This window comes from Rhamphochromis sp. 'chilingali' (assembly GCF_963969265.1).
Source record: "Rhamphochromis sp. 'chilingali' genome assembly, chromosome: 18".
NCBI lineage: Eukaryota > Metazoa > Chordata > Actinopteri > Cichliformes > Cichlidae > Rhamphochromis > Rhamphochromis sp. 'chilingali'.
The window spans coordinates 10,072,368-10,123,088 of record NC_137945.1 but is presented as its reverse complement, the minus strand read 5'-3'; the positions used below and the strand labels follow the sequence as shown (position 1 = coordinate 10,123,088).

Sequence of the window (50,721 nt, the reverse complement as noted above, 5' to 3'; positions counted from 1 at the left end):
GCAGCCATACTGTAAAGAATGTATTCCTGCAAAAGTGACTTTGACATATTCCATTTCTACTACCCAGGGATTTTTGTACAATTGCCCTAACAGCCAACAGAGATGGTCGATCATGCCAAACAATTCATGACTGACGAAGGAATTGACATTTCCAAGATGACACACAAATCAGAACTGCAGAAATAGGAAATAACTGATATAAGTAATTTTATCTTTTCAGATTTCAGATCTGTACCTGTTTTACTTTGTTGCTGTCTTTTAATGTTTTATGATATCCTGAGAATTTAATAGTGTTTCCACTTAAATTACCAAATTGCATCTTCATCATATCCTCCTTAGAACCAGCCTGCTCATTTACGTCCTTTGTATTGGACATTTGCTTTTGGTCTATTTCTTTTGAGTTATCTGAGCTACCATACTAAGTCCTAATGTACTAAATAGTGGACATCCTGGGCTTTCCATTGATATCTATGTTTTGTAGTTTAACTCAGGGTTAGCTTCTTACTGTCTCTGGATATTATAGATTGAACATGACATTGGTTTCATTGCCTAATAGTGTATTTATTATTATTGACAACAACTACAATAAGTCAAATGAGTTGTTCTTGAGATTGAAAAATTTTATTAAGGTTCAGTATAGATTAAAATTTCTTGCACATTAAACAGCAGCTTGGTTTATTTTTATGTTAACTATTATTAACCTTGCGAGTGACAGTGAACTATGATTTATGTAAAGAAGAGAAATGTCAGCTTCAAATAGTTAAAGCTGACAGTTTATCTATCATGTAATTTACCTAAAAAAAAAGGTACATTTTTCAATAATAGCAAAAAACACATTGCATAATGACAAAGCAAATCTGAGATAAAGTGAGCATTAACATATGAGGCCTGAATGAAAAAATGTAATCAATAATATTTAACCCTTATCCCAGTGACATTTCACAACAAAAGAATATTCTTATGACTAGCAATAAGGAGCTGGTGAGTGCTGTTTGACGTGTTGTGGAGGCCAACCTCTGTTGTTCTGTGAACTGTATATAAAATGTTTGTTTAAAAACACGATTTACAACCTGAAGAGGTGATAAAGCGATAGATCTTTCAGCCCAATTCTACATTCATTATAACTGTCATTAAATGAAGAAAATGCTATACGATCCTGACCCACAGTGAAATAATTGAGGGGCATTTTATTTTTAATAAAGAAAAAAGTATTTGCAATTTCACTGTAATAAAGTGGAAGAAATATCACACATAAATCATCTTTGTTCCTAGCCTCAAATCACAATAAAGCGGTACAACTGAAGAGCCAGCAGTACTGATTTTCAGCTAGTTATTTTATCTGTAAACCATTTAAAGGTGATGAAGAATAATATCATTTATATAATTTCCCTCATTCCAAGGTGGCATCTTCAGGTGTATGACAAACAATTCAAATGAAAATGATAAAGAAATAAATCAGCTTAATTCGGGGATGAACCCAGCATTAACACAGCGGTTCCTGAATGAATAACGACATTCATCCTTTCTCACAGTGACAGCACTTTCACCATACAGGAATGTGCGCATGATTACAATTAGTTAAACAGATGTCCTTATGCTGTCCGAGTGACGTAATGCGAAGGCTGACCTGTGTTTGTCTGGAGAGCTCAGACAGTGACCGAGAGCTCAGCCTCTAACTTCCACCTGACATCTGTACAGAGCTCAGGTAAGAACGCTTTAATAACTTTAATAAAATGGAAATACAACAAACATCTTGAGCATAAAGATTTATGTTTTAATACCCATAGTGTATCTTTTTACTGAAATTCTAAGTATATTATTAATGCAGCTCTTGCATTATTGCTACTGAAAATATACACTCCTGCAATAGCTCTCGTCTAATGTAACTTCTACCCTAATCTCCTGAAGGAACAATGTCTGGTGTGTGCTTTCTCCTTCTGATGCTCCCTCTGCTATCAGCTCAGACTTATCACTGGGGTCCCTGTCCTACTCCGAAGGTGCAGCCCAACTTTAACCTTCAGCAGGTGAGTACAAACTAAGGCATACACTCCTATAATGGCTTTCCTTCTCCGCCTTTCAGTGAAATCCATTAAAAAAAATTTACATATAAAGACCTCCTAAATACAAAGGCTCCTAAATATATATATATATATATATATATATATAGCTGAGCTACTGGGACCTTATAACTACAGTCGTCCTCTCTGATCATCTGATTGGGCTCTTTTACACCCTCTCACACACCCTCTTCTTTTAAATCTAGAGGCTATTGCAATTCTAAACATTGGGTCAGCCTTAGCCTTCTGAAAATTAATTTCTATAGGTTAGCATTTCCTCAAATTTATTCCCAATATTTTTGGCTTTTGTTCTTCTAATATGTATTTATGTGAGTGCGTATGCAAGAATGAGTGTAAGACCACATGTCTGACCGTGTTTTTTGTGTGCTTGAATATGTACACCTATCTTCAATGTGTGATTTTATGCAAACTGTGAAGCATTTTCTAACTGTGTTTTATTTAATGATATACAAATGAAATAATTATAATTATTAAACAAAGAGTTGCACAGATCTAATGACTTGCCTATGGTTGTTACAGTACCTGGGTAAATGGTATGAGATTGAGAAGCTGCCTGCTCCCTTTGCAAGAGGAAAGTGCATTGAGATAAACTACTCCATTAGGAGAGATGGGACCATCCAGCTGCTGACCTCGCAGATCTAGTAAGTACTATAGCAAAGGATTCTTATTGTTGGTTCGCTTGACACCACATTTCTCTGCAACTTCCATTTTTCTTTTAGCATATACTCTTTTGAAGGAATATTGATACCACTGAAAAGATATCACTCTCATTTGTATGGTTGATATGATGCTGGAGACAAAAATAATTCTACTGTTTCTGGCATAAAAACTGTTGTCTGTGTAAAGAATCAGAAAGAATGCTTTGTTTCAAAACTCATTGTACCAAAAATCATGTTCTTCTCTATGTATGAAATATGTCTGTATATAGTCCCAGATTCAAGAAAGTAAACAGCGTAAAAGTGCTTTAAATCTAAACCCTTTGTTATGGTCAGCAATGGGCAACTCCTCTTATTTGAAAAAAGATTCTTGTTTGAATTAACGTTGCACAGGACTTTTGCCGTTTTAGTTTGCCATGTTGCCACAGTGACAAACTTCTCCCAACTTTGATGCAAGTAATGAAAAAGACAACCAATAGGAGCACAGTATATTGGCGACTCACAGATGACAGAATACAATATAAATTTGAGGATTACTTTCAGAGATTACATCCAGAGCCTGGAATGACAAACAGTTAACCATCGGCTTTAAGTGACAAGTGATGAATAGGTAAGCCAACCCTGAAAAGGAATGCTATTTACATCAATGCACAAGTGAGTGTTAAACATAGGCAAAAGGCATGTGAAACATCAAACAAGTAAAACAAAGGTGATAAGGTCTAAGAGTCAAACATTCCAGGGGATAGGCAACTGTGATCTGGTTATAGGTATTATGACCAGGATGTTAAAAGCAAAAGATTCCACGAATAGTGAGTCTGTCTCAGTTTCTAGCGTGGTTAGGAAGATACATCTATGTTCAAATCAAAGGGCTTACAGCAGTAGCTCAAAGCACACCTTGGTCCAAGCCATGATGATGGGTGATTTGATTTTTTTGTGAGTTTTTTTAGACTCCTTCAGGGTGTGTATTGTATGATGAGCAAAAAGTAATAAAGCTGACACTGACCATGGACAACTGACCTAAAGCTGATTGCCGGCACACCCGAGGTGGAGTTTACCTACATGAGGGATTCTGTCTTTCTGTCTGCCACGCCTCCAGCAGCAGATTTTATAATTAGTTGAATTAATAGTTAGTCTGTTTGAAATCTTTGTTGACATATTTTTTCATTTCAGTAAAGATAAGAAGAGGCATGCAGAAGGGACAGGTGTAGTTTCAGACCCACGAGAACCGGCCAAACTGGGAGTCAGTTTCTCATATTGTAAGTACTTATTATCCTTATTTTATCAACTATTTGATGAAACGTTGCAGTATTCCTGCTTTACTGAGATCAAATTGTACGAAGTCTGGTGGTCCTTTGAAATTACATCTTGACATTTGTATTTTTTCACTCAAACACCTTCTGTTGGCTATAATTTGGAGCTGTCCAGTACTTTAGTTGATGACAATATAGTGTGAGATTGTGAGTATACTGACATGCTGATACAAGCATTTGCCTTAAAGCACTGTGATACTGTACAGTTTTAATGTCATGGCTGTAGCCGGTCTTATTTATTGAACCTGTTGTATCATCATGATGTTTTAATTTTGTAATTACCTTGACTAATTTATCAGTGGGCTGATTTTATCAACTCATATTACATATTTGCTGATCTATCAGTATTAGCATTTTAGCCAATAAAAGAAACACCCTTGGGACTTGCTATGAATGTTGATGTTGCTTGTTTCTTCCACCATGCTATGTCCCTGTTTGAAACAAACTCGAAAGCCACAAATAAATCAACCAGCAGATCAGAGCAGAGGCAAAGCATAAATAGTTCAATAAAAAAAAACTACACAAAATCTGTTTATGTTTCATTTGTCGGAGAAAAAGAAAACCAAAAGCAGATTTTTAAGTCACTAAAAATCATATATTTGTCAGGCTCCATAATATTACACATTTAAGTTGGATCAGTTTTATTCAGAAAATCAATATAGAGATTCTCCTTTGGAAAAATGTTTGTTTTTTATACATTTTTTTTCTCTTTGTTCTCAGTCACTCCATATGTGCCATACTGGGTTCTGACTACTGACTACACCAGCTTGTCTGTCGTGTACTCCTGCACAGACATCCTTCGCATATTTCATTTCAACTACAGCTGGATTCTTGCCCGGTCGCCCTATCTGCCTCCAGAGACTGTGCATTACGCCAAACAGCTGCTAATTGATGAAGGAATCGACATTTTCAGGATGACACACACAGATCAGAACTGCAAGGATAAATAATAACCAATAGACACGTTCAGTTATTCCTCTCTTATGAACTCATCCCACTTCAATATATCTGTTTTTAATTGTTGCTGCCTTTTGAAAAGACATGTAAATTCTAAATAAAATGATCACTAAGTTAAAGTGTTAAAATTGTACAAAGGAGTTAGGTAACCCATTATCTATTAATTATTCCAAGAAAAAAATTATTTATATATATATATATATATATACACACACACACACCTCAAATATACAGGGAGTGCAGAATTATTAGGCAAGTTGTATTTTTGAGGAATAATTTTATTATTGAACAACAACCATGTTCTCAATGAACCCAAAAAACTCATTAATATCAAAGCTGAATGTTTTTGGAAGTAGTTTTTAGTTTGTTTTTAGTTTTAGCTATTTTAGGGGGATATCTGTGTGTGCAGGTGACTATTACTGTGCATAATTATTAGGCAACTTAACAAAAAACAAATATATACCCATTTCAATTATTTATTTTTACCAGTGAAACCAATATAACATCTCCACATTCACAAATATACATTTCTGACATTCAAAAACAAAACAAAAACAAATCAGCGACCAATATAGCCACCTTTCTTTGCAAGGACACTCAAAAGCCTGCCATCCATGGATTCTGTCGGTGTTTTGATCTGTTCACCATCAACATTGCGTGCAGCAGCAACCACAGCCTCCCAGACACTGTTCAGAGAGGTGTACTGTTTTCCCTCCTTGTAAATCTCACATTTGATGATGGACCACAGGTTCTCAATGGGGTTCAGATCAGGTGAACAAGGTGGCCATGTCATTAGTTTTTCTTCTTTTATACCCTTTCTTGCCAGCCACGCTGTGGAGTACTTGGACGCGTGTGATGGAGCATTGTCCTGCATGGAAATCATGTTTTTCTTGAAGGATGCAGACTTCTTCCTGTACCACTGCTTGAAGAAGGCGTCTTCCAGAAACTGGCAGTAGGACTGGGAGTTGAGCTTGACTCCATCCTCAACCCGAAAAGGCCCCACAAGCTCATCTTTGATGATACCAGCCCAAACCAGTACTCCACCTCCACCTTGCTGGCGTCTGAGTCGGACTGGAGCTCTCTGCCCTTTACCAATCCAGCCACGGGCCCATCCATCTGGCCCATCAAGACTCACTCTCATTTCATCAGTCCATAAAACCTTAGAAAAACCAGTCTTGAGGTATTTCTTGGCCCAGTCTTGATGTTTCAGCTTGTGTGTCTTGTTCAGTGGTGGTCGTCTTTCAGCCTTTCTTACCTTGGCCATGTCTCTGAGTATTGCACACCTTGTGCTTTTGGGCACTCCAGTGATGTTGCAGCTCTGAAATATGGCCAAACTGGTGGCAAGTGGCATCTTGGCAGCTGCACGCTTGACTTTTCTCAGTTCATGGGCAGTTATTTGGCGCCTTGGTTTTTCCACACGCTTCTTGCGACCCTGTTGACTATTTTGAATGAAACGCTTGATTGTTCGATGATCACGCTTCAGAAGCTTTGCAATTTTGAGACTGCTGCATCCCTCTGCAAGATATCTCACTATTTTGACTTTTCTGAGCCTGTCAAGTCCTTCTTTTGACCCATTTTGCCAGCGGAAAGGAAGTTGCCTAATAATTATGCACACCTGATATAGGGTGTTGATGTCATTAGACCACACCCCTTCTCATTACAGAGATGCACATCACCTAATATACTTAATTGGTAGTAGGCTTTCGAGCCTATACAGCTTGGAGTAAGACAACATGCATGAAGAGGATGATGTGGACAAAATATTAATTTGCCTAATAATTCTGCACTCCCTGTAGAGAAAGTTGAGGAACAGGTAAAACAAAGACAAGAACATGAAAAAGTGCCTAAAAGGCAAATAACTACAACACTGAGGAAAAAAAGATAGAGGAGATGATAGAAAGATGATATCATGATGTACATTACTCTCTGAACTTCATGTTTGCATATTGACACTAGAGTGGATCATTTTCCTTGGTGATGAAAAAAAGGTTCTGTGTATATTACAGGTACTCTTTACAACCATCATTAATATATTGAACATTCTATTCTGATTCACTCTGATTGGGGAAATGCAGTATTTTCAATAAATTTTTAGATTTTAAGGGTTACCGCTGACATGATTTATATAAAGGGGGGAAGTATCACTTTTATATAGTCAACAGATTATTCTTGCAGCACAGTGATGCAGGGGTTTCTTTGTGGCATGAAAACATCACAAAGATGTTGCTTTAAAGACATTATAAATGAATGTGCATGTGAATGCCTGCCTGTTTCTCTGTGTCAGTCCTGGGATTGAGTGGCAACCAGAACTAGCCAACTCTGAACTGGCAGCTGAGACATGGACTGAGAATTGTGTCTGGATTAGTGAAGAAGGCACCAGACGCGTAGCTTGTGGGGCTGTGAGGATGCCATTTAATTTTAATGGTGACAATTTTATTTGTCAGGTTTAAGAATGTGGATCCAGCAAATATTTGGCTTCATCCTTAAAAATGTGACTAAAATAAAATAAAAAAAATGTTTGCAGATTACCAGTTCATTGACTATTTATACAGGGAACTAAATATTTATTATGGGGAACCAAATGTTACTGCTCTACTAAAAGAGTCAGGAGAGATTTACACTTGTGGCCATTCATGCTGCCTTTTCTCTTTCCCAGTTTTTGTTTGGGTGTTTTAATCAGAATTTACACCTCAGTTTACATTACAGTTGCTGCAGTAGGTTTTGTTGGGGTAAAATGTTTATCTGTTTATCAAAAAATGCTTGTCTGTTTATTTCTATAAACAAAGAATAATCCTTTAAAAATAATAAAAGCCATTCAGCTCAGCTCTACTTTATCAGAAGTAAAACTGTTTTACAGCATTAACTATTAGACTCGATCAGTAGCAGTGGTGGTCCAGAAGGACCAACTTGCTATTGTGTTCAATTTTTTACTTTCCTCCCAAATTAAACAGCTATAAATGAGCCTGAAATTCAAAACAAATCAAACTACTTCTTCTTTTTCTTTTTTTAGTAGGTGCGATGTGTACACAGCTGAGAGAAATATTTGTGAAAATATGAGGACAGCTCCCCTCTGAGTATACAGGGTACAGTATAATCTGGGCAAGGCCTGGCGGGGTTATGTGCTTGCATGTGTGTGTTTGCTTAAGTGTGTTTTTGGAGGTCGGCTGCCTCTTCCTTCACTGAGCCCCTCACACCACAGACCTCAGTGAACCAGCAGAAGATCAGCAGCATCTCATTGCACGGCTTCACAGACTATTCACAGGTAAACAGCTGCAGAGTTTGATTCTGGTTTCAGAAGATTTCTAGTATATATATCAAGATATTCACTTTATTTAATGTTTAAGAGATTTCACTTTTGCAACATAGATAAAAAAAACAAACAAACTACAGCATTGGTGGGCATTTTCTTCATTTAGGAGGGCGACATGAAGCTGCTGGTGTTGCTCGGTATTGTCTTCTGCCTCTTTGCCTGTCATCTCAGTGGTGAGTTTTTCTTTTTTTAATCCACAGAAAATATGTTCCCTTGAATTCAAGAGTTGGTGTGTTGTAGCTAAAGTTGAGTTTATTCATGCAGTGCAAACATTAATAAGTTTTAACACTAAGTTTGATATATGTACATGTAGAAATGTCGGTGAAAATAGCTGGAAATCATGTGATGTAACAGTGCTGCTGGAGAGGATTTGTTTTGTGTACAAAGAGGACTCTGACTGAGTCTCCATGATGAATTCCTTCTGGTTTAGTCTGTTTGTGCGTGTGTGTGCGAATAGTTAACAATAATATTTGAGGAGGCAGCAGGTATTTGTAGTCCCCTAGGAAAAAGCTCTCTTTTCCAGACCTGAATCCCATCTTTGTGCTCAAGGAATGCCTGAAATGTTAACTTTTCCCCCCCTTCTCCCTCTCTCCCTTCCCCCCTTCCTTCTCCATCTCCTCATTGCAGAGGCCAGGATCATCCCAGAAGGAGGTAACTTTTCAAACTTCTTTTAGACGTCTTCAGACATATAAAAAAGCTCAATGAACTTTGCATACATGAGTAGCCAAATGTGGCCGGTGAATCAAACCCTGCATTCTCTTTGAAATATATGTCCTATCATTATTATTATTATTATTATTATTATATCTGCATCAAAAGTTTTCTATAACTTTTCACAACTCTTCTGTAGATAACATTACAAGTACATGGCATATAATGTTTACAAATAGGAAAATGAACTGCTACATTTTTTTTATTTCAAATAAATATTGGGAAGCATTGTCATCCATAAATTAGTCAATGTCTTTTGGTCAAATGAGTCATGTGGACTCAACACCAGGCTCATCATGAGGGTTATTTGAAGACATTCAGTTTTTTTCCACAGCCTTTTATAGCACTGAGCTCGACTCAAAGCAACTATGTCAACAGGGAGCATTCGCACAAAGGAAAGCCATTCATATATATTTGAATTTCCTCCCCACACACTGTTGTTGGAATACAAGAATACAAAGGAGAAAGGGCGCGTCAGCTATGCTTGTCCTTAAATACTGACTCACATGACAGATGCTAAGTCATTATTTTCTCACATGTAGGCTCCAACAGCGGTGAGTGACCTCTGAGACTCTTGTGACCCTACCAAGGAAAAGAATTTCTCCACAGTGATATAAGCCTTGCTTATAAATGGGTGGATGGGGTGGTAACAGTCTTCAAATGGAATCTTAAAGCAACTTTAATAAACTAGAACACTTTTAATGCTAAAAAAAAATCAGGATGCATAGATCAGGTACTTATTTAGAGAGAAATACTAGAGACAAATCATATTAGTTAATAATTTGGTCTTTTTAGCCTTTAAAAGGAGCGTTGATATGACATGCACATTTTTTTGTTTATAATAATCTCTTCAACTCATGACTTGTAGGAATTTATTCTACAAACTAACATTCAATTTTCATTTTAAACAGGCTTCTACCTGGACACCTGAATTAACGTTTGCATTTAGCAGCAAGAGCAAATATATGATTTTAAATGCAATAAAGATGTTTCTAATGAGCTATAATGTTGGTTGTATCTCTCTGAGAGTGGTAAACACCAGTTCTCCCTTCCCACTATCACCTGTTATTTTTGCTCAGAGGGGGTCATCTGATTGTTGGGGGTTTTGCTCTATTGTTGCAGGGTTTTTTGTTGTTTTTTTTTTACTTTAAAATATGAGGCAACTATTGTTGTTATGATTTGCCAGTGTTTAGCTGTCAAAATAAAGCTTTTACACTTAGGATTACCTAATACAATACCATTGTTCTGTGATTGAGTTGGGACAGCAACAAAACCCTTTGCTGATCTAAATACCTGGTGGAAATGAAAGCATTGTAAGAACCACATTTTCCATAGAATATGTTAAATAAGTCAACAAAGGCAATGCCTGTGCAGCGTTGTGGTTCACTTTGTTCTCTGTGAAAAATAAATAGCCATTGCCTCTCTTTTCACTTTCATATGTGGGAAACGGTGCCTGTGATATATCAGGAGTTAAAAACACCTGGTGCTTTTCTGAATGTGTGAATATGAACTACTACCAAAAACTATATTTACTACAAAATATCATCAGTAAATCCCTAACATGATACTTTATGGTCTGTAACAGCATCTGTTTGAGACTGTATGTACCCTGTCCTTTCTGACATGCCATGTGTCTTTCAGTGCCTTATGATGAACCACCAGCTGTTCCCTACTGGCCGTACACCACCTCTGACTTCTGGAACTACATTGAGTACTTCAGATCCATCGGTGCCTACAACTACATCAATGAGATGGCCCGGGCCTTCTTCGCCCACCAGCCCATAGGAGACACTCTAGGATATGAGACCAATGCAGGACATGAACACTAAGAGAGGAGCTAGACCCAAAAGAGAGAAAAAGTAACAAGAGCATGACATGAAAAAAAAATGTTATCATGAGGGTTTATTAAAGGGAAATAAGGAAATTATTATAAATATGAAACAAAAGGGGGATGTGAAAAGGAACACAGATTTTTTTTTAGTAGCTTAGTCACATATATACAATAGAATTAGACATAAATAGCCCTCTTATTGTCATATAAAGTGCCACAAATAAATAAACAAACCATTCTTCAAATATGTAATGGAGTCTGAGATTTCTTTTAGTCTTTAGAGATCTAGTATTTTCTCTATACTATTGCTATTATTATTATTATTATTATTATTATTATTATTATTATTATTATTATCTATTTATTTGTTATTATTGTTGTTGCCATTTTTGCTTTAACAAGAGGCTTACAAAAAGACTCAAAATTTGCGATCACTATTTATAGTATATTTTGCAGGCTGTCAAAACAGGACTTAAATGGAGCAAACCGCACTTACCGTTTTAACTTTAAAGACTTGAACTTTAATTTGATCTATTAATTTATTAGAAATGATTTAACGTGCTTTGCGCGTGGTCATATTGAGGAATATTATAATCACCCATATTTTTCTGAGGGCGGACCGAAAGCGGCTAGTCAGCAGCGAAAACCGGGCATGAAATAGTGTTGCACACGGTTGTTCTGTTTACCACCACTTAAGCCTCGATAACTGCTAACGCAAACGCACCGTTTGACCTAATTGCGGCGGAACTGCTTTTAGAATAACATGAAGCCTGCAGTGGATGAAATGTTTCCTGAAGGAGCTGGTCCCTATGTGGACCTGGACGAGGTAGGTTCTCAGATTTAGAGCTTTAAATTAACCGGCGTCTAGATGTGCTAACGCTAACTAGCTCCATATGTTTAAAATGACATGAAACGGAAGCGATGAATATAATCGCCTAGCTTGTTTGTTTTTTGTTTTTGTTTTGGGGTTGTTGTTTTTTTTGTTTTTTTACATTTAACTGCGTTAATACGTTACATTTTGGGTTATTCAGTATTCTTGATAGAAACACCTCAGCTCATCCCGTTAAATGCGTGCATGTCTATGCTGTTGCCTCAGCAAGAAGTCTGATTTTGAGTTCACCATCTTTCTGTGTGGAGTTTTAATGTTAACCCCGTGTTTGCGTGGGCTTTCCCGGGTACTCCGGCTTCCCCCACCGTCCACAGACATATAGTTAATGGGGTTAGGTTAACTGATGATTCTAAATTGCCCATTAGTGTCAGTAGGAAGTTATCTTTTTCTATGTGTTAGCCCTGCTATTGACTGTCAGCCTGCCCATGGTGTACCCCGTCTCTCACCCTACGATTGCTGGGATAGGCTCCAGCTTTCATAGGTTTTTTTTTTTTTTTAATGGAGAGTTTCTCTCTTGTTATTCCAACTTCCTCCCACATCCTAAAGACATGTGTGTTAGGTTAACTGGAGATTTTAAACTAACGTAAGAGTGAGACTGTCTGGTGATCTGTGCTGGGTATAAACCGCCTCTTGCCCTCTGACAGCTGAGACTTCAGTCCTAAAATGTTGTTGTTGTTGTTGTTGTTGTTTTTAATTAGTTTTAATTGCTATAACAAGGGTATTTTACAACTTTGGCATAGATAAGATTTGTCTTATCTCACTTTATATTGGGCCTGTTATCTTTAGTTTTAAATATAATTGTGTTTATTTTTTTGTTGTGTAACATTAAATCTTTGTGCTGGATATTAGTTAAAAGCTCTAAGTAAGCTCTGGCTAAATTGTTAATGTTAATGGCTTTTGTTTTCACTTGGAAGAAAAAAATCCCATCCATTTGCAACATTCAAATTTTCAGGTTATTATCTCAGAATTTCAACTTAATAACTGAAGTTTCAAGTTATTTTCTCAATTTTGAGTTTATTTCTCAGAAGTTTGAGTTGGTAAGTTGAAATTCTAAGACCTGAACTTTTAACCTGTGGATTTTGGAGGAAATTTCCATAGCATACACTGCTGTGATGCAGTAAGTGTAGCAGTTTGTGTACATGTAGATCTTTCTCATGTGGTATGACTGGTTGCACTGTTGTGTGTTTGCAGGCAGGAGGCAGCAGCGGTCTGCTCATGGACCTGGCAGCTAATGAAAAAGCTGTGCACTCCGATTTCTTTAATGGTAAGGGACAGGTTTCTGCATCTCTTCCCAAATTATTAAATTTGATGAGGATTAAATTTACTTCACTGATTCAATTTAATGAGGTTAGGGCTTACAGAGTCGAGCTGGAATTAAACATAAATCTTGTTTTCATATGGCACGGCTAAGCTACGATTCCTTAATTTGTCTCATGAGGCAAACAAATGTGATTAAAACACATGGTATAACATTCCAAAAATAAGCAACGGCATGCTCCTTTCTCTATTTATTGATCACATCTAATAGAAAAACGTGTGATGTTAACAAGTAAAAACCCATTTAAGAGTCCCCAGTTTGTAAATTTGCCTAGTTTAAGCAAGATTGTGTTTGCATGCAGAGAGGAAGGTTCTTTAATGTTCAAGGCAATAACAGAAAACTGGTAAACATCTAGATTTCTAATAGGACAAGCAGACATTTTGCCTTTCCAAAACCTTCATTTAAAGTTTAAAATACATTAAAAGTGTAACTTAAGGTGTAAATATGAACAACTCAAACAAACATAAAAAGTCAGCAAATAAACTTTCAAAGACGTGAAATAAACCCTATATGTTCCAGTATATTATTTCAGTAATTTGAAAGGCTGTGGCTGAGAAAGCCTTAAACCTGTTACCCATTTTCTTCCTTTAACCACGTTATCTTCTCACATTAACCCTCAGCAATCCCATTGTTCCCCTGTAAACACCAGTTTATGTGCAAACACAGACGCAGAAGACACACTATAAAACACCGAGCAAATCTGTTTTGTGCTGGCTGCCGGTGGAACAATTTTTGGCTCAGCAGCACATGACCTAGATAGAAAAGAGCTGATTGTTAAAAAGAGAGCGTGAGGGAAATGAGAGAGAAAGAGGATGGTAAAATGAGTTTATAGCTGCTGTCAGACCGAAACTCAGCGGGACACCTCGCCAGTCAGCTGCACACACACATCGGCACTCATCACCTGGGTCGTTAACACTGCTAGAACTGGTTCCCCTCTACCTAATAAGCTCTGTACTTAAGAGTATTGTAAAACTATAGATATCATCATATTTTAAAGCTCTTTTTTTAAAGTTGTTAGTTTTTTCCTGTAATTAAAGAAGGGGTTGTGCTGACTTGAAGAAGGCAAAGGTCCCCAGATCACATTTAAACGTGACAGGGTGAGTGCAGTTATGTTACGTCTTATGCATATGTAATAGAGGCCTTAGTCGTTGTATTTTGAAGCCCATTGCAGCATTAACACCTTTAAGCTCCGCTATAACTTGCTGTTCACACTTTGACATAAAAGTTTGGTTTGGAGCCAGAACCTCTTTTCAGGTAGTTGTAGTTGACTCTTTTGCCTCTTTTTCACTATAACCTACTTTGTTTGGCTTGACTTGATTTGACTCTAGTCAGTTTCGGATGTTTTCCATTAAATTTGGGTACCATCTCAGTGTGGGTGAAGTCATTATAGCAATGTAGCTCAAAAGTCCTGTGATGTAATTTGTACGTGACACAACACAACAACAACAACAACAACAACAACAACAACAACAGAGGATATCAAGTTAATGTTATCTCTGGTGCTAAACTGACTGTAAGTCTCTGCACCTCGTCACTGGGCCATGGTGTTGCTCTGTGTGTAACCGTTCCTTGTTGCCAGGGATATTGAATTTAATTTTTGTGAATGAGTCACTGACATGACTGAATCAGTGATATCACTCCCTGGCTAATCAGTAGCATGCAGTTTGTTGACGTCACATTTTTGGTTTAGCTCAGTCTGCTTGGAATCCCTGCCTACTGGGTATTAAAAAGTACCTGGTACTAGGACTGGGCCATATCATACCGTTCATGGTAATACCGGTATAATGTTGGGCAACAATAATATGGGTAAAACGCGCATGCACAGTGCCTTTGTTTTCATACGCACATTGCAGAAAAAGCAAGGCGGCAACGGAGAATGAGAAGGGCGAAAGCGGATCGTTGAATGAAACGGATGAACCAGAATTGATTTGTAAAAATGCTGCAACTTCAGTGATGTGGAACTGGTTTAGCTTTTGTCCGTCAGATACACAACAAAACACTATTTTTGGTAGAGCATGCTAGCGGGCCGTCGTTATTACCGTGTTTTTTGAAAATACAGCACACTTAAAATCAATCCTTTGATTTTTCTGAAAATCAACAGTGCCCCTTATAATCCTGTGTGCCTTATGTATGAACTCTGGTTGTGTTTACTGACCTCGAAATGATTTTATGTCGTACACGGCGCTCGAAAATCTGTCAAATGTTTTAGTACGACTTTGCTGGAGTTGTAAAGTATTTTGTTTAGTGTCAATTATACCGTCAGTTATATTGTTATCGCAAATTTTCAAATGTATATCGTGATAAATATTTTTGGTCCTATTGCCCTGCTCTACCTGGTACCAGGTATTGTCCCCAATATGGAAAACCCTAATATCCGAGTCAAATCGAGCCAAGTCACATCATGCTAATTAAAAATGAGGCCATTGTTCTGGAGATTTCACTTTACTCTTATGGTCAGTGAATACTGGCTCTATCTGTTTATAGAAGCTGGATGACCATGCAGAACTGCTGGTTTATTTCAGAGACAGGGCTCTGTAAGTGTGGTATAAGGTCAATGCAACAGTGTGAAACATGAGATTTTTTTTTTCTTTTGAAGACAGATTGTGAAAGTGAGGTGTGTCAAGGAAGCTTTGGCTTTTATGCCATATTTTTACACCACTGAAAGTCATTACAGGTAGCCGAGGGCAAACTGTCCCTCATTACTGAAGACTGAAGAATGTTCACTTCGTCAAACAGTTTCTCAAGCCTGCTGTTGCGAATCATAGCCACCCTTTGGATATTTTGACAAATTAAATTTAGTCTGCAAACCTTCTTACATATGACCGGCATAAGTGGTTGCACAGTTGTATCGGTATTTTCTGTCTCACTATGTTGGTGCAGATTTCTTAAAAACTTGGAAGGTCAGAGTGCAGTTTAGACTAGAGATAACACGATACCACTTTTTTTTATGTCCGATGCCGATATCATAAATTTGGATATCTGCCAATACCGATATGAATCTGATATAGTGTATGTTTTATTCAACAAAACTGTTTTTTTAATATCTTGCTGCATTTTGTATAAGTTCATACTCAAGAAAAAAAAAACACTAAAGCTATTCTGTTAAACCTGTATGCAAAAAAAATACGCTGCACCCAAAATATTTCATAGTTCATCAATACTGAGCTAATAAACTTGAACCCTACACCATCCTCCCTATTCTGGTATTTTAAAGAGTACTTAGAAGAAATATTAAACCACCTAACTAATAGGGTTGCCAACTCAAAGCAAAACAAAAATAGGGAACCACCCTCTGCCTCGTGATGCTTAAATTAAAGTTGATTGCATTGATTAATGCACGTGTAAAATAAATAAATAAATATGCACAGAAACAAATTATTTTTCTACAATAATTAAATAGTACACAGTACAAGTACATTTTACATCAGATTAAAGCTTTGGGTGTAAGATTCAGACAATTATTTATTAAAAGCTAGACATTTTAAATGAGAATAAGAAAGAAAAGTATGTCTTTGTGCCCCCCTTCCCTGTTAATGCCCCACCTGGCCCCCTGGCAAAACTTTGCTAGATCCGCCCCTGCACAGTTACCAGCCGTCAGATTCGTAGAAAAGGATTCTGGTGTAGAAAGTAATATTAAATAAGTTCTAACAACAGCTTATCAAGCTTAAACGTGCTGCTGTTGTTTAGCCGCTGGCTTTCTCTCTCTAGTGCAAAGTGGGCCAAAAACAAAGAAGAGAGACGGGAGTCGCAACAGAAAAGCCGATCAGCTGATCATTGATCAGTTTCATGATTGAAGTAGCAGCAGGAGAGGGAGGGAGGGAGAGAGAAGAGGCAGTCGCTCCATATATCGGTTGTTAAACTTAACGTGGGAATGCTTTACAAACATTCAGAGATGAACTTACACATTTGCTTTACTTCTCGCGGGAATAACTTTCTCAGAGATGAAATGCCGGTTTGGTAGCGAGGCTCCAAATGCTCAACCAGACCGCCGACAGGTGTCGCATGCCACAGCCGCTCTATCAAGTAACGCATACTGGTCCGACGTGCTAAGGTGATGAGCTGAGTTATGTGTGATATTTAATGGATCGGATTACATTTTTTATTTCTCTCCGATATCCGATCCAGTAATTTAGGTCAGTATCGGACCGATACGTAATATCGGATCGGTCCATCCCTAGTTTACACCAAACAAAACCTCACAGCTTTGCATCCAAGAGCAGTTAGTATGCGGCAGTATGAGCACTGAGAGAGACGGATAATGGTCATAATTGTCATAACTGAAAATTCATCACTTAAGGAAGAAATGCTTGATTCATGCTTATGTAAGCAGGTTCAAATTTGTGCATTTGCATCTTAATGTATGTGTAAAATAGTGTCACATCTAAGGCAGTTTTAGGAAAGTTCCACCTTGATTAGAGGGAATGTAACTGATATTAATAGACAGTCCCCCATTCACTTGATAAGTTTCTGGTGACTTTCTCCTTCTGGCCAGTAGTAGTGGCACATGGCAACACTAGAGCGAACATACTGCCTCGTTTTGTTCCCTAAATATCTTGTTAAAATTCCAGTTATTGACCCTGGATGAGAAATCACTTGTGTGCTATTTTAACCTTTTAATATCGAGCTGTCAGAGCCAGTTAGATCCTCTGGTGATGAGTAATTTTCACACCAGTCAGACTGTTAAGTTTGCTAACTGGCCTGTTAGAGTTTTGTCAAAGTGGGGGAAAAGTCTCAGAAGAACCTCATAATGTCTTCTAATGAAGTCATCTGTAGTGGTTTAGACACCATGCGTTCTCCAGATGTGAAAATACTGGCTTTTTAGTAGTATTGTTATTTATTTTTAACCTCTAGGATTGCAACTAACAAATTTTGTCATTAACTTGTTTTTTTTGTTTTTTTCCATTATGTCATTAATTAATAAAACAATCCATTGGCCAATTATTTGTTCCTCTTCCTTCTGGGGTTCCAAGTATATTTAAGTGGTTTCCATCTACCCAACACTCATGTCCCAAGATAATAAAATAGAAATCACGAAAAATTAAATGTTTCCACCTGTGATGCTCAGACCAGTCATATAACTTTATTACCTCGTTGTGTGAACAGATATGTAAATAAGAGTTTTCCTTGTCTTTTTAAGGCCACAGTTACACAGACCTAGAGAGCAGTCAGTGAAATCGACTCTTTTCAGAAGACATAAATTTTGCTTTGAACTCAGACTTTTTGCTCACACTCACAGATCAATTACTGCTTAGTGGGTAATTGGCAAGTGTTTGCAGATATGTCAGCATCTTCTGTGGAACTGCTCATCAACTTGTTGGTGAATACCTATTTTTTTTTTCTTAACAACCAGTGTTTGCCAGGCAGTCACCAACCAGTGTGTAGGTCTGCGTCACTGGGGTATAAGATAATTATTTATTTACGTATGTGTTGTGTTGGTGGTGCATTAAAAAAAAAATTCTTAAGTATCTACAGAGCAGCAGGAATTGTGATCAATATATAAAGTAGATTTAAACTCTGTAATTCTTTCCTTGTCTTTGTTCTCCTGTTTCTTTTTGCAGATTTTGAGGATCTGTTTGATGACGATGACCTGCAGTGATGACACCTGTTTGAGCTGCTGAACATGTACATAAAAGGAATGAAGAAATTGCCCCATTCTCTCTACAAGTCTCTTATTTGTACAGTTTCCCTCGTGTAAATCACTCAGCCGAATATTGAAATAAAACCTTTTTGTTTTTACAAAAAAAGTGGTGGTGAACCAGGTGTCTGAATTCTGAGAATCTCTTACATTCCTGCTGAAGAGAAAATTGTGAGTATGGTTTTGGTGTCGTCTTGTTTGAATCTGCTCCTGCCTGGATTGTAGGCTTGTTTCTCCTGAGAACCACCTGTTAGCAGATGTAATTACATATGTGTTAACGTGATCACTCAATGATCAGCGGGAGCATGATGGGACAGGAATAGGGCTGGAAAAATGTGGAAATGCTAAAAAAAACCAAAAACTCCAGAACAAATAAACATGAAAGAAATAAAAAGCCAGTGTGCAATAATTAAGGTATGACTATGCAGGAACAGCAAAGTACTGTAAACAGAGAAAATGGAAAAAAGATGTTTCTCCTCGTCCACCCTCTTTTTAATGGCCGACTATACTAAAACCAACTTCTTCCAAGTACTTTGGTGACAATTTGTGAATTTTCCAGCATGATTGAGCAACATGTCTCAAGACAAAGCAATAACTTAATTGCACAAGATCAGAGTTTGGATTCATGGCCAGGAAAACTCCAAATCTTAATGAAACTGAAAATCTGTAGTGAGGCTTTAAAAACAGGTGGATGGAAAGATTTACATTCTGTACAGGATAAAGAAAATAATGAAGTTTGTATGTTATATTTTACAAGTAGCATGCTGTCAAGAGTATTTACCTAATGCTTCATAAAAAGTTTAATTTTACTTTACTAAAGGCAGATTTTGTATTTAGTATAGGCCTCGGATTATGGAAAGTTCCAAACTACAGCAGGTCATCAAGTGGAAAACTTGCTATGGGAAACATTTTACAATTTAACGCCAGATTAAAACCAATCAGGTCAAACACTAAGGTTACTAAAAGAAAGCTCTTCTGCATAGCAGATAAATGAGATATACAGTAAATGCATGTGTAAGATTTAGTGTTTTATTGTAAAAGGACAATTACACAGGTGATACTGTCAATAAAATAACATTTGTAATGAGTAGTTACATTACCAGTTGAAGCGCAGTGGTATTTTTGACACATACAGTCACGTGGGCTCTATGTAGGCCTGCGAAAAACTAGCTTGATCCTTACAGCTTTAAAAGTTAAGAGGGTACTAAGCATCCAAGTGCTGCTAATCAAATGCACTTTATAAATCACTTATCCCTTTACCACATCTTTAAATCAGAAATTTTGCATTCAGGTGTGTGTCAGTGTCACAATCTTCCCAGGAGTACACATTCCAGCAGACAATGCAATGCTCAGAGAAACCCAAGAGCTCCATCTCAGACTACGCAGGCCTCAGTTAGAATTTTAAATGTTAAACTTCATGACAGTGCAGTAAGATAAAGACTGAACAAGTATTGTTTATGGCAGCACAGCTTAGGTTTGCAAAAATTCAGTGGAACAAACCTTAAAGTCTGGAACAATGCCGTTTGCACAGGCAAAACTACATTGGAGATGTTATGCAATACCTCATACGAGCTGTTAAGCACTTTGGTTGGCTAATGATTTGGGTTTGTTTTGCAGGCAAAGGACCTGGACAACTTAAACCCATTAGGCTGATGGTGAAATTCTCTGTATATCAAAGAGTTCTAGAGTCAGAAGTAAGGCCACAAGTCTGACAACTAACATTTGGCCCAATTTAGGCCATGCAATGGGGCAATGATCCAAGCACAGAAGCAAATCTCCATCAGAATGTTTGGAAAAAAGAAAAAGTGTTGCAATGGTCCAGTCAAACTCCAGATCTCAAACCAAAATGAAGCAACGCTGTAAAGAAGAGCAGGCCTCTTCCTTTTGCTCTACAAGGACTTGCAGTTTTCTCTAATGGTGACCAAACTAAAACACCTCAAGCTATTCAAAATCCTCCAACTGTAGTTCAGTCTTTAGCTATTTCACAATCAGTCATTTAAGCACCGTGTTCAAAATCTTATACTTCCATAAATGTTAAACATATTCTCTCTCTGGAATAAGACAATGTTTAAAACTGATTTTCTCTTAAAAGTCATATTTGTTTTAAATTAAATTACATTACATTTAGTGTCAAAAATATTTTCAGTAAAAGAACCAAAAACAATAAAAAAAACCCTGCAGCTATTCTGGACATAAACCTGATAACATTACTGAATGGCCTAAATGAATTATAGGCTTATATAGTCAGATGTGGTGATATTGCATCATATATCTCAGATACATCGTTTTTCTACTAAAATCATTGTGTGTGTGTGTGTGTGTGTGTGTGTGTGTGTGTGTGTGTGTGTGTGTGTGTGTTTGTGTACCTGTGTGTGTCTTACGTGGCTGGCATGCCTGAACACAGTTAAACTCAGGAGGAAACTGTAGATTATCAAATTCCTCATGTGTGGACCAGCTGTGCTTGCATGTTGTGTGTGTTCAGACAGAAGCTGTGGTTTGGCCCTCATTGAGGTCTCTGAGAAGTGCTTATGTGGCACCTCAACGCCCCTTTATTTTACAGCCCTGTGTCTTTCCTCTGCCTCCTCTGTGGTCTTTATTTTACTTTACACGAGTTATTGTTGCATCTCTGAAACAGATGTGATTTCTTACATTTAATATAATTAAACAATCAACCGTGAAGTATCTTAAATTAACAACTTGAGGTTTCTTCTTTTCACCCAATACTCCACGTCTTCATCTTTACTCAGAGCTCTCCCACCGTCTCTGCTTTTCTGTCTTTAATTACAGTGCCTCCAATTGGCTGAAAGTTTCAGCCAATCAGGCATCTTCTTGGGGTGGCCCTTGACCCCCCTCAGGTAATCATGCTGAGCCTTTTTTAGTGCGTGTCAGAGATGATGGGCTCACTTTAAAACGTTGCTGGATCCTTTTGTCAGATCAGTCTGTAAGAAGAGCTGCAGGGCAGGCAAGGAGTCCCTAACACACACACAAACACCTCCCACGTACACACCTGGTGGACTGAGCTTCATCCGAGTCCACTTTGGATCCTCTGAAAGGAAACTCTGAAGTCAAACAACCGCAGGTAAGTGACCAAACAGTGCAGTCTGTGTTTACTTTTGGTAGAATCAGGTATTTTCCGAGGCTTAAAATTCTGCTGAAATTCTGCTGAAAAACACCTGGTTCTGTTTTACTATGACAAACCAGTAGGTTGAACCCAGCCAGGAGCCGTTGTGGCAACATGTTTGTTTCAAAAGTTCAATTCCAAGCCACAGGCCGAGGTCACTTCTCCAACTGTTGAGGCTTTTGATAGAGCTTTAAAAGTTTTGTAAAGCTATTTTTGAGCTTTAAAATGCATCTTTGTGAGAAAAATAGTGACTCGTGGCTAAAATATTACTACTATGGCTGGTTGGACCATATTTTTGGAGCCAGTGATCAAAGTATATGTGAAAAAAAGGATTTTGCATCATGTGAAGTGTCAAACAGGTACAGGCACAGAAAGGATCAAAGTGACAGTGGTTTTCAAGATTGTGTTTTTGTTGAGGTCCAGTCATGGCTGAAAGAAGACGGACCAGTTTCTCCGGTGTGTTGATCACCATTGTGCTGGCTGTGATGCTGCTGCCTGGTGAGTACCCAGCAGACATGGGACATTACAGACGGCGTCAGATAACAAGGCCAGATTGTCAGCTATACATTATATTATAGCGAATTATGGAAATGATGACAGGTAGCTAAATTATAATGTTGATTAGTAATCTCACAGTGTAAATATATTCATATTCTATAATACTGCAGATTGAAATCTCTATTGGAAGAAACAATCACAATAACACAATCAGAAGATGCACAATTAGGAGCCCAATAAATTAAAGAATTATTAAAAAATATTTGCAAGACAGCAAAGCTCCAAGATCTCCAAGAGTTTGGAGGTTAGTCTGCTTTATGGGTGCATTCCAAGCTCGGTGACAGTGTTAGGATCTCAAATGAAAATGTGTTAGTGGTGAAAAGATGGAGCTTTTTCTTTTATTTATATTATATACATTGCTTGGGTTTTTGGTAGGTCTGCAACAAATATTTTCTTAATCAAACTTGAGGGTTTTGTTTCTAAGTGCCTCCAACAAAGTCTGAGATAATGTCATCAGATATCTTAGATGCAACCCCAAACCTAAAGATAATCACTTTGAAATTGTATTAAAGGCACAAAAGCACTAAAACCTCACACTCCAAAACCAGCAACCCATCGTATCTTTCATCAGAACAAAATTTATTAATATCTTACACTCTTATCTAATACTTCAGTGTATACAAAGCTATAACTAATTAAAAATCTGTCTAAACTCATCTTATTCAAACAGGCTTCAGCAACTTTCAACTACTTTTCTAGCTCCACTTTAAAGCAAAGTTACCTGTAAAACACGGTGCCTCTATGACACGTGGATACTCTGAAAGATAAGCACACTCCCCAAAAGTCTTCAGTGCTGAGATGCTGCCATTTAAAGTGAAAAAACATCCCTGAAAGACTGCAGTTTCCGGTGAATGCTCACTTCTCGCACTGCAAGTCTGTTCTTAAATACAGTCCTTGAGCAAATAAGAGTCCATTCATGTCCCGACTGATGGGTAGAACAAAAGAACAATGATGACATAAAAGCATGTTTCCAGTTTTACGAGTTGAAAAACTGAATGATTGAAGAGTAAATCGTGAGGTGAAGGGTAGACTTTACTGTGGGTAAGAATGAGTCATTCAAGTCCACATTGATGACGAATGTCAGCCATTATTTCTTAATGTTAGCAGGGACACAGCAGTGATGAGTGACTTTCTTTCTTTGTCTGTTTTTAAAAAAAATTAAATATTCATGAATCAGAGCTTTTACCTTTTGCATTTAGATTGACATGCAGTTATTTTAAACCATTAAAAAACACACAGCTGGCTATAGATCAGTGTGATACTAATAAAGCTATTCAGAGCCAGAGGATCTAGCTTTTAGACTTACAACATTTTTGATTTTGTGGATCAGTTTAGCAGCTTATTTTTCCAACTTTCCTTTGATTGTTCGAGCCTCCTTAAAATGCATTTGCCTTGAGCTATTGCTTCATTTCAAGGTTCAGTTTGTTAAAGCTAAAGTTTAGTTGCAGTACATCTGATGAGTTCATGAGAACTGGGTTTCACATATATCATCACGCGGCTCTATAACATGCCTGTGATGCTCATATATCACCGGCGATGTTGCAACATGGAGACAGTTTGTTCCCCTACCACCTGTTTCCAGTTCTCTCTCTTCTTGATTGACATGCTTTCTTTTAAAATTGGTTTTCAAAGTTACGCTCCCTGATGGATAAAGGGGAAAAAATACAGTAACGAGGAAGAGGAGGAGTTACTTTGATCAGTAAAAAAATTATTACCTGTCAGCATCACCTCCTCTATGCCCTCTTAAAGTGCTGCTGTTTCCAGATGTGCCTGCCATTTTTTACAGGCTTGTTAAAAGAAAGAAAGAGAGAAATAGAGTGGATATACTGAGGCAGCATCATTCAGCCCACCCTCCTCCTCCTCCTCCTCCTCCTCCTCCTAAACATCACCATGGGTCACCTTCCCACCTTCTCCTTTAACTTTAGGATCCATACCTTTAGTTTAACCTCACAGGTGACAGTGCATATCCATTCTTCCAATCCCAACATTAAAAAAGAAGAAAAGAAGAAGAAAAATCAAGAGATTAATGTTTTTTTCCACTTAAAACACACGGCACGTAACCCTAATTTATCCCCTGTGGATCTTTTTAAGGCTGTCATCTGTTCCTCTCTTCTTCTTCCTCCTTCTCCTCTTCCTCCCCTTCTGTGAGGGACTAACACCTTCTCCCTGCGGAGATGAAAGGAACCCGGAGCAGAGCTGAATCTGAATCTGCTGTTCCTTCGACTTCAAACTGTGCACACGTGTGCATGTATGTGCATACAGATACACACGGCCCTTTGAAAGCACAGCGTGGGGCTTCGTGTTACAAGCACCCCTATAAAAATCTACAAAGAACTGCAGTAACCAGTGCTTCAGGCAGTGCCAATTACCCCAGCCCTATTTAATGAAAACTATCAGCCCGTAAGCATTTGAGGTTTAATGTCATGTTATCGCTTGGATATTACAGACAAATTAGATTAGAAAGAATCAGCAATTTTGACTTCAGCAACATCTGTTTTTGCTTTTCTCTGTTTGCAGCATTCTTGTCTGCTGGACCAATTGTGCAAAAGCCCAGAGGAGATGGTAAGTATGTGGTTTTTACCTTTAAAGATACTTCAACATGTGTGTTTGTTTCTAAAGAGTGCACGGTGACCGAGTTTTTGAAAAGTTTGTCCATGGAAGAGGTTTGTGATTGGAAAGTAAACACAGATTTATGACTTCCACCTCACCTGGCTTCTGTGTAGCTTCAACTCTTGACCCTGTGATTGAGAGCTAATGTGAGATGGAAGCCGTTTTCTAGCGAATACAAAAAAAAGGGGTTTGAGTCCTTGAATGTTTTGTTGGAAACTTTTAAAGTCACTAGAAAGTCCTTGAATATGATGTCAGCGTGGAAGCCTTTGGATCAGCCGTGTCTTTGCTTTTTCCCCTCATCTCCTGCCCTCAGCGGGGGAAAGCATCCAGGAGAAGGCGGCTGCTGCAGCAGCACACAGGAGGCTGATCCGCAACCGCAGGAACATCAGCTGGTACAAACAGCACTCTGACTTCTGGGCATGGTACAAGTACTTTACTGACAACGGCAACCAGGAGGCAGTGAGTGAACGCTTTGTTTTCGACATTAACGGTGTCATGAAATGAAAGTTTCCATGTAACACTTCAGCTGTTCAATATGAAACAAAACTCTTTAGTATTGACAAGTTGTTAATGAGATGATTGGTTCTCTTATATTTAAAGCTGCTCTAATTAATGCTTTTATATTAACCCTTTAAAGCCTGAACCATGAAATAATTAAAATGGATTTTTAATATATTAATGTACATGCCAACTTATTTGTATTGTATTTGCCAAATCTGGCATTTATTTTGCAATGTATTGCTTAAAAATGTGTTGTGCAGTTTATTTAGGTTTTTTGTGGGGGAAATAATCATGTTGATGATGTAGAAGTTGCCATAACTCACAAAAACTGTATGTATCAAATGTGAGGTATTATAGGTATTACTTGAGTCTTTTGCAGTGACCAAACCATAAATTAAATCTGATCTCTACTGTTTTAGCACCTTTTAGCACAGTTTTTGGTTCCTTTCAGCTTCACTGCTTTGATTTATTGTTGCTGCCCTTGTTTTTTAGACATGACAAGGGGGCAAGGAAGGACTCGGAATTTGGATTCAGGAAAAATGAGTGGAGTCACTAAGAAGTCGCAAATATTATTATCATCCTAAACCTGAATATATCACTAACAACTCTCACATATAAAGTTAATGAGCCAGTAAAATCAGGAGTAGTTTGAAAAGTTGCGTGAATTTCTGCTGGGAAAAGTTGACGGAGTGAGTTTTATCAAACAGGAATTAAACACACACAACCAAATGTCCTTTCAAAGGACTCTGCAGCAGGCACCAGATCTACACAGGCCTGTCCAGCTTCTTTCACCAGAAGGTTCAGTTCACCTAAACAGCTAAACTAAAGATTCACACCTGCTACAAAACACAATAAAACAAAAGAAACAAACAAAAATTACATTTCTCTTACATGTCAACATTATAATCAATAAAACAGGGTTACCAACAAAAAGCTAGCGTTCTGCTAATGCATGCTGATTGGTCAGTTACTTCCTTGATAGCACCAGTTTTCAAAAACAGAGGCTAGGAGGACAATCGTGTTTATGAATAGGAAGAAGCCGGTTATTACTGCTGTTTTACAGTCTCATACTCTTATATTAAAAAAGCATAATTAAAATTGCCAGAGTACAAATGTTGACCACACAGAGTTTATCATTTCGGCCAGAGATAGTTTCTTTCTGAGCGCCTCCCTGTAAAACTGGATGTTCAGAGAGTGGTGGTTCTCTGAGAAGCCTTTTACTTTTATTGATGTTACATGTCATCCGATCAGTGAAAAAACAATAAACCCTTACTCCCTTCAGATTCAGGAGATGGATCGCATTTTCCTCGCCTACCTCCAGAACAAGAACCGTGCTGAGGGACGTCGCTCCTACAAGGCCTACTTGAGACACCTGGGAGATGTTTATAAATCCTGCTCCGATACTGAAGACCCCAACTGCGTGGCTTCCTACACCAGCAGGGCCAGTCCTAAAGCGGAACCCCCCAAACCTGCCCCAGTAAAAACCTGTGACCCCACCAAGGACCCCTACTGCATGTACATGGCTTTAGTCCAGGGAAAGAGCCCTTACAAGCCATTGGTGCTCCCGGCTGCCACCCCTGCTCCTCAGTACGTCCACTCTCCTGCTCCAGCCAAGGACCCTCAGTCAGGGTACTATTACTACTCGCCGTCCACGATGCCTTTCCTGACCATGGTATGCTATAGTATTTTTTGTGCATAGTATACATGTATATTTACTGTATTTTAATTAATTAATTATTCATTGCACGTTTTCTATCATGGCATACAAAATATCACAATTTTTCAAACTGTTTACAACTGAAAAACTGATTATTGTTTAAATTTAAGGTAATTTAGAGAGTTTTTAGAGTTCTTTATTTAGAATTTAGAGTTCTTGTTGAAACTTATGTTATTATTAGTTAATAGAACCTTAGACTGCTGGGCAGTGGTGCATCTGAAAGCTCCCATGGGTAAGATTTGCAAACCTATATCTATAATTGTTGCCCAAGATGGATGCATTCAGCAGGAGCAATAATTTAATTGCTTACAAATGTTTTCGATGAGAAAAAATTTGCACCCATCTCATAATATGGATCCTTGTTTCTCGTGCTTCAGGAGCAGAAGGTAGAGTTGCTGCGGATCTGTGGCTCTGATGATGTGGAGTGTCTGCAGTACCATCTGAAAGCTGCTTATGGGTATTCTGGTGGGTCCCGTCCATCATATGCCCACCTTGGCTGTGACCCCAAGAAAGATCCTGCCTGCAAAATGTTACAGAAAGCTCCTGCTGGTCTCTACATGAATGCCTATTCTGCCTCCAGTACGGTACGTCTTATTCGTCATACTAATTTCCTTCAACAGCTTTCTGCATTACTGTATTTTAATTTTACTCTATCCCTCCAGGCTCCCCAAGCTGCACCAGGATCCTGCAATCCTCTTTTTGAAGACGGTTGCAACCCTCTTACCGCCACCAGATTTTCCACTTCTCCAGAATCATACAAAAGTAACGAGAGAGATCAGGCCGCTGCCATCCGTGCTGCCCCTCCTGCTGAGCAGTATGACCCCTATTCCATGTATAGGGATTCTTATTCTAATGTTAACAGAGTCACTGATCCTTATGCTATGTATCGCCAGGCCAGTGCCCCAACTTCTCCTCCAGCTACTGATCTCTTTGCTGTACTGCGCCAATACATGGCCCAAGCTCACACTAATGACCCATATGCTCCACGTATGGGGGCTGCTTCTGAGTCAAACTCCAACGATCCTTACTCTACTATGCGTGATGCAGCAGGCGCTATGCACCTGCACACCCCTCCCTCCCCCAGGCAGCAGCACCCTTATTCCTATCCCAGTTATGAGGAACCTGCCCAGGAGGAACGCCACCCTCTGGGTCCCCCAGGCAAAACCAAGGAGGGCTACGACTGTTTCATTGGCTATGACCGTGAATGCTATCCCGTGAAGCCCAGCGCACCTCGCTCTGGAGTTCAACGTCGCATCCCTTACCCTGCTGAGGCCTATGAGCCCCACCTGAATTCTGACGGCACCCGCAACGGCGTCCTGGAGCCTGTAAACCCACACTGTGACCCCGAGTATGACCGTGACTGCCGCCTGCGTCGCTATGAGACCGAGCAGCCTCAAAGCCAGCCTGAACGTCATGCTGCAGAGGACCACAGCCAGACGGCAGCCGAGAGAGAGCAGGTTAATCAGGACCAGTATGAAGCAGAGCCCTACCAGAGCGGCCAGGAGGAATCTCACACACCCTACCAGCCTCTCTCACAAGGCATGCCCAGCCTCCAGGACATACTGAGGCGCTATGGAGACCAGTATCCCGGGCAGGAGGATCACAGAGCTTATGCAGACAACTACCACAAGAAGTAAACAGGCTAACACACACAAAAGCATGCAGATGGACATGAATGCACAGTCCCAATGCGTTCCTGTAGTTCAGCCCTTGAACGCCTCATGCCCCGAGAAACCAGTTCTATCTGGACCAGAGGTGGGACACAGGTGAATTTGATGGACCCAGAGAGCAAGTACATGCATGTACATCCCAAACACAGCTTCTTGCTTTGGGAGCCTGCTAAAAACTTTCCTGGAACGCCTTCTTATAACTTTAGTTGCTTCAGGCCTGATGCTTTGATTTATTGCTTTTTACTTTCTACCTTAAACTCTCCTCTGTGCTTTCAAGTGTGTAATGACCTCGCAGCTCTCAGCTTTGCTTCTGTATCTGTGCATTATTTTTAAAATGAAATATTGTTTATTGCTTTTTGACACAGATGGATTGTCATTTTTTTCATTTTAATTGTTCTAATAAAAAATACAGAAATATGTTTGTTGGCTTTGATTTTTTTTTTTTTTTTTTGCATTTTACTGCACCATGACATACTGACTAGCTACTATAATCTGGAACAAATGGATCCACTCAGAAAGAAAAAAACATAATATGGGTATTTGGGGGTTACATCTATGATATAAAAGCTGAAGTAGAGTTTTAAGATATATAAGCATCCACTGATTTTTGGTTTTTCATTTCTTTTGAATGAATGCAAAGGGGGAAAAAAAAAATCCCGACTTGTATTATATGTCCAAAATAAATAAAAGCAAACTTTAATTAGAATCAAGCATTTCTTGGGTATTGCACGCTGTCTGCCAAAATCTTGAAGTCTTCTGAACAGAAATATATATTCTGGTCCAGGGTTACCATTTGAATAAACACTGGACAGATTAGCAGGCTTTACTCAAATGACAATTTGCACTCACATACCGTGTACAAAACTTTAAATATACTTCACTTACACAGACTATAGGGTTTATCATTTAGTGTAAAATTATTATTATTTCTACTGATGCCCTGAAGTAAATGCAAAAAGTGTAAATTTCTTTTGTCAATTATTCCCTTTCTCTGTCTCATTAACACACAGGGGTGGCTGTAGCTCAGGAGGTAGCGCACGTCATCCACTAATTGGAAGGTTGGTGGTTTAGTCCCTGGCTGTCCCAGTCTGCATGCCAAAGTAAAGTATCGTTAGCGTGCAACCCTCAGGTTTTTTTCTGAATTGTTTATTGGACTGTGAATGTGAAGCAGAAAGAAGAAAAACAAATGCTTGAATGAGGACTGTTGTATAAAGCAGTTTGAATGCCTCAGTCAAGTAGAAAATACTACGAACGAGTGTTTACCATTAACATAAATTCATGCATCTCATTGCTTTTTGAGAAACACTCACATGGGATTTTAATAGTCTTCCTTTAAAAACCAAAAAACCTTTGTGAGTACTGTATATTACACGGTGTACACCAAATGTTCGGGGCCCAACGCCTGCTGTGAAGGAGAAAAAAAGAGTTCAGCTGTTCCACGAAACAGAATTTCTTTTAGGAATGTGCTTGTTAGTTTTCTCAAAAATGTGGTTTTGCTATTGCTGTGGTGGTGGGGTGTGGTTTTGGCTCAGCTGTGGGGAGTAGAGGTGGAACAGGAGATTCAGAGCTCAGTGCCAATCAGAGACTGAGTGGCACAGCTGTGGCACATTGTTTAATCAGTCTCTCCTATTTATGCAGCAGCATGCTAGAACCCCCGGTAAGCACTCATGGTGGCCGGTGTGGTAGAAACCATCAGATGACTGAGCGACCTGACACTGAGTGCGCGCGGCCGTGCCAGAGTGCCTGAGCATATGAACACTCACGCTGGAGTGTGAACTGTTGTTGTAAATGAAGGCACAAGGAGACAGAGCTGTACTACACTTCCAGCAGTGTTACAGTCATGCAGGAAAGAACTGCATGATTCACACTAAACAATCGCAACTGTCATTCAACTTGCTGTAGTTTCCAGTGCTGTGCGTGCAGTGTCAAAACAACTGTAATCACTTTCCTAAATTTACTTATTCGTATGTCCTAACCTAGATTATTTTTATGTTGGTCGAGTCAGTCACTACTTGCGCTTCCTCTAAGTGAGGACTGATGCTTTCTTCTTTTTTTTGAATTTGAGGTTTCTTCTGCTCTACTCTTATCCAAACTGTGACTCCATTGTTTTCCATGCTGGATCTCTCAGTTAGCTCCAAAAGACACAGCAAGAGGAGGGTGAGAGGCCCGACTTTCATTGATCCAGGAGCCGTCAAACACATTAACGCCACATGCCTTCAGCAGATTGGAGTGAAGCTCTTGTAGGCCTCAAAGTTCAGCTGAAAACCATTCAGTTGCAAACAAAAGGACAAAGGGTATGCAGGATTTGTTTTGTTTTAATTAGGTAATAAAAATCAGGGGATACGGTGCAAGTTGTGATGAATATATGATGAGAATTTCTTTTATAAAAACAGAGATGAACTCCTTTGAGGCATCACATATTGGTGTTAATTAAAAGAGGGATGGTTGTAAAAGGGATCCAGCAGGGTAGCATTTATAGATTTGAAGAGGAGGAACATTGTCAAACAACATGCTCAAAAGCAAATATAGACCCGATTCACTGTAAAGGCTGGTTAAGTAATTTTCTAAGATTGGAATGAAGAATGAGGACCTAAATCTGGAAGCAACACATCATGGACTTGTAATATGTGTCGGATGATTCACTGTCAGGTATGAGTAGGAGAAAATGATGATACTTGCACTGATAAAGCTGGATCATCCTCTTTTTGGAATACTTATTTACTGTGGACACAGTTAAAAAAAATAAATTAAATGAAGTGGGACGTTTTAGTTGAAATGTGTATTTAGCCTGATGAATAAACCGAAAGAAAAGCAGTAGGAAGTAAAACAAGAAGCTGTCTTCTATCATCACAGTTACAAATATTGGCTCAGTTTTTTGAGTAACTGAAATAAAAATATTAAAAAAAAAAAAAACTGACAGGAGAGCTTCTAAAAATTTGAAAATCCACTCAAAAGTTTTAAAAATGTTTTATCTAACAAAACAGAGGTGCTGTGGGAAGAAAAACACAATTTGCATCACTACAAATTAATTACGTTCTTTTCAGAGTAAAATTTTGACTCTATTTTGTGAAATATAAAAGAGTAGAAAAAAAATCCTGGCACATTGGCACATCTTCAGTCTTCTCCTGCTGAGTGGATTCACAGCTGTGCAGCGAGTAAAATGCTTCACCTAAAATAACATGACCTTTTATGTCTTAACTAAAGACATCCGAGAAAAATAACTGGACCAGAAATCCAGGTACTGATAACAAATCAAAGCTTCTCTTCTACTAAATATACCCAACGTGAACAAGACAACAAATGAGTTAAGGAGCAAAGAATCTCTTTTCAAAGTATGTTCACAAGTTATTGCATTCAGAAGATTTTTTTTTTCAGAAAACTTGACCTCTAACCTTGAGGTCAAGGTCACTGAGATTTAAACTTTTTAGTAGATACACGGCATCAAGCTCCTACGTTGCTTCGTTCTCGAGTTATGCCATTCAGGTTTCTCAATTTTTGCTTTAGGTTTGATTAATAAAGGGTGGAAGACCACACCAACAAAGTCCCAGCAAAATATCTTAATATAATAACATAAATACAAGAGCTTCAGAAGATCATCCTCCTTGGCATTGCTCATTTACTGTGGAGGATTTTAAACATTAAGTGAGCTATTGCATGTTCAAAACAACCCTGTGTTCAAGGGATGGGCTTAGCACAGGGGTGGGCAACTCCAGGCCTCGAGGGCCGGTGTCCCTGCAGGTTTTAGATGTGTCCTTGAACCAACACAGCTGATTTAAATGGCTAAATTAGCTCCTGCAGTTCTCCAGAGGCCTGGTAATGAACTAATCATGTGATTCAGGTGTGTTGACCCAAGGTAAGATCTAAAACCTGCAGGACACTGGCCCTTGAGGCCTGGAATTGCCCACCCCTGGCTTAGCATCATGAGTGAACAGAGCAGAATTTAAGGATACATGAAAGTAAAGAGAGGAAGCAGCAGGAGGAGGAGAAGATGCATCATGTAGATAGTGAAACATGCAAAGCTACAACATGACTCAATGTCTCAGTGACCATCTTAGTAGACAAAAATCCTGTCCAATGCAACGCTGTACAGACTAAACCAGAGTCCTTTAATTATTCTGTCGTCATCAAGCTAATTCGTACTCCTCTTTGAACTATTTGTTAAATGTCTTCCAGTTAGAAATCATTCATTGCTCATTCAAAGCCAGCGTCGTAAATCTGCTCTAACTTTCTTCTGGAAGTGAGGTCATGTCTGTAACTGTTTATTCACAGGGCTGGTTATCGTCTCCGTGTCCTCTGCTTTATCTGATTTTTTTTCCACCCTAAGGATATTGTGCTTCTATGAAATTAACTATGTGATAATATCAAAATAGACACATGCACAGTTTATCTTGAAAATATTAGATGCAGCTTGGATGTTCTGAGAGGTCAACACTGAAAAAATAAACCTTTTTTCATATTTCTCTGTGGCTTCTATCACAACAACATTGATCTTTACTTACGGATTATTCCAAAGCAATTTAGATTTTTTGTGTCAGTGTCCAACGCACAAAAGTACTATTTTTCATGCAGGTGAAGAAATAAAAATGAGATGTGATATGAGTGATGTTGGGGTTGGCAGCATATAACAGACATGGACTGCTCTACTAATCCATGTAGGGCAATCAAATTATCCATCCATGCACCGATGTGTGAAGTCCAAGAAATCTTCTACGAGTGATTTTGCAATTTTATGAATAATTTATTAGCAATGATTTCAAATCTATTGATTTCTAATCTGGAACATAGCTAGCTCTGGAGCAAGTTAGGTTTGCAGCACAACTTACCATAGTTATGTACCCTAGTAAAAAAAGAACCACCTTCATAATACTCACCATCAAAGGTTGAACTTAAATGTATAAAACACTCTTCAAAACAAAGTTACAAAGTGTTGAATAGTAATGAAAGCAACAGCTATGAAAAGTTAAAGTTTAAATAACTACAATGAAATTGAAAAGAATTTTAAAAGAAAAAGAAAAACGAAGGAAAAACCAATACAGAGAGCTCTAAAAGAGGTTAGAGAGCTCTCTGAGATCCTCAGGCAGGGAATTCCAAAGTCATGGAACCCCAGTAGCAAAGGCTTGATCAACTTTTACTAGACAAACTTTAGTGCCCTCCACAAATCCATGCCAACAGATCTCACCTAACTTACTAAGCACTTAGTCCCTCCTACGCCGCCGGCATTGGACAGCTAACGATCTCCATCGATGCCGGTCAGCGGCGATTGCCTCGGCTTTGTCCCAGGCGATGTCGACGGTTTTCAGATCATCCATAAACGTTCGACACCATGTGAACTTTGGTCAGCCTTGCTTTCGCTGGCCAGTGCGCAGGAACCATGTAATGGCAATCTTGGCTGGGCGATAAGGGGGTAGACGTTGACATCTCATATGGAGTCAGCATCTTGCTTATATAGAAATGGGCCAGACCGTGGAGGGCTTAAAAAACTGCAATGTAGTGCTAAAATCAGTCCTCAAACTAATACATAATCAGTGACGGGTCAGAAGGACTGGTGTGGTTAAACTTCTAGTTACCTTGATAACCCCAAATTCTGTTTTGTAATAGAGCCCTCTGATTGGCTGTCTACATGTGTGTGAGTGCCTGGTGTGCCATCTGAAAGCCACGGACATTCCTCTGTAATGGGTGAAATTACTTTCTGGATTTCAAAGTCAGGCTTTTCCCACGTTACGGCACCAACAATGGTCCATAAACATCTGAGAGCACATAATGTAGTTTAAGAGTTGCTGCGGGCGCACACAGACCTGTCTCTGTGTGTGTGCTCATTTCAGCTCTTGTAACATTTCCTGTGTTTACTGTTTTGCTTCGTCTCTATGTTTGTGTCCATGTCCTCACCTCCACCTGGACTCCTGATTGCTCATTAGCCTTCACACCTGTCTTCCATTTACTCATCAGCAAAACATTGTAAAGGTGCTAATTCATTTCTGTTCTGCGCTTCAGCCAGTTAATTGTTACATAATCTGGCCAAAGTAGGCTCCACAAAAACAGGCTGCACCTTTAAAACTCAGTTTTTCTTTGGTTATTTTGCTCTGTTAAAAGATTTCCTATCATGCGCTCCAGGGCAGCTGTGGCTACAATGTAGCTTGCCATCACCAGTGTGTGAATGGGTGGATGACTGAATGTGTAAAGTGCTTTGGGGTCCTTAGGGACTAGTAAAGCACTATACAAATACAGGCCTTTTTTTTTTTTTTTTTTACCATGCCATCTGCGTGGCAGCCAAAATAAGAGCTGGATGAATTCTGTAGGCATACGAGGGATTGGGTCACATTAGCAAAATAAAATAGTATTTTAAATTGTAGTTTAATCTTGAAAGTCTTAAATACAGTTAGGTCCTGCACTGGATCATATCTTCACAGAAGATAAAATATGAACAACAAATTAAAACTCATTTCACTTGATTTCCATTTTTCTTCTAAATTCCAGCCTTGGTTATGAAGTGAAATTCTTTACCAGCATGTTTCCATCTATGCAGCTTCAGGGTCGGCAACAGAGCACATGAACTGAACTGAATGGGGAACTAACTTTGACATTGGAGCATTCAGCTCAAGTCAATTTGCTATTCTACACTCACATAACATATTCAGAATTGCCACCATAGAAGAAGAAAGCCACACTTAGAAAAGTGCAAAAATACCTGTTTCAGATTTTAGGGTCAAAGCAGAAACAGTCAGTTGAGACGTTCTTTCCAGGTGCAGAAGTGGATTAATGAACTCACCACACACACAAGAACAGCTAACTGTGAGCGCACAATCTCCTCAACATATTTCCATTTGTTTTGAAATGTTTGAGTAGGGTAATGCTTCAAAACTAGCTGCACAAGATGACGTAGGATCTCTTTTTAGTTTCAAAGAAACATGAGGGGTGAACACTCAGTGTTGATCTGAGTCATGCTGTTTACCACGATTTCTGCAGAAGCACTAAACTACTCTGAACTGAATAATTAAACTGAGTTTGCACTGCAATAACTTATAGTCAAAATGGGTGTTTAATCAATTTGCATGAATTAGAGTCAAAGTGTATCAGTAGAATTCAGCTGAGAGGGCACAGTGACTTTATCGAGCAAGCCTGGACCCCCGAGGCTTGTCCATAATAACGATGCTGTGTAGCCTGCATGAAACAACATGCTAAGAATGCACTTTTTTTGTAGCTCATTTTAGGGTCATTGTAGTTTAAACATGATAGACATCAGAGTATTAAGCAATATATTAGAGGTACAGTCAGGTTTTTGCTACAGTTCACCTCAGTGCTCCACGTCTCCCCTTACATCTTTTCTGGACCTCATGACGTTTTCCATCAAATCCAAGGAAAAGTGATTATAAAAACACATAGGAGGTAATTTTTTCAACTATTCGACTCCAGCCACAGTCTCAAAAAGCCATCTCTAGCCAAGGAATCCTCCTGGGTCGGCACAACCAGCTGCTCCGGAGTCTGGTGGAGTATGCCCAGACGCTGTTTGACAACATGTCTTGGATCACTAACTACATGTGCCTATAACTCAATCGTAGTCTGAACCCCTGCCAATCCAGACTTATTCCTCCTCCTTCTCACCCAGCACGCAGCACCATGTAGATGCTAAACCTTCTTACCCAGAGATTCTTTGTGTTTAATTAACTTCATTACTACTTATTGAAAGAGGACTTTTCCACACAGACTGTGATACAATTCTCACACCTGTAAAGTGGGGAAGAGTCTCTCAAGAAATTTATTTTTATCAAAGATCTCACTAACAGAGATCCTGCTGAGGAAGCTGAGATTAACAAGGGACAATTTCTGCACAGTAAGTTCCTCCTCTCCTGCAGACAGGACGACAACACCGGAAGAGCTAACGAAGGAGTTCGCATGTTAAATATATCAGTAAATATTTCCTTGCAGTACTGTGTTTGTATCCTTCATCTGGGTTCAAAGGGTTGATGCAACAAAACAATACAATGAAGCAAATCATGGGGTAGATGGTGTGAGACAAACTCCAGCTGAATGGAGAAGTAAATAGTGACACAGTTCTCATTTGCATGCAACAGAAAAAGCATCCTCAGCCTCCTGATGCTGAGAGTTTCATATTCCCTGCACACAAACACAACTGCAACAAAAGCCCAATTTTCATCATTTATGAAATCAGAGCGGTGCAAACTTGTGTTTTGTAATCACGCTTGTCTGTTAGTCAGAGCACACACACACGCTGAAGCTGGGACTCTCTCTTGTTTCTAGGAGGCGACTCCACTGATGCTGTCAACAAGTCCAAACTGATTAGTTGTTAAAGACTAACAATAGATCGCACTGTCAAATCAATTACAGACTATCGTCAACACCCTCCATCCTGTCAACAGCTGTTAATGGGAAATTTACATTAGAATAGGACAGAAAGCCTTTACTGTCATTGTATTCAGGATACAAGATTAGTGGAACCACATACTGACATCACAATATTAAAACATTTATATTTAAAGCCCCATAAAAGCATGCAAAAAATGTTACTAACAGGGACCACAGCTTACGTATGAATAGACAAGGTTAACTGAACTAGCAAGGCAGACAGAATGCACAAAGATCTGAGACTGCAGTTTGGAAGGACGTCCATGAGGATTGGTGATGTTTCCCAGGTCAGACAAAGAAAGGAATCCAAAGAAAATAAGCAGGAACCTTCAGGATCTAAGTGTGTGCCGCTGATTGATTGATTGATTGGTAATTTATTTCAACATGTGAACAATATACAAGTACATTTAGAAAAGAAATGAGAGAAAAAAAATATACTATACAAATTACATACAAAAAAACATTCTGATTAATTTACATGTTGAAAGGGAGTGGGAAGAAGTATACACTTATTTAATCCCACCCCTGTCCCATAAATTATCAGTGAATATTTAGTCAGCTTCCTTACTGATATAATTTGTAATAAAAATAGTGAACAGATTTCTGATATACTATATACTATAATATCACATCATGAATTTTTTGTTTGTTTGTTTTTAAATAGAGACATTCACTTAATTTAAATATTTTCCTTTTCTTTATAGATCGAGAAGATCATATTTTTATAACTCTTTTTGAACAGTTTTATGTTTGGACATTGCTTTAATTCCATATTCAGTTTGTTCCATAGTTTCACTCCTTGAACAGAAACACAAAAGCCTTTTCTTGTAGTACGTACCTTCATTGTTTTGAAGTTACAAAAACCCCTTAAATTATAACTTCCTTCTTTCAAAAAAAACATACTCTGAATATTACCTGGCAGTTCTTTATTTTTTGCTTTGAATAGAATTTGTGCTGTTTGGAATTTCACTATATCGTCAATTTTCAATATTTCAGACTGCAAAAATAGTGAGTTTGTATGTTCCCTATAACCTGCATTGTGGATGATTCGAATTGCTTTCTTTTGAAGAGTAAAAAGTGAATGTAATGTGGTTTTATAGTTATTGCCCCAGACCTCTGCACAATAGCTTAAGTATGGTGAAACCAGTGAACAGTAGAGAATATGAAGTGATGTTCTGTCGAATACCTGTTTTGCCTTGTTTAGTACTGCAATGCTTCGTGATACTTTGGAATGAATATATCTTACGTGAGCTCTCCAGTTAAGTTTTTCATCTATTATTACCCCCAGAAATTTATTTTCACTGACTCTTTCAATATCAACACCATTTATTTGAATCTTTGCATTAGTATTTAAACTACTATTTCCAAATAACATCAGTTTAGATTTATTCAAATTTAATGATAATTTGTTTTTATCAAGCCAGAACTTCACTTTACTTATTTCATTAGTCATATCCTCCAATAAATTCTGCAGATCATCACCAGAGCAAAAAATGTTTGTATCGTCAGCAAAGAGAACCATTTTTAATACTTTGGACACTTTACAGATGTCGTTAATGTACAAGTTGAAGAATTTTGGACCCAAAACTGACCCTTGGGGTACACCACAAGCAATGTCCATACATAAGGAGCAACCACCATTTATTTTCACAAACTGCTTTCTGTCACTTAAATAACTCCGGACCCAATCTAAAACTACCCCTCTGACACCATAACGTTCCAGTTTTCTTATTAATATATCATGATCTATAGTGTCAAATGCCTTTGTCAAGTCTATGAATAACCCAGCCACATATTGCTTTTTATCTATGGAATTTGTGATGTATTCTATTGAATCTAATAGTGCCGATGATGTTGATCTGCTTGATCTGAATCCGTACTGACTCTCAGTGAGTAGTTTATGTTTATCTATAAATTTTTCCAGTCTGTTTTTAAACAGTTTTTCAAGAACTTTTGAGAATTGAGGTAGTAAAGAGACAGGCCTGTAGTTTGTGAAATGGTGTTTGTTTCCAGATTTGTATAGAGGTATAACTTTTGCTATTTTCATTCTGTCTGGAAATCGACCAGTTTGAAATGATAAATTACAGATGTATGTAAATGGTTTTATAATAGCCTCAATGACTCTTTTAACCACTATCATATCAATATCATTACAATCCAAAGATTTGTGATTTTTACATTTTTTGACAATTTCAAGAACTTCATTTTCATCAACGGCTGTGAGAAACATATAATATGGATTTCTGTCAATCAGTGTATCGGGTTTTTCCTGTGCTTTCCCAGGATGAGTGATTGTTCTTGCTAAATTTGGTCCAGCAGTTACAAAGAATTCATTGAGACTATTTGCCACAACATCCATATTGTATTCTTCATGGTCATTACAAATGAAATACTTGGGATAGTTCTTTTGTCCAGTCCCACATTTTATAACACTGTTCAGGATTTCCCATAATCTTTTATTATTATTTCTATTTATATCTAATTGCTTCTTATAGTATTCCTTTTTACTAAATCTAAGTATATTAGTTAACCTATTTTTATATCTTTTGTATCTGATTTCAGCATCTTTAGTTCTCGTTCTTAAGAACTCTCTGTATAGAGCATTTTTCTTTATACATGCATTTTGCAGACCTTTTGTTATCCATGGACAGTCCATATATTTCTGTTTCCTACTATATTGCTTTATTGGACAGTTGGTATTGTACAGTAATGTAAATATTCTAAGGAATTTATTATAAGCACTATTAACGTCCTGTTCCTGATATACTTCACCCCAGTTTTCCTTCAATAAATCTTTTTTAAATGCATTCATTCTTTCTTCTGTTCTTACTCATCTGTACTCTTTTTTACTGTCCATTTTATTGATCTTGTAATTCCTATCATAGATTGTAAAAATTGGAAGATGGTCACTTATGTCGTTAATCAGGAGTCCACTTACAGTCTTATTTTCAATGTCATTTGCAAAAATGTTGTCTATGAGAGTTGCACAATGTGATGTAATCCTGGTAGGTCTAGTAATTTTAGGGAATAGATTCATACAGTGCATTGTGTTTATAAATTCCTCAGTGGTTTTATGTTTATTTGGGTTTAGCAAATCAATATTGAAGTCTCCACAAATGAAAACTTTTTTGCGAGCTATTTCAATAAATGTTTCTTCTATCCACTCTTTAAATGTCTCAATACTACTACCTGGAGCTCTGTATATACAGCTAATGATTACATTTTTACTTTTTTCTTTACAAATTTCAACTGTAATACATTCTAGTACATTATCAATCACCATCGTCATCTTTTCCACCACATTAAATTTCAAGGATTTGTCCACATACAAGGCCACTCCTCCTCCTCCTTTGTTTCGCCTAGTTATAAATGTGAATTCATAACCCTCCAGTTCAAAGTCTGTTCCTTTTTCCATATTGATCCAAGTTTCTGATAAGGCAATGACACTAAATGGATGTGAAAACTGGTTAAGATATTCTTTGATATGACTAAAATTAGCATAGAGACTTCTACAGTTAAAGTGGATAATTGATCATTTATTCTCAGTTTTAATCCTCTGATTGTAGTCTTTATTTGTATAGTAGCAGCAATTGTTATTGTTAGATGAGAAAAAGTTGTTGTCTGGATCTATTTCATATTCCAAGTCGTGTGTATTGTGATCCATATAGTTAAATGTTTTCAGTTCCAATTGATCATATTCTGCAACTGTCTGACTGATGCAGCTGATTCTTCCAGATGTATCTGAGTTCTTCCTTCCAGTGTGTGTCATAAGTGAGTGTGTGGTTGTCTGTTACCTTGTTTGCCGTCCAGATCGTGTTGCTCACTGATATTTTTCGAGATCCGCCATATTTTTAATGGTCAGAACTTTGGCTTCCTCTGGTGATCCGTTTAGTTTAATGAATATTTTGCAGTTCGTCGTCCAAGTGCCTTGGATTTTTCCCAGCTTCTTAAGGTGTCGCGCTTTTTTGGCTATTTCAGCGTTGTGTTTGGTTAGATGTTCATTGATAAAGACATTAGATCCTTTTAATTTTCTTCCTTGTTTCAGCAGCGTAATCTTGTGCTTTCGATTTACAAACCTTAATATAATAGCCGGTATGTTGCCGTTCCTCCTGGGAAGAGGGTGGCATGCTTCGACAGAGTTACAGTCCAGGGCAATCCCTTTGGACCGCAGGAAAGCAGCCACCTGTTGTTCCGTGGAGCTAATGTCAAGCTCTCCAGGTTCCTCGTTGCTGTCAGCGGTCACCGCCTGAGCGTATGACCGGGGTTTAATATGGAGCCCAGTGATGATGACGTCGTTTATCCTGGAGTATTGTTCCAGGTCAGCGACCTTACTTTCCAGGTATGCAATCTTTTTATCTTTTTCGGCATTTTGGATGCGGAGGAGCTTTACCTCCTCCACAATTTCAATGATATTTTTCTGCTGCAACCTGATAGTAGAAATTTCCTCCATTATGAAGTCAAGGGACTTTTTAATGTCCTCGACTTCCTCAGCTGTCGGTGTCCTCTTCGGCCCCATTTTATCTGGTTACCCTGGTAGCAGGTTCAGTCAGCTGATTCCTCAGTCAGCTGTTAGCCTGGTAACGCGTTGGCTAGCCTGCGATTGGATCCATATTTTATCTGGAGTGTAACGAGAAAAGCAATTCCAAGGACAAACATCCATGGACAGCGTTTGGAGCGATGCTTTATATCTGAAATATTGGAGCTGTGATCAGATATTTCAGATATATCAGATATTTTTTTAAAAGCAAAAGTGATAAAAAAAAAAAAAAAAAAGTAATTTGTTTCATATTCTGAGATGTGGATATTGCCCTGGTCTTAATTGAAACTGCAAAAATGATACAGAAGAGGACAAGTCCACAACCTTGTTCTCCTTACCCTTGTTAAATTGGAATCAAAATTTTGAGTAAAATAAATAAAAGAAATGGGAATAATGTGTGAAAACATTACATTAAAATGTTAAAATGTTTAAGAAAATGAAAAGGCAGTGAGATAAACAGAGCCAACGTTGACAAGAGAAAAATTTATTTAATCAACCTTTAATTCGAACCTTCATTAAAAATAAAGAAGGTGACATGCTCTGAAATAAGATTAGGAGGGAGGGTAAAAAGGTCTTCCACCTGATGGACAGCTAGAAATGAGTAGATCTGTCAGCGTGCTGCATCACCTAAAAGAAAAAAAGAAAAAAGGTGTGATATCTCTCACCTTATGTACAGAGCTGGGAAGTAGTGCCAGGTAGAAAGAAACATTAGGGGGTCCAGCTTTCCAATTAGTGACCCAAAGCAAGAATGAGGGAGAAAAATAGGTGAAAGGTAGGTAAAAACAAAGAAAAGAGAGGAGAGAAGCAAGGTGATGACAAGGTGTGAAAAAAGAGGGAAACAGGTGTGTGGCTAAAAAGGCTGAATTCACAGTGCCTGGAAGTGCAAAAATATTCCAGCCCACGTTACTGATTACAATGCGGATGAGAGATGTTCCGTATTCCTGCACTGAACTGTCACCTTCCCGCTTTTCTTCCTCTTGGCTGTAGAAATATAACTGTTGTGCAGGAACATCCTCTGATGAGTCGGCCAAACATAGCAATGGAGGTCGATAAAGGTCATACATGACTCATTGCCCTTTAAAATCATGGTTGAACAAAGAAAGCTTCTAATGAGTCTTTTCTGATAACTTTTATTAATTATTGTACTTTGTTCAGCAGTACAATACTTTAAATTACAAGGTGACGAGTCGTGCCACATAAAGTATGTGCGTAATTAGACTGATTCTTTTAAGCAGCAGGGGTAGTTTTAATGAAATGTGCTTACAAAATAAATATTTTTTTGTTGGAGCTAATAAGAGGGTGTCGTGTTGTCTACCGTCTAATTGTTTGCTTCAAAAACATAATCACGCACTTGCAGCTTGAGCAGCAGGGCAACTCTGTTTTATTCCTAAAGACCAATGCTTTAAAGAAAAATGGCGCAAAAACAACCCTATATTCACCTCAGGAAAGCAGAACATGAGATATATGTATATATATATATATATATATATATATATATATATATATATATATATATATATATATATATGTATGTGATATGGGAGTCATATTTGTGACTTTAATCCAAATACACACTCAACAGTCAATTCATTTTCTACTCCTTCCCTGCAGGGGTTAAAGTGGGCTGGAAAGGTCTGGAACGGCATTCTGACTCCTTCAGTTAATGAGCAATTAACTCTGACACGCAGGTTAATGCATATTATACATGTGTATTATTTTTTTTTTTAAGTGGCAGGACATTTCAAATGGAACTTTTCAAATATTTCAACAAATATCAGCAAACACACAAACGTTTCTGTGCAGTTTGTCACAAAGTGTGTCTGTGAGCTAAATGTACAGCTGCTGTGTTTTCCAGGGAGAGGGTAAAAAAAGTTACTGTGCACTGACAGATGAGGAAATTTTTAAGAAAGATGGAACGTGACAAGAACATGAGAAGTTGCTGAATTATTTTTAAATGAAATGTTGCGTTACTTAAACACGTTAACTTGGACTACTGCAGTGAAGTTTACATTGATGCCACTATGTTTGACTGGTGCAGAGCAGGCTGTGGTGCTCATGGTCAGTGATAGGTTACATCAAGGCTAAAATATATACTAAATATATACGGATGATTTTAAATTACATTTGCTCACTGAAATTTACCTCTTTACACTTGCTTTACAGTGATAAATAAAAAATAAAAATGTGCTTATATCTTGTTGATTAAATCCACAAAGATAGTTGAATATCAGGGCAGCAGCACGATCACAGCTTGTGCACAACAAAAACAAAAAGTCTATTTGTGCTGCCAAAAATGTTATGTGACCTATGTAGGAAAGAGCAGTGAGAATGAGCAGAACATCTTTCACATACAAAGTAGACAAATACATTTATTCATACTGGACTAAAATCCTATTTTAACCGGTTAAGCTTTTCTTTCACCGGTGGCCTGGGTTACATTTACATGAACATACAGACCCTCATCTCAAAGCTCAAGGTCAATCCCATACAGTATTATAGAAAGCAAGGGAGTCATACTGTATGTTTGCATCATCTCTGCACTTTACGACAAGACAAAGAGGTCAAAGCAAGACAGAGTCAGCGTTTTCCAGAGGCAGATTACACAGGCCCCTATAGCTGCAGGATTACACACGAGAAGGGGCCACAAGATTAATATTGAAGGGATTTAAAGGAAAACTTTGCCCTGTGTGTTATACAGTGTTTTCATTCATTCGTTGTCCTCAGGTTTTCAAGTTTTATGGCACTTTGAATTTGCTTCCGTCCTTGGTTAAGGTCATCAGAGAGCCTGGTTTTCCTGATTGCCAAAATTAAAGATAGTCAATGTCGGCAACCCCCCCCCCCCCAAAAAAAAACAAAACAAAAACAAAAATCACTGTTTTCAAGGTGAGGAATGAACTTACTGTAAGCTGTTTAGACATTAATAAATGTTACACCATTAGCAGTTAATTTTGATTGTACTGTTTGTTTGCAGTGGAGGCACTGGATCACTTCTCTTTATAGTTCAGTCATTAAGGTTCCCCGTGTTCCCTAGGGAAACAGAAATGGTTCTAACAAGGACGAGGAAGAGAGACAGAAAGGGAAACGCAGTGTGGGGTTGTCTTATCATTGTGGAGCAGGGTCGCTCCGAGACTAAAAACCATGAACTAATTTCATACCAAATTTACATGAAAATTGCTATTAATTAGTTGGCGATATTAGGCATGTTGGAAACAATTATTCGATCCACATACAAACATTATTATGGAAATGTAATTTTGCTTGTGTTCCCTGTGCGAGGCTGTAAGCTGGCACTTAAAGAAAAAAGCCTAGTTTTTCAAGGCCAAGTGTGTGTGTGTGTGTGTGTGTGTGTGTGTGTGTGTGTGTGTGTGTCGGGGATCCACTCAAAAGTTTCCCCCTTTTGCTTTGATTTGTTGGATTCTGCGTCGTGTGATGCTCCAGGGCCACGACCCTTAGAAGCGAGCAGCATGAAGCGGTCGCATGGCGACAACCGGCGACAGGTTGCCACGACAACAACTGTTGTGATAGATCTCCCAGCCTTCTATTGTCTCTTGGCAATGCTGCGGTGTTTGTCTTACTATCCTTCGCCATGAGCGCTCATTCATCATCCTGCAGCTCAAAGCGGGCACATCCCTTGCTAACAGTGGACCTGATTAATATTTAATCGCTTTTTAAAACATTGCCAGATGTGTGTGTGTTCTTTTTTCGTTCCCCCCCAAACTTGGCTCTCTCTGAACAAAAGTAACATTTGCTCCACTTCCCACTGCGTGTCACCTCTGACACATTTTAAGTAATGAAACACTCCGGAAATTAAATCTGAAGGGCCACAAAAGTGGGGCAGCTCAGCGTGACAGTCCATTCTAATAAAATTTGTCTGAATATGTAAGCGTGTGTGTCTCATTGCTGCCAGCCTGCCTCTTCCTGTGTACATCCTCCAAAGTTTCATGTTCGGCCATGAAGCACCACCATCTGGAGCGTTGATGCCTCAGGTTTGTGTGTGCGTGCACATCAGAAGTGGAGAGCAGCTGTTTGAAGCCACAGCAGATGGCTCCTCCTCCGCTCTCCTGAAGCTCATCACATCTAACCCTTTGAGAACATAGACCTTCACATCAGAGACAATAAGATCAGTGTTCATCTGTGCAGCATTTATATATTTACTGTGGGTTGTCTGAAAACAGCCTTGAGGCCTGCATTTAGTTACTGCTAATAACATGATTTGTTTTTACCTGCCTAATAAAACAGTTAACTACTTTCATCTTTATTGTATTTATCTATTACAGTATTTTTAGACTTTGTGGGATGTGGTGCAATGTTGGGAAAAATGGTACCCTTTAAACCCCTGAGTACAAAAAGTACATTTTGGTTTGGTGTAGACTGCAAAAGCAGTCATTTTCCCACATAAACATGCTGTTCATAACGCAAAAAAACATTGAATATTATTGATTTATTTTATTTGAAGAAAAAACAGAGTGAAAAAACGGGAAGCTACAGGGCTGTGTCAATACATGATTTAATATTTAACAAAAATATAGTGTGTTAGACTTTTTCTTAATGAAACTGAATCATAAAGTAGGTTTTTAAATGAGTGATGAACTTTATTTTGTTTTTCTCTAAGCTACTACGGTCAGATGCCCCCTTTAACCTCTTGATGTCTCCCATTATCTTCCCATCTCCTCACTCGCTTCATCATCATGCTCAAATCCATGTCCCTTTTGGTTTTCTTTCGATTCCTACGTTGCTGAAAGTTTATCAACAAATCTCAATTAGGATTGCCACTCCAGTGACATAATTCTAGGATTCCTTCACCTTCTCTCTGTAGTTCAAATTCTATTTCAAGATAAACTCACTCCTATCCACTTGAGCCGCTAACACATTACCCTCAGTTCTGGAAATCCCAGCATGCTTCTCTTTAAACCTTGGTTGTTTGTTATTGCATGAAGCCACATATCGGTCCCAGACTGGATTCTTATACCCACTTCCATCAAGTTGCAGCAGATGGCAAGAGGTTTCTTCCTGTTGAAAAGGAGTTTTTCCTTACTATTGTCACCAAGAGCCTGCTCAAGAACAGTTGTTTAATTGTTAGGGTTTTCTCTATATTATTGTAGGTCTATTATTGTAGCACCTTGAGGCAATTGCAAATGTAATACTGAATAACAGCAACCTCCAAAATCTTTGTAAATCTCAATCAGTGCTGCTTTCTGCTCTCTGGGGATCTAACTGGCCTTGGAGCTGTTGCCAGTCCTCACTTAAATTTTCCCCTAAACTGCAGTTTCAAGCTCAAACATCTGCCGTTCTCTTTCAATAAATACTTTCTAATCATAATTGAGGTAGTGTCCCTGCTAGTGAATTTAACAGCTACGCTTTTAAATATGTTATCACTTCAGACCTTCTATAAAAATGCACTTCATTGCTGCAACAATGAAATAAAATTAGCCAGACAAGGCTACATCTTAAATCAATTAACATTTTTTTTAAATCTTTCTTAATAAACTTCAACCTTGACTGAATTTATTTCCCTTCACTTAAAAAAATATATACAAATTCTTATCCCAAACTGGCTCTGAGAAACTGCTCCATGCATTCATGTCAAACAGGATACTGTGACACTCTTTTTTGCAGAATTGTGATTTCATCTTATTCAGAATGCAACAACCAGAGTCAATACATGGAAATGTTTGAACATATTACATTAGTATTGAAATCATTTGCTGCCAGTTCAACACAAAGTTACTTTAAAATCCTTCTATTAGTTTATAAAGAACTCAGTTGTTTGGCACCCCAGAACATCTATGACTTGCTCAGTGTCTATACCAAGACACTAAACCTCTCAGATCATCAGGTACAGCTCTTCTAACTGTTCCCAGAATTAGATCTGGTGGTCATCTTCTTTGGAACACGCCTCTGATCTGAGGTCAGTTCCATCTGTGTCTACATTCAAAAACAGTAAATGTTTTTATTCTTGCAGGTTTATGTTTTTATGTTCTTATCTGTTATAGTAAGCACATTACATTTACGTGCAATATGCTATATACATGAAATATGGTATGTAAATAAAACTGGCATTGACATTTAAAAACTAACCACTGTAACTTAAAGTTACAGTGGTTAGTTTTTTACCACTAGATGTCCATAAATTGCAGAATCCAGTCAAATCATAATATTAGCTTTGATCGCTGCCATAATCATGTTTTAGTCAGCCAGGATAGATTTAAAACTGTACGTCATAAAGGTCGTGGCTGCTCGGTGGCTTTCTACTACTTTTTGAACTGGATCCAGATGCACCTGTGGAAGGCTTTCAGTTTACTGTTTATCTCAGCTGCTAATGCTGGGTGAGAAATATCTACCCCTATTTGCTCTGGAAGAGGCATGGCTTTGTGAAAGGAGTCTGATATGGGTCAATGAGTCAGAGAAGCTCACTTCTGACCAATGACAGCCATACTGAGGTGAGTTGTTGAGGATATGTAGAACTGCTAGTAGGCCTGCTGTGTTTGCCACTGTCAGCTGCTGTTTGCTGTTGTTAGTGAAACTGTCTTTGAATTCAACTTTGCTGGACTCACAAGCTTAGTGAATAAACTGTCATATGATGCAACACTTGAGCCTAACATTAGCTGACATAGTTCTTGTTGTTATTTAACAAGCTCTTGTTGGCTATCCAGATTTCTTTCAAATCATTAAGTGCACTTTGTTGCCCAATCAGACAAACATGAAGAAAACATTTAAAACAGATTTTTTGCTCTGTTTATGTCAGATTGCAATATTTTGAACATTTATCTAGGTGATGTTTTGTTTTGGTCTGAACCTCCGGTGCTCTATGTAATATTCAAAATCTGAATATCATATAAGGCAGCTGATAGATGCTGTCATCATCCTGCATGTCACATGCTGCCAGCAATAGAAACAACACTGTCCAGGAAACAAGTTAGACCTGGTTTTTGTCAGATATAGCTCTTGGCATACAATAAAGAAAGTTTAGCTTTTGTTGTATTAAATGACAGATTTAGATGACGACATGCTTCTTGGAAAACCTCAGTAGAGGCTGTCATTATCATTTACCTAGAAGTGGCACAGAACTAGTTCTTCCATCTCTCCAGCAGAAATCTCAGTTTCAGTTCAGGCCTTCTGAGATAACCCCATATTTTGTGAACGTGAAGCAATTAAAAATCTATTGAAATATTGTCTAAAAAACACATGTAAAAGTCACACTAGGTTGTACAGTGCAACATGGCACAGAATTGAATATATTCACATCAAGTGATTGTGGTTGAAAAACAAGTTGATGCAAGGAGTTTTTTGTTGAAGTTAAACTCTGAAACCAAAGGATGAGGCGATTTCACTTGAAGCACTGGTTCTGACTGAAGGCAGAATTTGTGTTTGCTATAAAAAAATTAAATATCTGCAGTGAACCATCTAAGATTAATGGCAGATAAGCTGGTAGAAGAGGTTTGCTGTTTCATCTCTCAGCCCTCCTGTCCACATGCTGAAGTGTCCTTGGAGAAGACACTGGACCCCAGGTTTGCACCAGTGGCAGGCTAGTGCCTTTGTAATAAGGGAGAGATAATCAACCAGCTTAACTCCCAACTACTCGCACTAACAAGGACGCATATGTCCGCTTTAAGACCGCTGACTTTGCCCTGGGAGATTGGAAAACAATCCTTCAGTGCAGCTATACAGACTGTGTTCCATAAAGCAGGATTTATGAGCTTTAACTTAAAATTAATGGGGAAAAAAATGATCCAGTGAAGGCCCAGCTGCCAGAAATTAATTATCAATGTGGCCACGTTTTGGAATGCACATAGCCTACACATGACAAATAACAAAGTGTAAATAAAAGGGTAAAATAAGATAAACCCTAAAAAACACATGAGGCATGTAAAGTTTCACAGAAACTCTCAAAAGTTACTTTAAAAGCTCTTTCCATAACCTGCATAAAAGTTGTCCCCCACGTACTGTTAAGTTACATGGTAGGATTTTGCACTACTTAAATATGACGGGCTAACTCTTCAACTCCAATCGGATTTGCATCTAAAGTTTCTAAAGGCATAAGCCTGGATTTCCCAGTGTCACACATTGTAGCCAACCTTCAAATAGTAGGAATGGAAAGTAAACTTGTGGGCTTCAGAAAGACAACACATTGCAACTGCCTTGCATATGTGTATGACACCCAAATCAAAAACCCAAGAAGTAGAGGCCTTCATCAAAAACATCAACTCAATGGACAGAAACATCACCATCACTGTGAGGTAGCTTGCTGGAAAGCAGAAAGACTGGCAATCTGAAAAAATACAATAAAATCAAACACAGAGAGAAGAGTGGTTGGCACAGGGGAGCGGGAATTAAAAGCCACCTGGGTGTTTGCATGAGAAGGAGAGTGAGTGTCTTCTGAAGTAGGACAGAAGCACATTCTCACACACTCAGGCTTGATCACAACCTCTTCAGCAACACTTTTCAAAATACAGGCTAGTGCCTTCGGGTTCAAGTACCACAGCGGTCTGACATTTTTTTTGTTTTCACTAGCTATTTAGTTTGATTTCAACATTGGGTTTATAGGGAAATAACCCATGATCTGTTGTAGTCTGAAGTGTTTGCTTATCCTTCCAGAAAGTGCACAGTAATGAGCCAAAACATTGTGGTTAATAACACAGGCATGCACTCGGTTACCTAACAGAAGCCTGTGGTATACTGGTGTGAACATGTTATTGGCCTCAAGTCCAGTTATCTGCAGACTGGAGCTGATGATGAGCTGAGCATGATTTATACTCCTTCTGAAGTCTCCACTTCAGATTGTTTCTTGTAGATGGATGAGCCAGTAAAGGCTGCCTTCTTCCTGAAAGAGAAGACACCATTTGGGATTTTAAGCCTGGGTTGGTAGCTAACAGCCCTGTAGCGGAGCCACCACTTCTATTCCTTCAGGAATACTGCTGCTTTGTGTTCCTTTTTGTGTTACTATGCTTTTT

At 38.4% G+C, this 50,721-nt stretch overlaps 4 protein-coding genes across 7 annotated transcripts; all 4 read left to right on the top strand.

The window, feature by feature from the left end:
* Positions 1-1,551: 1,551 nt before the first annotated feature.
* On the top strand, positions 1,552-5,119 carry apodb (apolipoprotein Db). Its single transcript, XM_080864867.1, has 5 exons — positions 1,552-1,705; positions 1,909-2,024; positions 2,598-2,719; positions 3,905-3,990; positions 4,765-5,119. The coding sequence occupies exons 2-5, from the start codon at positions 1,914-1,916 to the stop codon at positions 4,992-4,994; spliced, it is 549 nt and encodes a 182-aa protein (XP_080720993.1). The 5' UTR covers positions 1,552-1,705; positions 1,909-1,913; the 3' UTR covers positions 4,995-5,119.
* A 2,988-nt stretch (positions 5,120-8,107) lies between these two features.
* On the top strand, positions 8,108-11,100 carry otos (otospiralin). The gene is made up of 4 exons (XM_080864951.1): positions 8,108-8,263; positions 8,418-8,484; positions 8,939-8,962; positions 10,664-11,100. Exons 2-4 carry the CDS (start codon positions 8,427-8,429, stop codon positions 10,849-10,851), a joined length of 270 nt encoding a protein of 89 aa, XP_080721077.1. The 5' UTR covers positions 8,108-8,263; positions 8,418-8,426; the 3' UTR covers positions 10,852-11,100.
* A 393-nt stretch (positions 11,101-11,493) lies between these two features.
* cops9 (COP9 signalosome subunit 9) lies at positions 11,494-18,805 on the top strand. The gene is made up of 3 exons (XM_080864403.1): positions 11,494-11,679; positions 12,934-13,006; positions 18,619-18,805. The coding sequence occupies exons 1-3, from the start codon at positions 11,617-11,619 to the stop codon at positions 18,654-18,656; spliced, it is 174 nt and encodes a 57-aa protein (XP_080720529.1). The 5' UTR covers positions 11,494-11,616; the 3' UTR covers positions 18,657-18,805.
* and1 (actinodin1) lies at positions 18,729-29,289 on the top strand. 4 transcript variants are annotated; one of them, XM_080864400.1, is made up of 9 exons: positions 18,729-18,866; positions 21,483-21,550; positions 21,629-21,774; positions 22,234-22,314; positions 24,892-24,936; positions 25,298-25,443; positions 26,768-27,157; positions 27,580-27,786; positions 27,865-29,289. In XM_080864400.1, the coding sequence occupies exons 4-9, from the start codon at positions 22,242-22,244 to the stop codon at positions 28,837-28,839; spliced, it is 1,836 nt and encodes a 611-aa protein (XP_080720526.1). In that variant the 5' UTR covers positions 18,729-18,866; positions 21,483-21,550; positions 21,629-21,774; positions 22,234-22,241; the 3' UTR covers positions 28,840-29,289. The 4 variants fall into 4 exon arrangements, with proteins under 4 accessions (XP_080720526.1, XP_080720528.1, XP_080720525.1 ...); XM_080864402.1 differs by having other exon boundaries at positions 21,483-21,774; positions 22,240-22,314; XM_080864399.1 differs by having other exon boundaries at positions 21,483-21,774.
* The last annotated feature ends 21,432 nt before the right edge of the window (positions 29,290-50,721 follow it).

Bases quoted from the DNA above. Each gene is read 5' to 3' on its own strand.
- apodb (XM_080864867.1), top strand. From the start codon at position 1,914: ATGTCTGGTGTGTGCTTTCTCCTTCTGATGCTCCCTCTGCTATCAGCT. The intron at 2,025-2,597 runs GTGAGTACAAAC...TGGTTGTTACAG, and splicing joins CCAACTTTAACCTTCAGCAG to TACCTGGGTAAATGGTATGA. The intron at 3,991-4,764 runs GTAAGTACTTAT...CTTTGTTCTCAG, and splicing joins GGGAGTCAGTTTCTCATATT to TCACTCCATATGTGCCATAC.
- otos (XM_080864951.1), top strand. From the start codon at position 8,427: ATGAAGCTGCTGGTGTTGCTCGGTATTGTCTTCTGCCTCTTTGCCTGT. The intron at 8,485-8,938 runs GTGAGTTTTTCT...TCCTCATTGCAG, and splicing joins CTTTGCCTGTCATCTCAGTG to AGGCCAGGATCATCCCAGAA. The intron at 8,963-10,663 runs GTAACTTTTCAA...TGTGTCTTTCAG, and splicing joins CAGGATCATCCCAGAAGGAG to TGCCTTATGATGAACCACCA.
- cops9 (XM_080864403.1), top strand. From the start codon at position 11,617: ATGAAGCCTGCAGTGGATGAAATGTTTCCTGAAGGAGCTGGTCCCTAT. The intron at 11,680-12,933 runs GTAGGTTCTCAG...GTGTGTTTGCAG, and splicing joins CCTATGTGGACCTGGACGAG to GCAGGAGGCAGCAGCGGTCT. The intron at 13,007-18,618 runs GTAAGGGACAGG...TTCTTTTTGCAG, and splicing joins GCACTCCGATTTCTTTAATG to ATTTTGAGGATCTGTTTGAT.
- and1 (XM_080864400.1), top strand. From the start codon at position 22,242: ATGGCTGAAAGAAGACGGACCAGTTTCTCCGGTGTGTTGATCACCATT. The intron at 24,937-25,297 runs GTAAGTATGTGG...TCCTGCCCTCAG, and splicing joins GCAAAAGCCCAGAGGAGATG to CGGGGGAAAGCATCCAGGAG. The intron at 25,444-26,767 runs GTGAGTGAACGC...TACTCCCTTCAG, and splicing joins ACAACGGCAACCAGGAGGCA to ATTCAGGAGATGGATCGCAT.